This window comes from Hirundo rustica, chromosome 16 (assembly GCF_015227805.2).
Source record: "Hirundo rustica isolate bHirRus1 chromosome 16, bHirRus1.pri.v3, whole genome shotgun sequence".
Classification (NCBI taxonomy): domain Eukaryota; kingdom Metazoa; phylum Chordata; class Aves; order Passeriformes; family Hirundinidae; genus Hirundo; species Hirundo rustica.
The window spans coordinates 7,659,513-7,728,758 of record NC_053465.1 but is presented as its reverse complement, the minus strand read 5'-3'; the positions used below and the strand labels follow the sequence as shown (position 1 = coordinate 7,728,758).

Here is a 69,246-nt window from a genome sequence, read left to right as displayed (position 1 = left end):
TGGGCACAGGTAGGAGCGCACAGACTTTCTCTTGCTACTGTATTTCAGACTGCCACTGCACAGGGGCAAGGCCGCTCACATTTGAGCTGGGGGCCATCTCTGAGGACCAAGGACCCCAACCACCCCCAGCAGTGAGGTACAAGCACTCTGTGGGACTGTTCTGAGGTGCACAACACTCGGCAGCTCTAGCTGCACCCCAGGGCCATGAGAACCCTCCCCACTCCTGGCCACTACCAGGACTGTGTCCCCCATTGCAGCTGCCCCGTTCTGGCTCACAGACACCCGTGGGGATCCCCATGGCAGCCCTGGGGCTGGACTTACTCTGAAGGAGCCAGTCGATGAAGGTGCTTGGGAACGGGGAATTCTGCAAAGAACAAGGAGGCGCTAGAGCACGTGAACGCGGAGGGAGGGCAGCAGTTAGGGACATGGGATGGAAAACAGGATGGGACATGGCTCTACCTGCAGATCCAGCTCCACATAGTGCCCGGATGTCACTGGCAGTTTGGAGAGGGCAGAGTAGATTTTGCCCAGAAGCCCAAAGGAGATGACACCTGGGGAGAGGGAGAGGCCATCAGGGCTGGGCAGAGCTGCCTGTGGGTCACCGAGCCTGCTGGAGCCCTGTGCCCACTCAGAGCATCTGGCAGAGGCTGGCGGCTGGCATTTTCCTGCCCAAACACTCCTTTTTTTTCCTATAGATCTCAAACTACCTGGGGCTCAAAGGTTCTCCTTAAATCTGCTGCCCTGGAGCTCCCAGGTGCAGATCCCATTACAAGGGAAATGTTAGGAGTAAATGGGGAGGGACAGTTCTGCTTTCAGTGAAGCAGAAATTGTGTGTGAGGTTTGACACGAACAGAGGTGGGGAGGGAAAACCCTCTGGCTCTGTGGGGCTGCACCTGGCATAGCCAGCTCTTAGCAGCAGCTTGGGTCTAGCCCTGATTAGAAAAACACCCATAAGAAGAGCAGGACTGTGGTGTCTGGCAGTGGTGGTGAGCCAGGACTGGGCCCCCCAGAGCAGCTTTGCCAGCAGAGAAAAGCTGCTCCTGCTCCATGCAGGGACCCCTGCTTCCACAGCTCCAGCTCTCCTGAGGACACCTGCTGCCCGTGGAGGTGGCCAGACGTGCAAACCCTGAGTGTCATCCTAAAATTTAATATAGGAAAGCAAATTTAATGACTTACGGTTGAGGAATTGCAGATTAATGTTGATGATGCTGACCCAGGCGTTCACTAATGGGCAGAGCTGCAATGGCAACAAGTGGCACAGCCTCAGTGAGTGCAGCAGTGCACTCCCCAGCACCACAGGAGTTTACCAGATTTAAATCAGGATGGGACAAACATCCTGTTTTCATCCTAGTGCATAGTTCTTCCATGGAAAAAGAGCAATACAATTTGTCCAGCCTCCTTCTCAAAATGGCACAGATTCTACTGGACAAGGTAAAAGATCCTCTAAAAGGCCACTTTGCTCTAAACTGGGCTGTTGCTTCTGCTCAGCCCCACAGGGAGCAGCTGAGTATAAATTACCCTGTAACATCACACAATGAAACTGAATTTACTCCTAACAAATAAATTCTGCCTGTAAGGAAGATCATCAATTTTGTGTAACTCACCTGTGGGCTTGCAGGCATGTATCTGTGCATGCACAAATATTTATTGTGTATATATGTCTACATATATATAAAATACATATTGTCCCTGCCAAGGGCAGGGGGGTTGGACTAATTAACTTTTGAGGTCCTTTCCAATCCAAACTGTTCTGTGATTCTGTCTGTGTGTGTGTAAATCTACCAGGCAGTTCTGGCAGGAGCACTGACTGGAGCTGAAACGCAGCTTCACAGCAAAGAATATTCACACACTCACCAGCGCAGGGACAAAGGACTTAAGAGACTTGTTCAGCAAGCTGCTCACCAGATTGGTGAGGAGGCTGGGAAGGGAAAAGACAGACAAAAAATTAGCAGGGAAGTTGTCAAAACCTAGGACTTGACATCAAGAAAAAATTTAGCTCCTCTGCGCAGATCAAAACTGAGCTCCTCTGCAAAGGAGCCCCGTCCTCTTCTCTGATAAGAGATGCTGCAAGCCCAGAGCTCCCCCAGGCTTCGGCAGGAATTACAGGTGCTCAGAACTTTGTTATCTGAGCCCCAAAATCTGCTTGGTATGCTGTCAATCCGTGCCGGGGTTTGAGACCGAAGTTCTGCCCCACTGCCAACTTGCAGGAGCTGATCCCCACGCTCACCCCTTCCGCAGGCTGACGCTGAAGCCCCCAAGGAGGTTTTTGCAATCCTTAAGCACCAACTTGAGGTCACCAGGTGAGTCCTGGGTCAGGGCGATGTGTGACGTGATGTTTGCTTCTACTGAGGATCCACTCAGAAACTGAAAAATCCTGGAAAAAAGGAAGTGACGTGGAAGGTTACGGAGCAAGCCAAAGCAGCACAGGAGAGCGGTGCCTGTGGCGGAGCCCCGAGCACAGCCTCAGCTGGGGCAGTGCCTCAGTTTGGGGACTTCTCTCAGGCTCCTTGTCCTGTAGCAGATCGTGGACCCATAGGATTGTTCAGGTTGGAAAAGTCCCCTAAGATCAAGAAGTCCAATTATCAAGCCATCACTGCTGCCGTGTTCGCTAAGCCCTGCCCTGAGGAGCCATATCTGCGTGTTTTTGGAACATTTCCATGGACGGTGAGTGTCTGGGGGGAGGACAGCTGGAAATGGCTCCAGAGAGTGTCAGCAGCACAGCTTTCCTCAGCAGCCTCTTGCTCAGTATTTGGGGATGTTTGTCCAGCACTCAGGAGTGTCCCATCCTCCCCAGCACCCTCAGGTCCCCGTGGCCTCGCTCTCCAGCCTCACTCACCCCGGAAAGCGGAGCACCAGCTTCGAGTACAGGTTCAGCACAAGCTCAGACCCACGAAGGACCTTCCATGACACTCGGGCGTTCTCAAGGTTCAGCACCTTCAGCCTGAGGGTTGACACCAAGGCAAACCCACCTTGAGATGGCAAGATCAGCAGGAGAAATCCTACAGACCCATCTCTTCCTGCCCATAATTGACCTGTGGATATTCCCAGGTAAAAGTGAAGGTGGGGAAGGACCAATTCCTGCAAACAGCCAGTCTCAAAGCGTGGTCAGGTTTCTCAAGGCCATGTCCTCCTGAGCCTCAGCCATCTCCATAGGTGGAGATTCCCCCACCTCCTGTGTTGCCCGTGGCAGTGTCACACCACTCCCTCGGGTAAGACTTCTCCCATTTCTGGTTGGAATTTCCCCTGTGGCAGATTCTCATGTGAGCTGCGAGCCCAGGACTGGTGGTTTGTATGAGAGGGAGGGTGTGATCCCCTGGGCGTTGTGGGTGACCCTGCAGTGAGCCCCACCACGGGGCTTCTGACTCACCAGGCGTAGCGTGGCATCTTCTGGGAGGCTCCACCACCCAACAGCCCTCCTGCGCCCAGAAGTCCTCCTGCTCCACCCAGAAGACCATCGAGTCCAAGCAGACTTCCATTGCCTAGGAGACCTCCTTTTCCAAGCAGCCCTGTCTCTCCAAGAAGGCTGTTATTGCCCAAGAGGCCATTGCCGAGGAGACCATTGCTGAGGAGACCACTGCCAAGTCCTTCCCCACCAAGGAGATTACTGCCAAGTCCTTCCCCACCAAGGAGATTACTGCCAAGTCCTTCCCCACCAAGGAGATTACTGCCAAGTCCTTCCCCACCGAGGAGACTATTGCCAAGTCCTTCCCCGCCAAGGAGGCCTGTTCCAAGTCCTTCTCCACCAAGGATGCCTGTGCCAAGTCCTTCTCCAAGGATGCCTGTTCCAAGGCCTTTCCCACCAAGGATGCCTGTGCTGAGCAGCCTGTTGCTGCCAGGCTCTCCTCCTGCAACAGCCAGAACTTTGTTACTCTCCCGTCCTTCACCACCCAGAATCCCTCCTCTCCCAACCCCACCCTGTGCCAAGCTTCCTCACTGGGAGGCCTGTGCCAAGGACCCCAGCTCCACTGGGTTCATTTCCTGCACCAGGGGAGCCTCCACTTTCTGCTCCACTTGGACTTCCTCTGCCCAGGAGGCCAGTGCCAAGCAGCCCACCTTCACCAAGAGCACCTGTGCCAGGCAACCCACTTTTTCCACCAGTGAGACCCGTCCCAAGCAGGTCTGCACCAAGAGAGTCCCAGTTACTGACTGGACTTCCACTCTTGGGAGGATTTCATTGATAGCAAAGGTTGTTTTGGCTGTGTTAGGGTGCTCTGCTGGTGAGGTCTCACTAGAGCCCCTGAGAATCCTTGAACAAAGCTGGGTTCGCCATGGAGATGGACCGGCCAGGAGGCAGCTCCCTGATGAGCAGAGGGACATGCCATGAGCCCAGAATGGCACAGGACGGTGCCATTACTCTCTTGGAAACACAGAAAATATCTGAACTCACCACCACTGGGTTGTGCTGGGTTCAGCAGGTTGAGGAGTCCCTGGGAGTGGGGCAGGAGGCCCACAAGAAAGACGAGACACCAGAAGGGTGGCATGTCCTGACACAGCACCTGAGGAAAGACCCACATCATCCCAAGCACCAGTTTCACGTGGGTTTTGACAGCCTGGGCACTAGTCCAGCTCTCCATCCTTCATGTGCACTGCCCAGGGGCGGTGGGGAGATCCCTGCTGGACATACAGCCTCCAGACACCATGGCCCCCATCCCAGGAGGTCAGCCCAGACCTGCAGCCCCCTTTTCCCACTTCTGGTTATCAGGGAGCAGCTGAAGCCCAGTGCCACACTGCTCCAGAGCCATCGATGTCTCCATGCCTGACTGGGCTCTCTCTCTGCAGAACTGGGTACCTGACACTGCAGGGAAGTGAGAATGCCATTTTAAGAGAGGAAGAGGGATGGAGATGAGGTAGGAGGACCTTGTACTGAGAGAGACGGATGGTTTCCAAGCACTCTGAAATGGCCCTGAAAGAGGAACACTCAAAGGGGCACAGCCAAATAAAAAATGACGAGTGTCACAATCGTGTCCTTCTTCCCGCTGTGAAGAGCACCCTGTGTTATTAAAGCTCAAAGCACGGCCAGAATCAGACTCACTTTCCCGTGGGCAGGTTGTTTGTTTTTCTCATCTTGTTCCACTCAAGCTGTGAAAAGAGCCCGTTTTCCCTGCGTTTGATCTGCCCCCAGCCAAAAGAAAGTACTTTCAAGGACCTTCCCATCCTGCCCAAGTTGGGCTTCTCAGGGCGACAACGCAGGCGGGGGGTTTGTTTATGCATGGAAAGGTTTTTGCAAAGAGATGAGAAAATGGTCTGTCTGCAGCACTGCCAGGGGTCCCAGCTCTAGGAGCATTTTCCTGTCCTGGACAGACACCTCAGCTTGTCCCTTCTGAGAAAAACAATGTACAAGGTGCATATTGCAGAGGTTCAGCACTGAGAAATAACATTATTTAGGTCAGACCGAACAACTTCTTTATCTCTTCCAGATACTTTAAAAAAATGTCTCTATGACAGTTCTCGGCACAATTAAATTAGACTTTAATTCACTCGACTGTCTTTTACATTTTCCCTTTGATCAGCACGTAATGATGCACAGCTCCTGTAGCTGTGATTATTGAGCAGGGGAGAAGGAGAGAGGCTCGAGCAGCTTCTATTGAAAATCGTGTCAAATAAAATCAGTGGGATTTGTTGGAGGGGCTCTGAAAGACGTGTGCAGCATTGCAAAAGGGTACCAAAATGGATGTCAGGGCTCTTAGAAGAGCTCTTAGAGAGAATACGTGACCATGCAGGCCCCTATCTCTGCAGTTATTAACAATATCTACCAGGGTGCTGCTCCTCGGTCACACACATTTCAGTGAGCCGAGCATCTTGCACATGCAAAAGGCACGTCTGGCTTGGCAGATAAACACTTATTTTACACCAGCTCAAATGGGGTCCGGAGAGCTGAAAATTGCTCTGAATTCTGGTCACCAAGATCATGAAAAAACTCCCAGTCCTTTCTGCCAGCTTAGTCATTATCACAAACTTAACAACAACAGGAATAAACGTGGAATTTAACAAGCAAGAGCTCTGCTAGCTTTAAAAATTAATTTTCATAAATGATTAAATGCTGCTGCAGAAATCAAAGGAAAGCGTCATTAAAATTCCTGCTTTTCAAAGCTGAGTTACGCCGTGCTGTAGGTCGCCCTGATGGAGCCAGCACAGTGGCCACGGTCCCTCAGTGCCACTTACCTGGACCCTTTGATGTCGAGGTGGAGCTGCCCATGGTCACGGCTGCTGGCAGCTGCTTTTATATACCCGAGCTGCAGGAATGAGGAAAGCCAAGGAAAGGATGGAGCAGGAACAGTTCCCTTTTTCTGGCTGTGAAATATGACCCCTGCCCCAGCCTGACCCTGAACACCGCAGTAGCTGTGGCCAGCGGCATCCAGCAGCTCACCCCTCACCCTGGGTGTGGGGCCCACCACCAGCTCTGGGGAGTGTCCCAGGGTTGGTTCAGGACAGCTCTGCACCATCATATGGAGCAGAATGAGTCCAAGGACAGTGAGAGGTGAGCAATTACCTCCCAATGAGTTAATTACATATAGAAACCTCTCGAATTGCAAAGCAAATGAAAGAGAGTGTGGGTTTGTGGCGCACCGTCTGCTCCGAGAACACTGCCTGTGCCCCAGAGGCAAGCAGGAGCTGGCTGTGCATCCAAGAAAGATCTCCACAGTTTAAAGGAGGCTTGAGAGGCAACAGATGAAAGAAAACAGGGAAATAAATAGAGGGGAAAGGAAAGGGAACATCAAAGATGACAGAAAAATCTGATTCTGATGTTCCAGATGTGTTTCAGGGTGGATCTGGACTGGACCAGGGCAGGACAGTCTCGCAAGAATTGATGCTGCAGCTGTCCCAGCTATTCCCTCTCAACCCAGGAGCAACAGGTGGCTTTAGAGCCTTAAATTAGCAGAATTTTCATGTGGTTCATGCTGAGTTCCTGGGCTTCACTGGGTGATTTCCCCTCCATGCCCCTAAGTGCTCCCAGGACAAAGCCCCAGTAAAGCCCAGGGCAGGTGAGGGTGTGATGGGTGCTCACCACGAACAAGATACCCCACAGCTTTGGGCCCAGGCTGACAGGTTTGGGTCCGACACAGCATTTGCTGGCAGAGCTCTGCACCCCCTGAGCTGGGAGCGGACAAAGGGGACTGCAGCCCTCCCACCTGAGGTCTGTCCTGAGCCCAGGGATTTCAGCAGAGCTGGCCAACCCCACGGGCTGGAACACCTGCTGTGGCTACAGAGAGGGCTGGACTTTTTTGAACCTGAGCACAAGAATGCAAAGTACACCCACACCCTTCCGAGCACCCACAAAAGAGTCCAAAACACAATGTTCCATGGAAAACAACACGTGTCTCCTTCTGCTCAAGAGTGCAGGCAGGATTCACAGGGATAACACCAAGCTGCTGTGGTGCTGTGTTGGGCACGGAGGGGCACTCAGGGGGATCCTCGGGCTGGTGAAGTCGATTTGCAGCAGCCTGGGGAGGGGAACCCCCTCTGCCAGCACACCTGTGGGACACAAACCAGCCCAACACAGTGCCACAGGATGGGGGGCCACTGCTGAACTTCTCCCCGGGTCTCAGTCCCAAATTCCGTCCCCTCTGTGTGCAGCCCCTGTCTCCTCAAGGTGTTTGTGGTCAAACAAAGAGGTCAGGGCTGGGGTGGCTCCTCCCAGCCATGCCACGTTGGGTGCAGGTCCCATCTGGGGGGAAACTGCCCTGTGGTCAGGGGAAACTACGGAAGGAATTTCTGCATGGGTTGTTCCTTCATACATATGTTGTTCAGAAGGCAGAGGGACATCATCTGTGCAGCTCACCGTCACCTCTGCTGCAGCCCTGAGCTGGATCACACCTGTATTTTTCTTTAAGGTCACCACCAGTGCTTTGGGGAACTGCAATTTCCGTCAGCAATTCATGTGGCTCAGGGTATGCCTTGAGAAGCTGCCAACACCCAAAAATGCAGCAATTGCACAGTGCTGCTCTCCAGGGCAGGTCTGATCCTGAATTCCTGCAACCCAGCACAGCTGTATCTCAGCTGAAGGTGTTCATCAGGAGGCGCAGTGGGAGGAGCTGGTGTCATCTCTGGGTGGCAGGGGTGGCATGGGGGCCCATGGGGTTTGAGGACAGTCTCTGGCTTTCCCAGTGGATAGTCCATCAGGCCCCCAGCCACGTGCCCAGTGACAGTCTGGACTCACAGGGGAAGGAAACACAAGTCAAAATGTTTGCAATATTTGCCTTTACGGTCAGCTTCACGTTTCCTCGCTGTGAAATGGCTGCACGCACGGCCTCACCAAGTCAGGGCCCATGGCACTTCCTTCTCCAAAGGTTTGTGAAACCTAAACCCTGCTCTGCTCTCCCATGACAGAGGTGAGAGCAAGGCGTGAAGCCAGGACCTCTGCCAGCTTCCACAGTCCCCTGCCCAGCTGTACATGGCTGAAGGAGACTCATCCCAAGCCCTGTGCACAGATGGAAGGAGAAGATGCAGGACTCACATTCAAACCCACCTGGAGAACTGGCCAGTTACCCGGGGAAGGCTGGACATGGTGCACTGGATGCTGCCCAGCAAATCCAGGGGCACCAGTGCTGGGGGGAGAGGAAGGGAGTCAGCAATTCCTTGGCTGCTAATCCCCTTCCCCTACCTGAAATTCCTTTTCATCCAGAAGAGCCTGGCTTTCAAGTGAGCTCTGGGCAGGGAGCTGCTGGGGACCCCTGCTCCTGGCAGATCTGGGGCCAGGGTGGAGCAGAGGAGGGAAAGGTGTCCCAGCCCTCACTCAGCTGGAGTGGGTGACACAAGGCAGGACAAGGAGTGGGACCCACCCTGTGCTCACAGTTCAGGAGTCCCAGCTGGTCACTGATGAGTCCCAGGGCACTGCTGAGCCCTGGGCAGTTGGGGAAGGTCGCTGAGAACCCACATTCAGAGCCAGAGGGGGGCACACAGTCCTGCTTGGCTCTGCCAGGCATTCCCTGGGCATGGGAGCACTGGGCACCTGGAATGGTAGCTCTGGGTCTGGCCCTGGGCACCTTCCTCAGAGAAGTGGTGGGACCCAGGAGCCCATGGGGGATGACTGGAAAGACCCTGGGGCTTTCAGGAGGAGGAGAGATTCCATGAATCCATAGCACAGTCCAGGACATCATTAGAAACTCTCAGCATTTGGGCAGACCTCACATTGGGAAGGAAGGAGAAGCTTCTCCCAAGCTGATGGAGACATGGGATGCATCTCCCACTAATCCCAAGGTGGATGCAGCAGCCCTGGGACAGTGGCTCTGCTCCTGCTCCAGGCACCAGCGATGCCACAGGGAGCTGCACCACATCTTTTCAGTCTCATTGATCCTTCCCAGAATGTTTTATTTTCCCAACTTACCAGATTTGGAAGAAGTCTGTTCAGGACACTTGCCAATAAATTATCCACAATTGGGAGCAGGCTGTGGAAAAATAAAGGAGCACCATGAAAACAACCTGCTGCAAAGTAAATGCGTCTTGTTAAACAATTCCCTGTGAATAGTGTGGAGAACAGACCTCCCGGAGCAAGGCAATTGCAGCAGCAGAGTGAATCGTTTCTGCTTGGATTTTGCATGAGATAACTGTAATTTGCATCCCAAAATAGCCGACGGGAAATTTATTGCTGCCTTTTATCTGCTAGTGTATAGTCTCCTTAAATGAGCAGAGGAAATCTCAGGCTGAGTGGTTCCTACACTGTGTGCTCACGTCCCAGAAGACCCCCACGCCATTAAAATAACCCCTGAATGTGGCACATGGGACAGAACTGTGCCCGGAGATCTCCGGGACAGCACGTCCCTCACTGTGGCTGTGCGAGGGTGAGCCCCATGCCCTGTGACACGGCTGTCACCTGCAGGGACGGGGGAAGGAGGGTCTGACAGGGAAATGCCCTCTCACATCTGCAGGGCACGGGCTGGGGTTGGCAGAGCTTGATGGCGAGGTGGCTCATGCCAGCGGGGGAGGACAGATCTGTCACTCAGCCCCTCAGGAGCCTGGTTTTAACGCCGCCGAACAACCACAGCACCATCCCCAGCCCGACCCAGCTCCTGCCATGGAGGGCTCGCGTGTAGGGTTTGAGGTATGTTTCTGCCCACTCAGGGACGGCAGTTGTCGGAGGCTCCTTTTCAGGAGTTTAAATTCCCCAGCATTCAGGTGGTTTTAGAGTTCTGGTCCTCTGCAAAGCTCTGTGCCAAACGCAGGAAAAGACGGAGTCTTCAAGGTTACATGCTTCGTTTATTAGTTCTTATCTTACAATTTTCTCAGTGTCCAAAAGATGTTTGCCGCGGCTCGGACATCTGTTGACTCCTCCTGTCTCTGGGCTGTCCTTATCTTTTATAATAATTGCTACGTATTCTTTATTTACTATTTCTTACCAATGTCTATCACAATTACTAGAATGGTCATCTTTACTCTGACCCAATCCTCACTAACTACTTTGCGCCAACGTCACTGCAGAAATGGAGCGAGGGAACAAGAAGGAAGAAGAAGGAGACAACGCCCTAAATTCTCCATCTTGCCCCATTCACTTCAATGCCAAGAATCCCAAACCCACTGTTTTTTCACCCTGTGATATACTAAACTACTATTTTTCACACTCTTGTGGCCTGCAATGCTTCCTGCAGTGCAAGAAGCCTCTCCCATGGACTGAAATCCAATCCAGTGTCTCTCTGAGCCCTGGGCTCTGGGCTGGGGTCCCAGACCCCCATGCCCAGGTCCCTGACCCTCTAGGGCAACCAAAGGAATGCCCTGGACTCCAACAGAGGTAAGCAACCTCAACCTCCGGGTTGAGCGAGAGGGACCCTGCGAGTGACATCCTCAAACCCAGCTGGGCTCCACCGCCCGCACACAGCCAGACCAGAAATGGCGAAAGACACCGAATCCTCTCATTTATTTTCATGTTTAAGTTAATTTCCGGTTTCATCAGAGGCTGGGTGCTTTTGCCTTGTATTTTTTTCTCCTGCTTTTGCTGGGTTTCCCAGCGGAGCCAGCGCGCAGTTTGCGCATCCTCCACGGGCACCGCCGCCTCCTCCACCCGTCCCCGGCCGGCTCAGGAGCCTCTTGTGCCCTGGGAGAGGAATGATTTGTCTTTACAAACAAGCCCTGGCTCTGCTGGTAGATAAAACTAGCACTGAGAGATAAGAGAAACAATGGGAAGGATTCTACTGCTTGATGAATGGAAAAGAAGGTATTTGCCTTTCATCTTTCGATATCCGATTTCATTTACAAACAAACCGTAGGTTTGTTTGTAAATGAAGTCGGATATCGAAAGATGAAAGCAACAATGGGGAAAACCCATTAATCCCATAAGAATTAAAAATTAAGGGGGTTATACATTAAAAGGGGAATCTTAGTCTGTACCTCTCAAGTACCTCAGCCAATGGGGAAAGAGAGAGGGAAATGCAGCCGGGAAATTGGGACAAAAAGGAGGCTGCGACCTCTAAAAACCCGAGAGACCCCAGGGGAAATGCCCCATGGCCTCTCTCTTTATTCAAATAAAGTAAAAGGTCTCCTCTGTCTCCTTTTTGGACATAAACCTCTGGTGTTTGTGGATCAATTTTCCTAACGCCTGCAAACCTGCGGGACTTCCAGGCAGCCACCACATCCCGCACAGAGCTTTCGCCTTTCAAGAGCCTGGCCGGCTGAAATTCTAATTACATAACCAGAACTACTCCAGACTCAGTTTGGAGGGGGAGGTTTGCTCACAAGCATCCTGCTCTTCCCCTTCCATACGCAATTCCTCTCCCTTTCCTGGCTGATCGCAGGTGCTGGTGTGAGGGTGTCAATCCCAAAGGACCCCCATTGATTCCTGTCTTCCAGAGTGGCGCTGGTGACCCACCACCACTCAAAACTCCTTTATTTTACTCCTTTACAGCACAACCTGAGCCCACCTCACCCTGAGGTGAGTTGTGCAAATTAAGGCTGAAATTATATCAGTGGCTTTTTTTTATTAAAATGGCCCATTTTAACCTCGTAATGATAAAAATAGCCAGACCCTCAAAAGGATATCACTGCACAAAACCTCCTTAAAGTTCCATGTTAAACGAATGGATTTTCAGAAAAGGGTTTTCATTTTTTTCTGTAACAACCTTTTTTCTGATTTTTCAGACTGGTCACTAAATATAAACTAGAATTACTCACCCTCACTCCTGCTATTGTTGGATTTATTCCCATGTTTTTTCTTGGCTCATCAGAGCATATCATAATGTTTGGGGGTAAAACAGAGGCTCTGTCCCCACAAGCTCACAGTACCTTGTACCACTTTTGAACCTTTTTTTTCTTTACTTGACCTTATCCTGAATTTCAAGCCTAGCTTTGCTCAGCTCCTCCTAAGGTGAGATCTTATGCTGGGCTGTGGGCACCTCTGCTTTAACCCACGCAGCGGATCCTTCTGTAGCGACGGTGCTGCAGGAAAGTGGGAAGGTGCTTAAATTTTCACAGCTGATTGGTGGATTGAGGGTGCAAAGCGCCATTTGTGAGTTTCATCTATTCCACTATAAATAAGGACTTGTAAACCAGGGAAAAGCATTGAGCATCAGGTTACTGGACAGCACTGCTACCCAAGAGCCCAGGGCAGAAGGGAAGGAAATGGTGTCTGAGAGTCTGTGGCTGCAGCACGTGAGGCTGCACTGACCTGAAAGAGCCGTGCTGGGAAATCAGCTCCTTCCACAGAAATCCCTGCTGCACACAGCCTGCCACACTCCGGTTACCGTATCTGGAGGAATTTTTTAAGTTTCCAGCAAGTGCATGGGCAGGCTTTGGAATAGTGCCAGGAGATTTTTGTCTCCTTTAGTGCTCGAGGAACCTCGAGAAGTGGTTCCTGAGGCTTGTCCCGCATGTCCTGCAGCTGCCAGCTCCTTCCTGGCAGGCGGTGTTTCCTCCAAAAAACCCCTGTGCTGGGGCACCTCCACTGCCTCTCCCGGCCATAAGTGTGCTTTTGTTCCTGTGCCCTCAACACTTAATACCTTTGTGAGATCAAATGTGCTTTTTTTGACAGCCTGGTGTGTCTTACACAACAAAGGGGTAATACACACCTAAATAAATCTCTGTGGAGTGTGTGCTCACCTTATCTGTGCCTGGCTCTGGACAGAGCCTTGCACAACCAGCACCAGCAGGCTCCACGTGGGTCCTGCTGCCAGTGGGAGCTGCTCCAAAGGGCTCCAGAGGAGAGGGAGATGCCAGCAAGAGCTGTGCCAGCATCGGAAGCTCCCTTCTGCCCCACACCAGTCCGGCAGGCTGCAGCGGAGCACCCACGTGCACCCAACCCAGCGCCCCTCTGAGGGGCTGTTCCACACCTGGTGCCACAGGCTGAGCTCCAGAAATCCTCTCTTAAGGTACCAGTTTATCCTCTGAAGGCACAGCCTCCCCACCCCTCTGCGTGCACAGGGGCATGGAGCCAGAAACACACATAAATTAATACCCAGAGAGGAAAATACTGTGACAGCGAGAGATTTTATTGAAAGAGAAAATGCGAGAGCAACCTTTGTGCCTCAGAGCTCTGCTTCCTGGCTCTGGATGTTAAAAGTGGCCACAGGAACCCCCAAACATCCACCAGCTGAGCAGCATTCCCATCCTAATGCCAGCCAGAGCCTGCTGCCTCCTGCTCAGGCCACAGCACAGGGCAGCAGTGGAGAGAAAGGAAGAGGAGAGCGTGGAGCAGAGCAGGGTTTGCGGTGTGTGCGCTGCCTCAGAGAGGGAGCAGCATCGAGGCTCCTCCCCAGCAGGACCTTCCTAGAGCGGTCTGGCCAGAAAATTCGTCCACCTGGAAGAGGCAGAACAAAAACCACTCAGTTTTCTCATTCAGACTTTCACCAGCTTTTTTTCTGTACCCCAGGTGAGGTTTTCCTGTGGGTCCACACCCAGCAGAGGGAACCTGGGAGCAGCCCATGGGAAATGAGGTTGGCCGGGGTGGTGCGGGGCTGTGGGATCTGCGTGTCCCAGCCCTGGGTGGGCACATTCCCACTCCCCAGGACGCAGCACAGTGGGAAAACTCAATCCTTACATCAGTGATGTCGACTTCAGCGTTCCTGAGGTTGATGTTGAGGACGTTGGGCAGTGGGACTGACACACTGAAGGCATCTGCAAAAACAGGTGTAAGAATCTCATCACAGGGCTCACATCCAGAATGAAGGTAGCAAGGAGAGGGGGAGAGCCCCAAATCCAGCTGAATCTGAGATGAGAGGGGACCCTGACCCTCCATACCTTTAACAGAAGGTACATATACTGCTGTGAGGATCTCCTTGAGCCATTCTGTGAGCGAGGAGGCCTGCAGGGAAGAGAGCAATGGTTATTGGGCCATTATCAGGGTTATCAGTCGAGTTCTTCTCAGTTTGCTATGAAATACAAGAACTAGGAAGCTTCCCTCAGTGAGACACTCCCAGGACTGAGGGTGGATATGCTCTTTGGGTAATTTCTTTTTAATTATTCCTCCCCCATTCCCAGCCCCTCCACTGTGCTGCCAACAAGCGAGGAGAGCTACTCAAGTGTCACTGCTGTAGGGCAGAGGGCAATTGCCCTGGGCCAAGAGAAGCAGAAGGGTGAAAAACTGAAGAAGAATTAGCTTTTGGTTTTCCTTCTCTACACAGAGCCTCTGGCAATCACATCACTCACTGCAGCACCTCGATCCAGGGCATGCACTTACGGTGGGAGCATCAAGGCTCGGGGGGAAACGTGTCAGGTTGATGCTACAAAAGATAAAAACAAGGACGAGTTGGGGTGTGTTGGTGCAGCCTCCTCCAGGCCCTTTCTTGGTCTGGAAGCTTTCTCTCCCTCGTAAAGATGCAGGATTTTAAAATTAGAACAACTGTTTTACAACTCTCTCATCACATCAACCATTCGGCTGGTCTGAGGCTGGGGCTGGGAGGAGGCAGGAAGGCTCCAGCACCCTTGACATCTTTACCATGTCTGTGTCACTGTCCCCCACCAGCCCCGTTTGTCCCCAGGCAGAGCCCCCCCACCCGCAGAGCTGGGCTCTACCTGTCAAGAGCCAGGGAAGTTTGCAGTTTGCCATCAGAGACTGATGGGGTGATGCTCAGAACGACGTCCTGGAAATGGAACAATGAAAGAAATGAGGTTATTCCCCTGCACAGCTCCCAAGACTGAAAAGTGTATTTGTAAATTACCCGTTGTGAGAAAAAACACTTGTCTGTGCCGAGAAGCCACATTATTGTGACAGATGGCATCGTGTATCTCTCTCCCCAGGGTTCACCTTCCTGTCTTTATTTTGTGTTACTCCTGAAACATTTCACTTACGCTTTATGCTTGGTTATGAGCTTGTTTAAAGGGCTGGGCATCAACGTTTTGATGATGCAGTAAATACGAAAGTACAAATGCTGCAGGGCATTTGTAAGGTAGGGCAAGCCAAGGGGATGCCAGCAGTCATCCAGCCTCAGCCATCGCCCTGGGATCGCATCTCATCCCCTGGGAGCTCACTCACCACATCGAGGGAGAACAGGAGCCCCTGGGGGCTCTGCAGGGCAGAACTGATGAACTCGATGGTGGCTTTGAGGGTGACAGTGGCTCTTCCATCCCTCACGGTCACTACTGGCTCTTTGCTCACTCGGACACGCAGCTCCAGGGGCAGAGAGCCAGGGACGACCCGGGTGAGCTGCAGGGGCAGAGGAGGTCAGGGCAAGGGTGGGGTGGGTGATGGGGTTGGAATCAATGCACATGGAGAAGGTGACTGACCTGGGGGATGAACGGGAAAAGGGCAGACATGGTCAGCGAGCTGCCGCTCTGGGGAACCTGTGGGGACAGCACCGGTGACATCGCTGCCCAGGAGGGGCCGTGCAAAACCCGCTCTGGGCTCAGCTGGACCCCACAAACACAAGCAGGCAAAGGTGGGCACCCTTGGGTGACCCAAGAGCAAGCAGCACACTGACCTGGCCTTGCAGAGGGGATCTGCTACCCGTCAGGCTGGTGATGCTGAGGTTGAGGGCTCCCTGCCCCTGGACCTGCTCCAGCAGAGCGCTGAGGGTGTCCTGGGAGAGGCTGAGCCGTGGTGGGCGGCCGGTGGCCAGCTGCAGGCTGGCAGTGAGTGGCAGTCCCTGCGTGGGCATCACTGTGCCAGGCCTGGCATTTTCGGAGAGGAGCTACAGGGGACAGGGCAGGGAGGGCATTGGTGGATTGCAGTGGGCACCCTGCCTGCCTGTGGACCTCGTGGAGAGGCTCACACCAGGCTTGTCAACATTTAAACCGTGATGAGGCTGCTCCAGGCTGCTCTGGCACAGGCAAGGGCTGCATCTGCTGCACCCTCCCCACTGAAACACTGCCACATACCCTGATTGGAAAGACACACTGCTGATATTTTATGCATGATTCTGGTCCCTGTCAATTACCAAACTTTGACAAACCACTTATAAACAGAACATGGCTGTGAGCAGTGACTGCTGCTCCTTTATGAAATGGAACTTTTCTGATTAAAAACTATGAGACTGCTACAATTATGCTTAATTAAATAGTATCAAGCCACTCTTGCTCATGCCACCATGAAAGATTAACAGGCAAAAAATAGAGACCCATCAGTGGCAATAGCAGGGATGTGGCTGGAGCAGCCTGATCAGAACCCTCCTGTGAACACGTGCCTGAAGGCAGCTGAAATCTGAGTAGCCTTTGACATACAGCCACCATGTTCCAATGAACCCCCCAAAGTCAGAGGGTTTGGGGCCAGGGAACAGAGTGGCACTTACATTCAGATCCATCTGGATGGCATCACCACTGAGGATGGAGAAGGAGGGCAGGTCTCCCAGAGCCCCGAGAGGGAGCACCTCTGTGAACACAGGGAAGAAAGATCTTCAGCTGCAATGGCAGGAGATGCTCCCAAATCCCATGGTCCCAAGAGTTAGTGGAAGCAGCAGTAGCTCCTGCTCACAGCATTCCCGGCTAGAAAACAATATTTTGCAGCAAAAATGATGTTTCTAAGAGCAACCATTCCTGCAGTGGGTTTCTGCTGGAAGAGCTGGCTGCTGCTGCTGCTGCTGGGGCAGGAAAACTGAATGTCAGGTTTGAGGTGGGAGTTGTGGTTTTAGAAAATTCCTAAAATATGTGTATTTACCTAATGCAGAAAGCCAAGCAGTGCTGAGAGCAGGATGTCACAGGGAGGAAGGGAACAGGAGGTGTCAACACTTACGGTTCCTGGAGCCGAGCAGCGAGCTCAACACCTTGAGCCTGGCGTTGATGATGTTGCAGCCCTGGGGAAGCAGAGAAGAGTGGTGAGAGGGTCCTGGGACCCACTGCACCAGTGGGTGACATGGCACCAACACAGCCAGTGACAGTGGGCTCTGCTGGCTGCACATGTGGGCAGAGCTGCTGCAGGCAGTGCTGGGGGGGCACATCCCATCACACAGGGCTCAGCATCCCGTGGGTGAGCGGCCCCTCTGAGCCAGCGTGGGTCTCACCTGGGTTAGTGGCTGCTAAAGCAGCACCTGGCTCAGAAATCTGTTTGCCAGCAGGGCCTGGCACAGGTGATGGTGCTGGTGCCTTTCAGCAGGAGGACAGGCTGACCGCCCCGCTGAGCTCACAGCTGTGCAAATATCCACATCCATGGGGCAGCCTGGCCTTCTGCCTGCCCTGCCCGTGCTGCCTGCCCACCAGCGCTGTGCTGCTGGGTCGCATGAAGGTGGCTCTGCAGACTCACCAGATCCTGCAGGATACCTCTAAGGAGGCGTTTCAAAGGTTCATCCAGAACTGGCACTCTGGGTCTGGTAACAGGAAAATAGGAAATAGCAAGTGACAGAGATTACTGCTGGAAAGCAAAGAGGACTTCACACAAGAGAAACGTGAGGCCTCGCTTGCATTGTCCGTACTCAGTGCTGAGCTACTACCATTCCCAAGCCCTCTGAATCCTGCCCAGTGCTTGGCTCCCCACACCCAGAAATGTTTTTCTCTTAGCCCAAATTTTAGAAAAAGATTGACAGCTGGATCACCTTCGAGGCACCAGGCAGAAACCCACTGCCATCAATGACCAACAGCACAAAAGGCACGGGCTGGCCATGGGCCACCCGCTCACAGGGATGTTACCTCACTCCTGATTCATACCTCACGTCGATGTTAATGTCAACAGTCTTGCAGTTCAGAGCGTTCTGGTGAGCCGTCCACGTGTCCTGGAGCACCATGGTCGCATCTACCTCCACCTGCTCGCAGAGTGCCTGGCCCGGCACACTGCCCGGGGGAGGCACAGCAGGCAGCTCAGGACACTTGCTGACCATCTTCTTTCTGAAGAGATGGTGACCCCCTGTCCCAAGCCGTGCCCCTGATGGATGTGCCGTACCTGCTCTCTACCAGCAGCTGAGTGTTGAAGTCCACCTGGTGCCCAAAGCCCGGCAGGGAGCGCAGACTGATTTTGGGGAGGGTGTTGTTCACAATTCTCAGTCTGAATGGTTGCAACAAGGAAAACGCAATGAACAGCACATTTGCACAGCCCTGACCCCTCAGCCCCCAGCACTGCAGCTGTGCTCTTGGGGTCCCCTTCTCCCTGGGTCATCGGGGACCCCACCAGCCAGGAGCAGCTTGTGGCACATAAAAGGCACTCCAGGATGCCAGGCACAGGCAGGAACTGCCAGCAGATGAACCCCCATTTATGAACCCACGCCAGGAGGGGAGGGAGGGGGCCCCGTGTGTGCAGGCTCCAGAACAGGACCTCCTGTCCCCAGCGTGGCTCAGACACACCAGGCTGCTCAGGGACACCATCTCCCACTCTCACTCACCCAATGAGTTCTTCACCATTTCTACCGAGGAGGCTGCCAACGAGACCGTTTTTGCCAAGGAGACCGTTTTTGCCGATGAGAAGCTCAAGGATGGTGTCAAGGAGAGTATTAACAAGGCCGTCTTTGCCAAGGAGACCATCAATGACACCGCCTTTGCCAAGGACACCACCGAGGACACCGTCTTGGTCAAGGAGACCACCAAGGAGACCATCTCCACCAAGGAGACCTCCAACAGCACCATCTGGACCAAGGAGGCCACCAAGGAGACCATCTCCACCAAGGAGACCTCCAACAGCACCATCTGGACCAAGGAGGCCACCAAGGAGACCATCTCCACCAAGGAGACCATCTCCACCAAGGAGACCTCCAACAGCACCATCTGGACCAAGGAGGCCACCAAGGAGACCATCTCCACCAAGGAGACCTCCAACAGCACCATCTGGACCAAGGAGGCCACCAAGGAGACCTTCTCCACCAAGGAGACCACTAGCAACTCCATCTTTGCCAAGGAGACTGCCTACAGGACCATCTTTTCCAAGGAGATTGCCAACAGGACCGTTTTTGCCAAGGAGACCACCAATGGCTCCATTCTTGCCAAGGAGACCGCCGAGCAGATTGCCGCCAAGGAGACCACTTGGAGCTCTCTGAGGAACACCTTTGGCTGGTGAATCTCCAAAACCTGAAGAGCAGGATGAGAGGTCACTGTGAGCTATGTAGATTCAGCACACAAGGTGTGCCAGCCTGGCTCTTCCTTCCCTTCCCGTCCCTCTTCATACAAAAGAGGTGATGGCACCAGCCACTGTAAAGTATCTGAAGTGCAATTTCCAAAGTGCTTTATAAATGCAAATTACCAGCACTGCCACTACTGCTGGGCAGATCTGGACCAGCTTCTGATTTTCTGAGCATGGTCAAGAAACAAAAAGAGAAAAACTGGCCTCAAAAGAAGGATAAATCCTGTGTTTTACCTACACTTACTATTCCTATCTGCTCCGGCAGGCAAGAATGGGATTCCAAGTCCTTGTGAAGGCATCAGCAGGCTGTTGAGGAGGACAACAGTCCACAACAACGACATCTTCGGTCTTGATATCTGTGGAAAGTGTTTGCCATGAGTGCAGTGCTGGGAGAGTGAGCACCAGCCCACGGAAGGAGGAAAGAAAAGGGAGGGAGGGAGGAGAAAGGAGGGAAGAAGGAGAAAGAAGGAATGCCTGCCAGGGAAGAAAAAACTGGGGAGGAGGTTGCTGGCACGTCTCCTGCCTCCTCATCACACTGGTGATGATGGGCAGCAACCCTCCTGGTGGTGCCTTCCTGCAGGAGGAACCAGAATGTCAACACCAGTTACTCCAAAGACCGATGGCCAGAGCAGCCAAGGGTAAGGCGAAGGGTTGTTGGGATGTTCCTGCTGTGACCCCCCCCCAGCACTGGTGAGCAGTGGCACAACTGAGCTGTGTGACCTCGGACATATCCATTCTGGATGGAGATTTCTCCAAGAAACAAATCCTGCATGCCACAGAATGGGAGAACAAGGCATTTGTGACGACAAGATTGTCTCTAGAAGAAAAACAACAACATCTGCAGAGCACAAATGCACTGACATATCTAGCAAGGAGAGAACCTCCAGGGTGAGTGTCATGATTTCTTCACAAACATCAGATTCTGAGGCTTCCCTCTGCATGGAAACACCTGACAGTATTGTAAGAGAGAGAAAGCAAACTTTAACATTTCAGGGTCATTGAAATATTTCTGTGGGACCTACAACTTGAAGTAGCTTCTTTTTTCTTTTTTAAAGAACCAAAATGGACTTCATTGCTCCAAACCTATTTAAATGTAAATAACTCATCAAAAGGGGATCAAAACAAGTGTGAGAGGTCTAACTCACCTTAGCTAGAAATCTACGGCAGATAATCGAGTTATACCAAAGATAATTTAAGTGATAATTGTTTATGAAAACCCTGAAATACCCTTTCTTCTGCAAGGACTGCAAATCCAACGAGCAGGCACATCTCTTCTGGAGAAACTTGCACTGAAAGGCACCATTTATTTCTCAGAGCATAATTCAGGCAAGCAGCAAGCAAGAATAACAATTTTTGTTAAAAGGCCAACCAACACTCCCAAAGGAGCACTGAGGGTTTGCAGAGGCAGAAGCAAGGAGCACGCTTTTTGAGGAATAAGTTTGCTCTTACCTGACCAAGCTCTCTCTCCAGCCAATGTCGCTGTCTTCTGAAGATCACCGGGATCCGGGACCTTCATATATAGAGCTTCAGAGCAGGAAAATGGGAGGCGATGTCATTTGGGACATCCAAAATAATTGGTGGGGAGCAAAACAAACAAGGTCTTGTTTCTGGTGACTTCCACTGCAAATATTTCCTTGGAGATGTTAGGAGTTAGGTAAAGCATTGAGCAACGACCGGTAGGTGCAGACTCAGCCAGCTCCGGGTGCCTGGTTTGGTACATCACCCTTTCAGCCTGTCAAGATGCGGACGTGGCTGAGATGTCATGCCCTGATAAAATACCTTTCTTTCTTTTTTCTTTTTCTTCCTTAAATAAAATGGATGTTCTGGCTTTAAAAGTGTGTCAAAACACTGGCCACCCCTGACTGCTCAGACTTCTGCCGTTCTCAGGGCTGCAGTAAGCCCAAGCCCTTGTGTGGGGATGTGCCCACTTTATGATAAATGAAGGACCAGGCAGCACCTTGTCCAGTGTAAAGACAGACTGTGGAGATAGTAATAGAGCCAGGTATTCCCTGTCCAGGCCACCAGGACATGCCCAGCATTCCCATCCAGCTTCCTGATCAGATGTCACGGCCTAACAAGTACCCTGAGCTGGCAGACTCTTTGGAGAGAAACCACCTTAGTGGGAAATGCTGCCCTCATCTAACTGGCATGGAATTGCTTCCAAGTCCATCACCTCTGCTCAGAGTGCTCCATAAGGATGGAGGTGGGATGTGCTTTAGCCAGAGGACACTGTTGAGAGGCTGATGCCATTGGTCTGGAAGCTCCCAGGCCAGAGCTTGTTGGCTTGGGGTCTTTTTGGAGTTCTGGAAGGGATGACAGCTTCCTGTCATACCACCCCATGCAACAGATGTGCTGCAGCTGCCCGAGGTCTTCTGCCTCCTCCCTGCAGCCTTCTCCAGGCCCCTGCTCTGATTGCTGCCAGGAGACACAGAGACACTGCAGCAGATCTTTGGGGCAGGAAAAAGAAACTTTCCTCCATGTGCCCCAGACCAAACGTGGTCCCCGTGCATGGAGCACATGCCGACAAGCACAGCAAAAGCTGTCTGTGCTGACGGGAGAATGCACCAGCTGAGGGGACTGGGGTGAACTCTTCGCTCCCTGATGTCCTCATCGACAACAGGAGAGGATGGCAAGGGCTGCTCCCCAGCTCTGCTGAAAAATAATCCAGAAAAATTGCTTGCTCAGTGTTAATACTTTCTGTAAACTTGGAAATAAATGTTTCCAGCAGATTAGCCAGCTTTGGACACACATTATTTCCAGCTTTGAAAAAATACCTGAGTTAAAGGCCAAGGAAGGGGCGGCAAAGATGTCAAAGCACTGAAGGAGTTGTCACTCTCCCTGCAACCTGATCAGCCAGGACCTCTGGAGCACAAAGCCCGGCTGTCATGGTGAGATCATGACCTTTGATAAGATGGATGAGGGTGTTAACAAGATGGTATTAAGTTATCATCCATCCTGAATCGCTTCATACTCCGGGAGCCACTGTCCAAAACCTGAATGACCATGAAGACGGCCCCGATACTGGTCAGTGCACAGGGAAGGGGCAGGGTGGCAGCTCTGGGAATAGCTCCTGTGCAGTGACCTTTCAGGCATGACAGTAACTTGGCCTCTCCCAGCAGCTGCTGAATGCAGAGGTCTCCGACCATTGGGTATTTTGGAAAAACCAAAGCAGATTCCCATAAAGAGAATGACACGGGGATGTCCAGGTCTCGCTAAAGTGACTTTCAAAGCCCCAGAAACACAAAGCCAAACGGCTGAGTGAGGACAGAAACATGGAGTAAACCAGAACGGATTTGGTCAAAGGGAGAATAGGACTGGTGTGAACAGAAATGTTTGCCTCAGTTCTCTGTGCTTGGATCGCCTGAAATGAAGCTGTCAGGCAAACGGTGAGGGACACATGTTCCCAGGAAGAGTCTGAGACATTGACATTAGCAGGCTCCAGTCAGAGCAGGCTGGGGGAAGCATCCTAGCTATGGCTGGAAAATGAGGTGGATCTGCTCCACTCTCCCATTGATGGCATCAATCAGACGTGGCCTGTGTGCCTGAGGAAACCAAGGTTTGTCCTGCCTTCCCTCTGGGGCTGCTGAGAGACTGGTACATCCCTGCTGCTGAGGGATCAGGGCTTCTGGGTCCGGGTAGGGCTCCAGGGAACAGCGCTGGACAAGGCTCCACATCCACCCCAGCTCACCAGTACCAGTGATGTGCTAGGGTGGCTCAGCAGCAGAGCTGCTCCGTGAAAAATTAACCAGGTGCTCCCTGAGATTCCCACCCTTGAATTCTCTAGGAAAGCTGTGGACAGATATTTGGATTCATCTTTTTGCTCTGCTCAAAGGATTGAGACTCAAACCCTTTAATTTGTTTGTTAGCTAATGCAAGAACAATAAGGGAAATCTGAACCATGCTTGCAGTGACATGAAGAGGGACATCACAAACCCCAGTTTTCACGGTTTTACAGCTCCTTCCTCACTGTTGAGAACTCCCAAGGAGAACGATTCCTTACACATGATGCAGAACAAATCCTTGTGGAGAACAGACGGGGTTCTGGGAGCCTGCCTCCCCAGCAGGCTTTCCTGGAAGCAATTTCCTAAAAACACGACAGTCTTTCCAAAGATATCCTCGATTCAGCGCCAGCATCCTGTCACCAGGAAAAGATGTTCAAATCATGTCAGCTCGATGAAATCAGGATCAAAACTGTTTATTGACTTACTAATGACAAGAAATTATCCAGGAGTCAGTGAGTTACAGACTCAGAATCAATATCAGTGAAGCAGCTGAAAAATAACAACACCAGCCCAAACCTAACTCCTTCCTGGGCACACTCCCCACCCCTCACAGCATGTGCACTCTGGGAGCAGGGGGTCACTTTCTTGCACCCCTGTCTTGTGGGAGGTGTGGATGATGCATCCATAAATGTGATTTATTTAGGGATCAGCTCTTTCGGGACACACAGTGTCTGCCCAGCCACGCCCCGCTGGATCTGACAGTCTCACTATGGAGTCAGGAGGTCTTTTTGTTTCAGCATGTGGAGTCAAACTCTTGGAAAGCCAAAGAAAGGAAGAGACACCCCAGGAAGCCCAGCATCCTGCTGCTCCCTCCCCCATCCATTCCCACTGAGTCCTGGCCACAGAGTCCCCATCCCTCAGGGCCCAGCAACAGTCATGTCCAGCACCAGCACGTTCTGTGGATTTAACAGCAGAAAGCACCTGGGTGGGATTTAACAGCAGATTCTGTGTTTGTGTGAGATGGACTAATGGCACAAAGTCCAGGGGTGGCCCAGGGTACGGCAAAGCCACCGTGGCAACGTCCCTGCCTTGCTCCCAGTGATGTTGTAGGTGCTGCCCAGCAGGTCATACAGGATCCCTGCGAGCAGGAGACACAGTCAGAGACACCTCAGCCACGGTGGGCACTGCCAGCATCTCCAGCATTTCCCTGCCCACCAAAGGACTTTGGGAATGCTCGGAGAGAAAATCAGCAGGGTGGGGAATCTTGGGTGTGTGTATTTTAGTTTAGTCTCTGCTTTTCTCATACTTCCCACATGAGTTAAGCAGATAAATGGATGCTGCAAAGTGGGGAATCTTTTTGCCATTTCAGCTGAGTTTAGGCGTGGTTAAGGGAGATGTGTTGATTTTTGGAGATTTCAGAAAGGCAAAGAACTGTGACAGTTTGATTCTGAGGACAGGAACAATGTTCCAGGAGGCTTCAGAGGAGCTGTCTGCATCCTTTGCAGTGCTCTGTCCGTGCAGGCAGCTCCCTCCTGCCTCTGAAGGACTGGGCAGACAGAGCCCGGCTGGAGGCACTGCCCGACATTCCCCCCTCCATGTCCACTGCAAGGGAATGGCTGGCAAGTGACTGTCCCAGCAGAACCCCTGGCAGTCCTGGGGACAGGAGGAATGTGCCAGGTTCCCACCCCACATGTGCCACACCCGGGAGAGTTACTGGTGGCCAAAACACTCCCATGAATGCACATTGTACGCTGGGAGCAGGGATCACTTCTGGGTATTTGTGCCTGTGGAAAAACGGCGTAGGAGGCTGATTTATCATTTATTATTCATTGAAATATTATTCCTTGAAATAACATTCTCGTTTTCAGGATGCACTTCTGGTGGGAGCAGCGCTTTGAGGCTGCCAGACCAGTGCAGATCCCACCCACAAACATCAGGAGCCTCCACCGCTGGTCACACAAACCAGCCTCAGTTTTCTCTGTCCCTGGCTGAACTGGGTTATTCTGGATTAAACCTGTCTTAAACTGAGCAAAGAGCAGGGCCAGATCCCCACAGGTATCTGACTGAAATGGACTGACGTTACGAGGTGTTTGGGAGCTGCAGGTCCGCCCTTTGACAGCCTTTGGGAATCAGGGGCTCAACCCCAAGGGCAGCTCTGTCCGAGCATCACATCCCTACCTGCCAGGCTGGGACAAGGAGGGTTCCAGCAGCACCAGTGCATTTGCTGCACCAACCCAGGAATGGCTGGAAATGCTGCTTTTCACCAGACTGAAAGCTCCTTTGTGTGGCAAAACTGTGAAATCTGTTACAGTGCGCTGAGAAGAAGGAGGAGGCGGAGGAGGCGGAGGAGGAAAAGGAGGAGAGGGAGGAGATGATCGCAGGGAAACAAGGATGGGAGGAGGATGGGACTTACCAGAGCTGGCAGCACTTTCTGAAGGGTGCTCTGAAGGACCTTGCTCACACTGGGCAAGGAGAACGTGTCACCCTCAGAGCCCTCATGCACCCAGCAATAATTATTTATTGAAGATCAAAAGGTGGGAAAGTCACTCGCTAAAGAAATTGATCTGGTACGGATTAGGGCAAAATTTGCCTCGTGTCTAATAAAATGTGTTTTCTCTCTTTGCAAACCTTTTCTCAAGAATGCCATCTTCTGGTTTTAAATGAAGCTGAAGCTTTTCATCCCTAGAAGAAGCTCTGACAGTCTGGGAGTACAAAGCAGAAAAATATGCACATTTCATGGAATAGCACAACTAGACCTGGTCTGAATTTGTCCACAGAGCCTTTGTTTAGTGGGGAAAAACGAACTGCAAAAAGTATTTGTGTGCTGTAGAAATCCAAACCTGAAGACTGAAACATCTAACAGTGCTGTTACCTGCCCCTGAGGAATTGTCAGTCCTGGCAAAGCAGCGATGAGTCCTCTGGGATTTACCTGCTGGAGGATTGGTTCTGACACTGACACAGGTGATGTGGGAGTTCCTGGGGCTGAACCTCGGGGTGCCCATGGTGTTGTGCCCCAGCCCCCCTCAGACCATGAGGTTTGCAACCAGAGTGATTTCCATGTTTCCTTCTGCAAAGTTTGGTGAGCCCAGGATGAACCCCAGGGATGAGTGAGCACCCCAGGTCCCCCAGCCGTGCTCCCCGTGGGCACTGGCTCCCATTAACCTCTTCCCAGTGATTCCCATTTGGACTAAGCCATGAAGAGCCTGAGACAGGGGAGAACACCAGAAAGATCACCAGGGAGCAGAAACTTTTCACCTTCAGCCTGAAGGAAAGACAGAGGAAAAGAGCTGGGTAAAGGGGAACAGTCACAACCTGATGCCTGGGATTTGGTGCTTACAGCAAAGTCACCTTTTGCTGATATTCTCATTACTTTTTTCTTCCCCTTCATGTTCAAACTTTCCATTTAAATCTACTTTTAAATTTAGAAACACGTTTCTTCCCTGTGAAAAATCACATTGTCTAATTTTGGAAAAAATCAGGAAAAAATTGGTTTGGCATTCAAAACGTCTCCATGCCCCCATCCAGCATGGATCTGGGGGATGGAGGGCTGGCTCTGGTCCCCCAGAAATTCAGGGGTTCCACTGGGACATCGTGGACAAAAGCTGGGCAGCCCCTCACACTGCAGAGCTCCGACACCTGCCCCTGACGGTGCTGAGGCAGGAGCTGATGCGCTTTGTTGCCTTTAAGTTACAGTTTCTCCGTGTGTTTGTAGACACAACCATGCAGAAAATCACCGGCTTTAATATCCCACTTGTTAGCAGGGAGTGATTCGTGGCTGCCTCCGGGCTGACACTTCCCAACCTCCCACTTTTATTCGCTCGTCCCCGGTTCCGGGCTCTCAGCGCGAGGCTGCAGCTTATCACTCACCCCGAGACTTTTCACGGGCTTGGTGTTGGGCTTTTATTTCACAGCTTCCTCTGCCATTTTCTGCAGAACATCGCTCCCATTTGCAGCAGCTGAGACCGCTGGAGAATTTGCAGAAAACGAGGAGTTCAGCACAAAGCCCCCAGGGAGGAGCCTGTGCTGGAGGGCGAGGGGTTGCAGCCCTACCACTGCATCGTATCAAACATCTCCATTAATATATCCCATCCCAACACAGCCAGGACCCCTGCTGATCCTCTGCAGGGTCAGTCTATAAAACCTGACCGAGAAAGAGAACCGAAAGGATTAAAGGGCAGGGTGATACTGTTGTGTGAGCTGGTCGCTGAGCGTTTCCAACATCGTCAATACAAATAATTTCACCAATAAAGCTGAGAGTCTGGGTGAGCTCTCAGCCTCGGGTCCCAAATGAGAGCTCCCAGCCAAGAGAGACTTGTGCACCAAGCCTCAAAGAAAATTCTCATCTGCTTAATTACCTGGTAAAGACAGAAGTGGGAGCAAGAAGAAACCTAAGATGGGCAGTGGTAAATTCTGCTCTTGGAGACACACAGGTCTCAATAACGTTCTTACTGATTTCAGGCAGGGATAGAGTGAGGATGAGAAGAACCTGGGCTCCTCAGCCCAACCCTGTCCTAATCCCACCATTAGATCCACACATCCCACCAGACTGCAAACAGGCTGCACAGAACCCTCCTCCAGCCTGCTGCTGCCCCTTTGGCCGCCCCTTAGACTTGTGGCCACCGCTGTGTCCTTCCCCATGCCCTCCTGGGTGCCCCACCCAGCAGGACCCAGCTCTGGGAGCTCAGCCTGGTGAGGTAATGCAGCACAAAGTAATTTATTTCCTCTCTTCGTTTCTGTATAAAACTTGTCATGAGGTTTAATCCGTCATTACCTCCCTCCCAGAGCTGTGCTCGGTGGCCCGCTGCTAAGCCCAGACAAGGAGATTTACATCTTATCTAACAGGAGTGTAAGATTTATGGATAACTCCTGACAAGGAGCACATCATGCCAGAAAGACACTTTTGTGCCAGTAACTTGATCAGTCATTATGCTGTGAGTTGACATCTAATTAAGCCTCCACAGGCACCATCGGGTCCAGAACAGCTCTTCAGGAGGAGAAAATCCACCTCTAAGCACCGTGGTGGCAGCTTATCCCCAACCCTTGCACTGCTGGGAGAGATAATAACGCTCCCCAGAAAATCCCCAATCTCAGGGAGAGCTGGAGATACCGCCTGCGCTGGAAAAAGGAATCACAGGGGCAAATTCCCAACTGCTGCTCTAAAACACAGCAAAGACTCATTTCTCAGAGATTTCCTGGGCTGTGTCCATGTCCCCACCAAAGTCAGACCCCACAAAACACCTCCCATGGCCGCAGGGGACTCATCTGAGGGTTACAACCTTCTCGACGGATTTACTTTTCTGAACACATTTCTTGCCTCTCAATGGGCTGCCTGCCTCAGCGTGGAAGCATAAATCCTGCTCTCCCTTGGCAGGCTGCTCGATCTTCACGTTTTCTCTTGACACCGCGTCCAGGATGCCTTCGATGGAGATGCACAGCGTGGCTGGAATGCTGCTGTTCTTGGCATTCCCCTGTCGTGCTGAGCAGGAAGGTAACACAGTGCTGGGGAGAGCCAAAGGGCTCTGAACGTGTCAAGATGCACCTGGAACCAGCGGCCGGTGCCTCACGTCACCGATGCACAAAGGACAATGGCTGCTGCCCAGGCTGCAGGTGTTTCAACAAGCCCTCACCCCACTGCCAAGGCAGTCAGAGCAAAATGGGCAACTCAACCCTCTCTGGGAGACCTGCTGAGGTCACGGGACTGGGGAGGGATGGGGGGAGTCAGAACACGAAGGGGAACTGGAAAGGCCATGCAGGGTGTGTGTGCGTGTGTGTGGTGTCTTCAGGTGGTCCATGCTCTGTCCTCCAGGCCAAAAGGAAGCCAGAAGAACATGATGGACATCAAGCACAGGAAGGAGAGGAACTCCTATTCTCTCCCAAGAAGGGTTTCACTGTTTGTAGAGATATTATCCAAGAAAGTGGGTGACACTGACTGTATTTTCAGCCAATTGCAATAAATATTGCCAGTGGCTTTTGATAGGGCTTAAGAGAGGAAGGGATTATTGCACACGGGCCATTTCAGATCTTCTGTCTGGCCTAAAACTCACTGAACCCAATAGAAACACTTCTGTTACCTTCAAAAGACTTACCCAGCCCTAATGGAAGCAGAGAATGTCCTTAATAAATTGCCAGGATCTCCCTCAGGTCATGTCCTTCTCCTCCCTTCTGGTCTGTTCTGAGCTGTTAGCTGGGAGAGTGACACAAACCCCAGCAGCCTCTTATAGAATCCTGGAATAGTCTGGGCTGGAAGGGACCTTAAAGTTCATGCCATTCCAAACCCCTGCCATGGGCAGGGACACTTTCCCCCAGACTTTTCCAAGTCCCATCCAGCCTGACCATGAACACTTCCAGAGATGGGGCAGCCACAGCTTCTCTGGGCAGCCTGTACCACAGCCTCACCACCCGAACAGGGAAGAATTTCCTCCTAACCTCTGCCATAACCCTGCACTCTTCCAGTGTAAACCCATTGCCGCTGGTCCTGTCATTCCATGACCTCATCACAAGTCCCTCTGCAGCTCACTTGGAGTCCCTTTAGGCACTGGAAGGGGCTCAGAGGTTTCCCTGCAGCCTTCTCTTCCCCAGGCTGAGCAACCCGAGCTCTCTCAGTGTGTCCACAGCAGAGGTGGGCACAGAGGCGCTGCCCCTGTGGTGTTCAGAAGAAAGGGTGGCTGCAGAGCAAAAAATCCACATTTGCTTTCTAACAGTGTTTGATTTCTTGGCACCCTCCACCCAGAGGCCTTTCTTTGTGCTCCTCAGGAACACCACAGTGGAGACAAGCTGCCCCGGCACCTGCTGTTCAATCCTTCACCCCGCCAGGTCAACGGCCAAAGTAATCAATTCCACGGGGAAACAATAAAAATGGTACAGAAAACAAAGTGTCCCCCCAGTGTCCTGGTTCCCAGCCCTCTTTGCCAATTCCTGCCCCCTCAGCTTTGGTTGGGAGGATATATAAAACCAGCAGAATTCCTCAGTGTGGCCACAGCAAGACACAGACTGAGTCAGAAGAATGGGAAGACCGGCCAGGAGAGGTAAAGATGCTTTTGCAAACTGAATACCTTAATACAGGCGTTGCTCCTGCTTTTGTGTGTCTCCATCAGGGTCAGCACTCACCAGAAGGGATGTTTTCTGCAAAGACTGAGATAAATATGTATGTTTTCTGCAGGTTAAACTTTCTGAATTACTTGTTTTGGTAACATTATAAGAGCATTACAGACATTATAAATGATTCCCATATGTTTTTCAGAGACAGATAACACTTTCACCTTTTCATTTGACTTTATAACTCCTCCATAACTCCCATTCCTCCCTCTATTAATTTTAGCTCCTGTTTATTTGCGGTTTTAATGCCAGTTGTGGCCATTCTGTGCTCCTCAGTAAGTGAGACATGGCTGCAGGCACTCTTCTAGCTCGCAAGATTGCAGAGGCTCTTCAAGGCTGAGCCTTCTGTCAGTGCTTTTAAGACGCCACACGAGAGCTGTGGGTTGTTACTGACCAAAGCTGACAAGCTCCACACTGCAGCCCCAGTCAAGGAGCAGACCTGTGGCTCCGTGCCTCAGTGGCCAGGCAAGGGCCACGTTGTTCTGACCAGGCTGCTGTGGGTGCCTTCTTCCTCCCCCTCCTCTCCTTCTTCTCCTTCCTCGTCCTCCCCCTCCAGGTGCCGGCACGGCGATGCTCCGCACCCTGAGCCTCCTCCTGGTCCTCCTGCTCCCAGCTCACAGCACCAGGTCACCCGACTGCGGCGGCATCCTCACCCCCTCTGGGCTGAGATACCGTAAGTGCAGACCCACGCTGCCATGCCAGCAGCAGGGAGAGGAGCAGTGACATCTCCACTCTGGTGGCACCAGAATCTCGTGCCACTGCTCAGCTTACCTGCCTCACCCCCGCCCATTGCTAGCAGCAGGGGGCTAGGAGGGGGTGGAAATGGGTTTCAGTCTGTCCATCAGGACACAAGCTCCAGAGGCTCTCGTAAAACATCTGCCATTTCACAGTTGCTGAAGTTTCAAAGCCACACGCAGAGTCAGTCCTCAGGAAAGACCTCATGGCCCCGCCAGCCCCGGACCCATCTCCCACCTCCCCAAGCAGGTGAGTTGTCCTCTCTTGCCCAGGCTTTGCTGCCATACCCCTGGTTCACACTGGTGTTTGAATATTGTCTCAAAGGCACTTTGCCAGCGAGAACAAAAATCCTCCTGGCAGACCAGGAGGTTTAGAGTGAGGTCCTGGCTCCTTTCTCGGTGTCCAGCCTTAGCAGAGCCCATGCTCTTCTCAGGGTGTGGGTTTATCCGTGCAGATCTCGTGAACTTTTGGGGTTTCTCAGGGTCAATGCTGGTCTCCCAACACCTTCCTTTCTGCTCTAGCAGGAGCCGAATTATCTCCGTCAAAGTTGACAAGTTTTCCCTGAGCCTGATCCCTGACACCGGGATGCGGCTGAGCATCGAGGTGGATCTTGGCATCGCATCTGCCCCGTGAGTGCCGGCGCTGCCGGGCTGGAACCAGCCCAAGCTCCTGGCTGAAGTGACAAGGCACCTGCAGGAGCAAGGCTGGCCTGGGGGGAGTGTGGCCAGGAGCACCCCCCAGCTCCAACCTCCTCCTCTCCTCCCCGGCACAGCTCAGCCACCAAGGAGATGAGGCTGTCCATCCTGGCTGACCTCCACGTGGAGATGAACCCCGAAGGGAACCTGGAGCTGGTGACCTCTGACTGCAAACCCACCCTGGAGGAGGTGCAGAGCACCGAGGAGATGGACAGGTCAGCCCCACAGCTTTCCTCCTTGTGGTATTTGGGTAATGGGTGAAGGAGGAAACTGAGGCACAGGTGTTTCTAGGCAGGAAGGCGATTGGGTTGAGGTTTTCTCACAGCCCTCAAAGCTAACAAAGGTCAACACTGAAACTTCATCTTCATGTGAGGAATTTTGCACTACTTTTAGAGTGGTTTCCCCATCTTGAGGGAGTTTCAGTCTGCCACAAGGGAGTGGTACTTTTAGAGTTGTGCAGCTCGAATGCTTTCAATGCAAGTCCAGTGGCAATTCTCCAGTGGTTTGGGATTCTGAATCGTAATCATACATTAACAGATGATAGAAAGCAATGGTAGTTCTGTCTTGGTGCTTTTTGGGTCAGATAAGACACTCACCCACCTTTGGCTGACCTGGTTTTCTCCTGACTTCTGTTCTGTGGTTTTTACTCAGCAAGTCCTCAGGATCGGACGTGGACAAGCAGATCAACGTTGAAAAAGTAAGATGAAGTTTATAAAAGCATAAGACTGTAAGAATTCGAGCACTTTATGCCTGCCTGGTGCTTTTCCAGATTTCCCTGACAGCTCTGTGCTCACTGGACACTGCCATCATCCCCTGGCTCCTTCTACCAGCCAATGGCACCAGTCACCTCAGAGGCTTTCCAGGGACACCCAGTGCCAACAGACCCTCATGTTCATCTGGCACCTCTCTTTTTGTTCTTCACCCCGTAGATTTGCCTGGAAGTCTCCAAACTGCTGCTTTTCCCAAATGAACGGCTGATGTCTCTGGCAGGTGGGCAGCTGGCTTTCAGTCCCATTATGGACTGAGGGTTTCAAGGAGCATTTTGGAGCAGATTTTGAGGTGGGACAAATTCCTACCCTGCAGCAGCAGAGGCTCTGCTGCCATCATCTCCCTGGGGACCTGCTCTCTCTTCCCAGCCCTTCCCTTGTCTTTTGTATTCTGGAAACCCAGACACTTCCCAGAGCCTGTCACTCCTTCCCTCCTCTTCCTGAGCATCCCTCTACTCCATTTGCAGCTCCATTCCCCATCACACCAAACTGCCAAGTCCAGTACCTGCCCCTGGCTGCCCCCATGTACTCTGAACAGGGAATCATCATCTCTTTGCAAGTAAGTCCTCAATTTCCAGCTCTTACAGCCCCGCTGCAGTCCTTGGAAGAGCTGCTTCCCCCGAGTGCTACAGCCCTGAGACACTTGAAATTCATTTTCTCTTTGCCTGTGTCCCTGCAGACAACTTTCCAAGTGTCAGGGACAGTGATCCCCCTGCCAGTCAGCCCTGTGCCTTTCAGCATGCCTGGGCCAGCGAGCTCCAGCCCTTCCCACCTCATCCTGGCCTTCTCCGAGCACTTCTACACCAGCTTATTCTCTGCCTTGGAAGAGTCTGGAGCCCTCAACGTGAGTCTCCTGGTGAGTGGAGCAAGGGAGAAAGGAAGGAGTGGGAGATGCACACTTGGAGGGACGGTCGTGCCCTGGGAATGTCTTGGAGGAGCCACAAGCCCTACACAGAAATGAGAATGTGTCCAAGCACCTGCAGGAGTCACAGCTCCTCACCCCCAAGCTCCTAAAAATATTCCTGATCTAATGGAGCATGGAGAGTTTGCCATGAGGAGTAACCTGCACACTGCTCCTGGCATGGGCTGGTGTGAGGAGGTCTCCTGCTCGTCCCCAGAGGTGGAATGGTGCTCATCAGAGGGGCTGCGTGGCCACACAGGACATGAGCCCTGGAGCAGCAGCCCCGGGCAACCATGGGTCTGATCACGAGCTGTGCTTTGTGTTTCAGAGCTCGCTGACCACTGCCACCTTGGCTGAGAGGATCACTCAGGTGTGTTGCTGTCACTGTAAGCCCAAGAGGCACAACCCCAACTGGGGCAGGGCTCCCCAGCCCTGGGCTGCCCTGCCCAGAAACAACCCCGCTCCCCGGGCAGATGGGCTCCCTCTTCCAAGAGGACCTACCAGTGGTGCTTCAAGCCGTGACCCGGAGCTCTCCTCACGTGGTGCTGGAGGAAGACAAAGCAATCGTGGAGCTTTTCCTCACTGCCCAGATCGGAACAGGATCGCCCCTCTTCCAGAGCTTCCTGAGCGTGAACGTGGTGAGTGTGGAAGTGTGCCCAGCTTGGGAGGCCTGTGCTGCCCACGGGCTCTGCCCTTCCCTCGGAGCCCTGGCCCCACTGCAGCCGCTGCAGGGACCCATTCGGCCTTTTCCATCACGCTGCTCCCGGGCTCCGGCAGCGATTGCCCGTGTGGCACCGTGGAGGACGCGGGCAGCGCATTGCAGGAGGCAGCACATCGTGGGTTTGTCACAGCCCACGAAGCCAAAGTGGGGCTGTTTCCTCACCGCCCTCTGTTCCCCTCGCAGGATGTGACTGCCAGGCTCCACCTCAGCGTTGCCGACACGAGGATGATCATCTCCGTGGCAGCCATAGAGTAATGACCCCGTCTGCAGGAGGGGTGGAGGGGACACGTCCCAGGCACAGCGGGGAGAGGAGAGGCAAAGAGATCTGGGGAGGGCTTTAGATTTTAGTTTGGGCGTTGCAGACGTAGCTTCCACCCCAGGGAGACAGTGATATTCCAGAAATGTGGCTAGGGAGAAAACTGGGAACTGCAGCTTCCACATTCCCCCAAGGGCCCCGAGCCCAGACAGGGAACTTGGGGGAACGGGGAAATGCTTAGTGCAGCTCAGCACCAGCAGCTCCTCTGCTGCTCTTTGCTTTCCAGGGATATCGAGCTCAGCCTGGCCACCTCTGATGTGGGTCCTATACTGGTAGGTACCTCCAGCTGGGGCCACTCCTGGTTCCATCCTCTCACAGCCTGCTCCCCCTCGGCCATCCTGGGCAGTCGGTGAAATATGGAAATGCTGACTTTGGGTGCCTGCTGCACCTGGTGGGAGGGAGAGTCCTCGTGGGATGGGAAGAGGTGCAATGAGCATCAGGGCCCTCTCACAGGTCTCTGCCCCTCTCCTCCTGCTTTAGCCCCACACCATGAGCTGACCCTGACTTCCCCCACAGGCTGCCTTGCTGGAGGAGCTGTTCCTGCCCACAATCCGTGAGGAGGTGCCAGCCCAGATAAACGGTGAGGACACGGGAGCTCTGTGGGTGCTGCCACGTGGGATGCTCCACATGGACCCACCTGGCAACTTTCCCTCTTTCTCTTTCTCAGCGGTCCTGAGGCAAGGTGTTTTCCTGCCCCACATTGCCAGTTTCACTTACAGGGATGTCAACGTCACAATCCACAAGGTAAGAAATAAGACATTTAAATTGCTCCCTGCTGTGCTTGGTTTAAAGGAAGCCTGGGAGCAATGCTAACCTCGAAGCTCCAGAATAAATCAGAGCCTGATCCTCCAGCCCTGGTAACTTGCAGGACCAAGTTCCACTGCCTTAAATGGGCCGAGCCCCTCTTTATCCCCACGGACACAGGCAGTGGTTTGAGCCGTGGGTGGTGGTGGTGAAGCCCTGTGGGGGCTGATGGAGCCCCACAGGCACCGTGCTCAGTCCTCCTTCCTTCCTTCCTTCCCTGCTCAGGATTATGTCTTGATCCCCTGCAACCTCCAGCTGGAGGCAAGGACTGGAGAGAAAAGCACCTGGGAGTGAAGTATGGAGTAAAACAGTGGCTGAGTCGTTCAGTTGACTCTCACATCACACTCCGTGGTTTGCCGCTGCTTGAAATGTTGAAAATCTTCTTTCTTGACTCACTAAAACATCCTGGTTTTATATTCTGGATGATAATGGTGTTGCACTAGCACCTTTCTCTTCCAGCCCTGCTCCTGGTAGTTGTGGGTTTTTTTGGTTTTGTTTTGTTTTGTTTTGTTTTGTTTTTTGCACAGAGAATGTACTGTAATGACGTTCTGTGCTTTAATTAAATATTTCTCTTTAATTCTGCATTTGCTGGTGTGGCTATTGACATTTTTCCCCCCTCAACAATTTGTACCTATAAACAGATGAATTTTGCCCATCATGTCCAGACCCTACATTTAATTAATCCCCCTCATTTACAAGGATGCAAAACAGACTCGTGCCTCTCAGCTGCAGAACAACATAACCCCTACAACGAGAGATCTTTCATCTGCTTTTCCTCCATGTCTCGTGTTACTATGGGAACATTACATCTGGTGAGTTTCCTGGGTCAGAAAGAAGAGGAGGGGGAGGAAATCAGTCTGCAGAATGGTTTCTAATTTTAGACCTGAAGGTAGTTATATTTTCAACACTTTGCTTCTGAGAAAGCTCATCACAGAGAAAATGCTGAATGAGAGCTGACTGCAGGCATCAGACTTGGGATGCTCTTTCCTACTGACCAAACACATCCCCCGTTTGTTCAGGAACATAAAAGGGAAAAAACACCCACAGCAGACACAGGCATCCAAAAAGGGGAGGGTGGGTGGTAAGAGAGCTTCAAAAGCTGCCCCAAGTCACTCAATCACTGGGTGCTGTTGGCAAGGTGAACATGTGCTGATGCCCAGGAGGAGAATCCTCATCCCTGATCATGCAGCTCCCACCTCAGCTCTCCCATGGTGATGCTTCACCTAACACCCCAGCCATGAAACCTTATTAATTACATCTACATCTGCTTTCAGTTGCTACAGCTATGCCCATCATTTCTAGCCTTCGAGGCTGCTGAAAAACACTTCAAAACCTTGTATTTCAAAGGCTCAGAAATAGGAAGGCAAACAAAACAAGCCAGGTTGATTTACTGTGAGGAGTAAAGAACCTTGAAGGTTTATATGCCCAGAGTAGGGACCTGACTAATGACGTTAATGCCTAAGGTTGGCCATAGCAGAAACCGCTCCTAATAAAAGTTTCCTGGTAGAGCTGTAACCATTATTCTTTGACTAATATATGTTAAACCACTTTCCCAAAAGGAATAAGCTACTGTAGTAGCTTAGAAAATATTTCCTGCCAAAGAAAAGATGCATTTCTTTGGCAGGAAATATCCTGGCTCCAAGTTTCACTGCATGACTCTGCCTCTCCAGCACAGGGCTGGAGTCTCAGGAGCTGCACCTGGGAATAGCCACAGGCTTAGAGTGGAGCTGGCTCAAATGAGGGTCTTCTGCTTCTCCCTCCAGTCACCCCATTTACTGAGATCCCCAGCACAGCCAGGGAAAAGGAATGCTGAAAAAATTGTTTGTATTAGTCCCCTTGACGAACACAAAATCCATCACTTTCCTGGGCAGTCATGCAGGCAGAGCTCCCTGGTGACCCCCAGCTTCCCTCACTGCTGGCATATGGAGCAGCAGGCACCAGCCAGATGGTTCAAACCCTGGAGCGGGGGGACCAAGCCCCTTCTCCAGCCCCCACAAAACAGCAGAGGGATGAAGCTTTTGCCAGGGGCATTGCTGGAGCAAGAGCCAGAGAGCTCCAAGAAACGCACAAAGCACCGGCTGCACAGTCAGCCCCTGGCAAACCCTCCTGCTGCTCACCCAGCAAAAGATTTCCCAGACTGCCAAGGTTCCAGTGTTAAGAAAACTTTCCTGAACAGGATTATCGCAGCTCTTAAGCATTCTGGGTTACAGTTTCCTGCTCTGGGCATACTCTGAACCCATTAGGAATTTAGAGCATTAGATATACGAGTTGCAGAAGTGACAAGTAACACTGAGAAGATGCTGCCCTTTCCTTTGGAAAAGGCTCCTCTGCCGCTTGCCCCTCAGTCCCATGTGATGAGCAGCATGATGGAGGCCAGGGCCCAGGAGGAAAGATGACTTTTCCACTCCTCTGTGACCCTGGGCTTGCTCCATGCAGCAGCGAGCTCTCATCACGTGCTCTCACCACGCCGTTTTCCTTCTCAAGACAAGCAGAGGCCTGGGACAGTGCCAGATCACAGAGCCCTCTATAACGTGCCAGAGAAATGAAAGCCTCCCAGCAGAGCAGAATACACACAGAAGTGATGGCCAAACGGGAATGAAAAGAGGACCTGAACTTTACTTTAAACACCGGAAGGTGTTTGCTCAGGAGCCAGAACAAAGCCTTGTATCAACACAGCCTGTTGTGCCAGCCTGTGAGCAAAAAGGGTGGATGGAGACACCAAGCCCCAGCAGTGCAGGAGCCCTGAAGTGGCACAAAAAGCAGATGGCAGCACGGCTTGCTGGGGAGTTGTCACTCATCCCATCCTCCAGGTAACAGGGTCACACAGACCCCAAACCCTGCTCTGCCAGCTCTGAGGGAGTGCTGGTGTCAGAGAGCAGGAGAAACGGGATCTGAGCTCCCTGCTCCTGGCTCCTGAGCAGGTTCCAAAGCTCCACAGCGTTCACTCTTGGTGGCACCTCACTCCACGGGCTGGCCATGGAGCTGAACCCAGGGACAGGACAGGGCTTGTGTCACCAGGAGCTGAACAGTCTCTGAACAGCCCCATCAGCCTGCACCACGCTGGGAGACAAAGGAGCTGTTCATACTCACCAGGACACCCATCTCCAGTGTTACCATGGGCTTCAACCCACCCAAAGCCTTTCTGCTGGACACAGGGCAGGCAGCCCGCGTGGTGACAGTGTGTGACACCAGATCTGTGTTTAGCACAGCTCAGGAGAGCTCTGGCTAGTTCACACAAAGTGGGACCCCCAACGGGTCCGGCACCTTCTCTGCCGTGTTCAGCGATTGCTCTGCATCACCCCCCAGCAATGCTGGCAGCTCATGCAGCAGCCACAGGTCTGAGCCCCACAGATATGAACCATTCCTACCTTCAGGCAGAAATGCAGAGAGGAGAAATGCCCCAACCCTCACCTGGTCAGTGCCAGACTGCCACAGCCTCTGGGGACACAAGGAGTAAGCAACACACTTGTAATAACATCCAGTGCTGGGAAAAACTGGTGTTGGAGAGGCCATTTAAAACCTGAGATTTGTAATTTTTTTTAAGCCCAGGATAATTTGGGCTTTTTAAAATCCAAAATGCTGGGATTCTTATCACTGTGACATGCAGTGACCAACAGGCTGTGACATCAGCCTAAGCAGACGTGCCTCCGGTGCGCACACAGAGTTCTTCTCCAGGGCTACCAGACGTCTCAGTCCTCTGCTAAGGAAGTTTCCCCTCCAGATTCTATTAGGAAATGCTTCATGACCTTTGGAAATTCGATTTAATTTTGATTTCTGCTTGCGGATTAGCATTTGGTCAGCAGGTTATCAGCCCGGGAGGAGCCACTGAAAGTTCAATTTTTTTTCTCAGGAAGTTCAAGGTAGAAGAGTTTTCAAACCCAGACTCTAAATGTCATTTGTCACAAAGGAACAAGGTCCCAGAATGGAGGCAGGACAGAAGCTCACCCCAAGAAGCATCAGAAACCAGGACTTCATTCCAAGCACTAAAAAAGTAGGAACATTTATTAAAAGAGTTACATGACAAATGTATTCTGAGCTCCCACTCAGCACTTCATACCCTTCTGGACAGGGATGGGGATATTCATTTCAGAAACCACATGTAGCAAATTCACTTTTTTCATTCTACCAGGAAAGGTTTTACCTCAGAAAAAATATCCCAATTCCACTGCAGCACATGCAACTGCTGTGACTGTGACCCCAAAATCACACCAACTTCTCTAAATAAATATTTGTACACAGAGCTGCCAGTCAGGTTTGGCTTGTGCAAGTGTCAAACTGTACTCACACAAGCCAATTCACTTCAAAGTGTCTTAAATATTATCAAGAATCTTGAATCAAGTTTAGTAAAGAAAAGCAGATAATGCTGGTCCTGGCATTCCATCCTCGCTGCTCTCTTCCTCTCTCTGCCCCCACAGCCCTCTCCATGCCTCAGGCTCCACAGCTCACACCAGGAACACAATCAGGCCCTGAAGGAGAGCAGGGAGAAGCACAAACACATCATCTCCCGTCAAGGGATGCTGGTTCACAGCACACAGCAAAGACAGAACCCTCCTGCAAAAGTCCTCATGTCCAGTTTGTGATAAGGAGGGCACAGAACTCTTTGGGAGAGGTTGGGGAATATCCCAGCTCCTCCAGGAGTGAACTTGGGGCAGTTCAAGACTCTTTGGTGCCACTGGAGGGGACTTCACAGCCTGAATGCTTGCATTCGCATCAGAGCTGCTCCCAGTGATTTCTCCAGAAAGAAAAGAGGGCCTGGACAGGGAACTGGGACCTGTCCCAGTGCCTGAGCACTGCTCCTGATGCAGCTGGGTCCACACCATGTGTGGGTATCACATCCCCAGGTAGCAATCCCCGACCTGAGGGATGTCAGAGAGAGCAGCCCTCTCAGTCTTTCAGGGATTGAAATCTGCAGCTCTGGCACACACTGGCAGGGTCCTGTGAACAGCCCTGGTGCCTCCCAGAAGGCAAGAGCCCATCTGAGCACTCACCGCCTTTATCTGAAAATCCACATTCACTAAGGGAATGCGCAGCACCTTTGGCAGCGGGATCCCGATGCTCAGGGCACCTGCAGGGGACAGACAGGTCCTCACATGCTGAGCCAGCTCACACCCAGCAACAGAGCTGCTCCAGGGAGGGCACGGGGAGCAGAGATCCTCAGGGCCATCACCATGTGCTTGGCTTTGCTTGGGTTCTCCATCACTGGCTGTTGCCAGAACAGATGCTGGGGCGGGATGGTGCAAACGTAACTTTTAACTTTAAACTACATCCTCAGAACGGGGACTTCAGGGTTTTAGTGGCTCAAGCCCTTCTAGTACATCTTCCAAAAACACACACACACAAAAATGAAACCAACCCTCTTCCCTCCTTGCCCAGAACTCAGAGTGCTCCCAACATTACAGCCATCCAGGCCACCTTACCATTGATCAGAGGCAGGAATGTTTCCACAAGCAAACTGCTGCAGTGGGGCTTCAGGGTGGAGATCTGAATCGGAGAAAGAACAACCATGTGAGCAGCACTGCCTGGCCCATGCCAGCAGCAAGCAGGGTCCTTGGGACTGCAAACCACTGCCCACTGACACAGCAAAAGAACAGCCCCTCTTCTCTTTCAAGGGAATCTACTTTTCTTCTTCAATTTGTATTCAGTCCTTCCTTTAGAAAAACTTCTGCCTCGTGACGCTTCTGCTGCAGCTCGATGTGAGTTCCCCCAAGCAGAGGTGAATAAACAAACAGATTTTGGCTTTACATTTTCTTTATTAGAAAAGGCAGAAGGGAAAAAGAAACCCCAGCGACAGAGGAATTGCTACAACCTACATCAGAGAGCAGCTAACAGCTCTGACCATCAGCAGGGGTAATCCATCACAGCATCCCACAGGCACTGCCTGCCCCCCTCCCTCCCCAGGAGCCATGGGGCATCACGCTCGGCTGCTCCCCCTGCCCAGCAAAGCCCAGACTATGTCAGAGACTTACATTACTGATGCCAACATCAGAAGATTCCAAGGAGAGGGAAGTGCTGCAGGGAAAGGAAAGCAAACATCAGGTCAGACACAAGGCACTGGCCAGAGCTCGCAGCCAGACCTCAGCCCCTCCAAGCACACTCCATGGGCAGAGACCCACAAAGGGACACCTGCATTGTACCACAAAAACCAGGGACTGGCACAGTTACTAGAACATAGGAAAAGAAAAGCTTAATCTAATTTTAGTTTGCTTGTCAATGATGCAGCACTGCAGCGGGGCACACACAGCTCCTGGCTGCACCTTCCCTCTCCCAGCCCAGATTATTCACTTTGAGGAAGGAGGCAGCTCCTGGCCAGCTGAGAGCAGAGCTCCTGGAACCCCGTGGCAGAGGGGCTGGAACTGGGTTATCCTGAAGATTCCTTCCAACCCAAAGCGTTCTGTGACTCCATGTAAAAGCGCACAGTCTGGATTTAAGGACCTGGTGAATTTGCTACAGCTCCTCATCTATCACTGCAATCACACGACTATCCATACCTAAAATGGATGCTTTATTTCCACTTTCAATTTCTCTTTTCTACTTCTATTGAATCTTGTCTATTGAATTAAAAGCCTTTTGATGCATTTCTATTCCCTATATCGCTGCATACAAGCTATGCCAATTTTGCTTCTAAATCCAGCTCTTTGACAAGCTAAATGGCCCCAAATCCTCAAACCTCCTGCTATAAGGAATGCTCTCCAATCTTTAATCATACCTTGACTGGCATTAATGACAGCACTTTCCTTTACTGCTTTATCATTCATGTCCAATATCAGGCATTTCGAACCACTGCCCAGGATCAAAGTCAAGCTGACAGTCTTACAATTATTCAGGTTACCTCATTCCTCCTTGTTATAAAACTGACACACTTTTCCTCCAGCCTCTTAAAACTTTCCAACTGCTGCAATCCTTCCTGAACTACCCCATCCACCTTATGCCATCAGTCAGCAATGAAATTCTCCCATTCAGGAGATGAAATGTCTGGTTTACAGACACGGGAAACATTTCAAGTCAGGAGCCCCAGAGCCGACATTGCGGCACAGAGGACGTCCCCACCTGGATGAGGGGACAGCTCACCTGCCCAAGGCCAGCTGCAGCACCAGCCTGCCCCCAACAATCGACACACGGACGTTTAGAGCAAGGTCCTGCAAGCAGAGAGGGAGAGGATCAGCACACAGAACCATCCCCATGCCAGCCACCCCTCACCCAGCTGGCTGCACGCTGCAGCCCTCAAAGGCAACTCCATCCACACTTACGGCCTTCAGCAGCAGGAAGTTGAGGATGGATCCATCTAAGCGGCTACTGAACAGCTGGATCAGGACTGAGAGCTTGACGCTGGCTTTGTTTTCTTCCAAGAGGATGAGCGGGTTCCCTCTCAACACCAGTTTGATGCTCAGAGGACTGGTCCCACTGCAGGCGGAGCACTGTGGGGATTGGGGGCGCATGGAGGTGGCTGCTGGCACCATGGACACCAGCCAGGCAGGGGACTGGCCGTCTCAGGCAGACTCTCACAGCCCCATAGCCCAGCCCCACAGGGCCTCCCCAGGGTCACACACACCCTGGACAAGCCAAATTCACAGAGCAAATGGGTCCAGCAGCATGGATCAACTCTCCATGCTGAGGGCACAAGGGGCTGAGGAAGGAAGGGTGGACACATAAGGGGCTGTGGGTGTCAGAGGGGGCCCAAAAATGGGATACACCAGACAAGGCAACAGGAGATATTTATCAGCTTTCTACATCAATGGCTACAAGCTGAGAGAAGGCTTTCCCCTGTTCAGGGAGCAGGAGAAGGCTGGAGCAGGCACTGGCACACAGGAGAGCAGGTACTGGGCAGGGGCTGTGCAAAGCCCGAATCTCCTCTCCCACTCCCATCAGCTGGTTGGGCACCAGGACAGGCTCAGGCCATGCTGGTGCAAGAGCAGGGGAGCAGAAGACTGGGGACCTTTGGCACATCCAGGTGTGTCCTGGAGAGGTTTACACAAACCCTTGTGGCAGAACAAGTTCCTCACCCCAGCAGGAGCGATGGTCCACACGGCCTCGCGCAGGCGGCTGGCGCCGGAGAACTGCGGGAACAGAAGCAGCAGCAGCCCCCATGAGCCCCCCGGCTGATTCCAACAACACCCATCCCGCCAGGGACACCCCACTGCACAGCAACCCGAGCCTCCCACTCTCTCCATTGTTCCCCAGCTGTCTGGGTGGCTCCTGGTAGTTGTTAGGGTGACAGCACCCAGCCGTGGAAGGTGATGTCCCCCAGGGGCTTTCAACACCTGCCAGTGTGCGGACCCCTAAAATTTCCCATTGGAAGCAGAGATGAGAGGCACGGGAAACGCAAACACCCAGGGGACGGCACTGCAGCGTGCAATGTCCTTTCTCGGCGGCACTTTGCAGACCCCTTGAAACGGATCAGAGCCTGCAGGGGCCGGCGGCTCAACCAGCGCACAGCTGGTCTCAGCTGGTGTCCCCAGGGCTGTCCTCACGGACAAGAGCGCGGCCGGGCACTGCAGGTGCTGCTCCAGCTTCCTGAGAAGGGCAGCAGGGAGGCAGTGCCGGGGTGGAGCCCGTGCCAGCGGGCACGCAGCGTGCACACACCCCGGGACAGGCACGAACAGCCCTCCCTGAGCACACCGGAGACCTGGTGCCTGTCCCTCGTTCACTCCAGCGTGAAGTGCAGGCCCTGCTGTACTCACAACATCTGGCGTGCAGGGGAAGGTCTGTGGTGGCAGCTGGAGCAGGAGGGACAGGACAGCGTTGAGGAAGCTCTGGCGCATCACCAAGAGCAGGAGCCTGTCCATCAGAGGAGGCAAAGCAGAGGGGGATGAGTCGTGCGGGATGGTGCTGCCTCCCACCTGCTTCACCACACCCTGCAAAGAGAGGAGATACGGACATCAGCGCTCAAAGCCCCGAGGCGCGTTCAGATCCTGGCAGGAACATCCCCCACTCCTCGGGGCTTCGGGAAAGCACCGGACCCGGAGCAGTTCGCTGTTTCACAGATGACAGCAGGTGATAAAGCTGAGCCCGGGTAACTGAGGTGCTAGTAGCTAATAACACACTTTGTCCAAATCTCAAATCACAGCTTCGCTTCGCCCTTGAGGTCTCACACTGAGAGACCCACATTGAACCAGCTGCTCCCTAAGGAATTGATTCCGACCATCCGGGGAGCTTGGGGGCAAAGGCTCCTCCCGGTGAAGTCACTGCACCAGAGCCGGTGCAGCAGCAGGGGTTTCACAGGCTGCAGTGTTTGCTATCAGCCCCTGCTCCTCTTCAGTGCTCATGCCCCACTTGCTTGATATTTTTTAAGCTCCCCTCTCTGCCAGTAGTTTTCTTTTTGCTGGTTTTCCCCCCCACAGTGAGACAGAAGTAAAAATTACATCGGTTAGCCTGTTTTAGCATTCACCCATCACAGAGACTGAACAGCAAAGGCAAAAAGCACCAACAAACACCAGGTCTGCAGGGCAGGAGAGACGAGGAAAAATTCTCATCCCACGAGAGGAGAGCTGCTCATCCCAGCGGCCACATCCAACAGACACAGCCTCGGGCAGCCTCAGGGTGAGGTGGCATACAGAGCAGCAGAGGAAAACCGCACACAGTCGCTTACTGGTGATTTGGATAAAGATCTCAGCACTTGGGAGCTGCATTTCCAGGACAAGGCAATATTATCCCAGCTGCCCGTGGGATTCCACAGCCCCCACGGGATGAGGTGAGCACACTGAAAGGACGGGCACAGCCACGCTCCCAGGGTCCTGCTGCCCTGCATTCACTTACGTCTAAATCCAGCCCAAGGAACTTGCCAGAGGTGTAGGGGATGCTGGCCAGCTGGTAGTGGATTGTCCCTGCTGTGCCGACCGGGATCACCGCTACACAGGAGAAGGATCGTTACAGCACCAGGAAATCAGCAGCAACACAACCTCCCCTGACCCCCCCCACACACAAACACCGCTACTCCGAAAGGCCAGAACATCCCCAAATTCAGCTTGGTGGGAGCTGCCTTTAGGATATAGCACAAAAAGAGCATCAAAGACAGTAAGAAAAACCCAAAGGTGATGCATAAAAGTAGAATAAGGAGGGTCAAGGTGGGAGCAGTTCATTGGAAAGCTGGGGGGTGAATCTCAGGCTCAACAGCCCTGCAGAAGTTCTGGACTTCTGTTGATGCCCTGAGGGACCTGACGTGGGAAATGGGTCTTGTTCCCACTGTGGGAAACCCAGGGAAGCTGCGTCTCACCCTCCACAGGCAACGCACCATTGAGAGTGCTCAGGAGATGGATGTTCACAAGGTTCATCACGATGTCGACCACGGGACAGAGCTGCAGCACAAAGCAGAGGCGGCACCACTCAACCTCCCTCACCAGCACCACCCGCAGCCTGCCCAGACCCCCTCCTCTCCCCTCCAGGGAGAAATTTGCATGGCAATAGACACAGCTGGGGTGCTGTGAAAGATTTGGGGCAGTGGAGCATCCCTCGAGCTGTGGGACCACACTGAAGGGGAATGTTTTGATCTGGGGAACATCTGAGGCACCGCCCCACAGGCAGCAGCCCTGTGGGCACCTCAGCCCCATGGCCCTTGCCAGTGATGTGGGAGAGCAGCACAGAGAGACAGTGGATCTTGCTGTGGCCTGGTAACCAGTTTTCCCCAATATTTCTGTGCTTCAGCTGTGAAGGGAGGACAATCCTCAGCCGTACCAAAGCGGGCAGAGTCGCTGTCAGCTGGCGAAGCACCAGCTCATTCACTGACAGGGTGAGTAAGCTGGAAAAGAAAGAAAAAAAAACAACCCTCCAAATCAGCACTAACAAAGCTCCAGGACTGGAGACAAAAAGATCTCCAGCTTTCATTTTACATTCTCCTGCACCCTCAGTCATCCCTCCAGGGCCAGTGCTGCGGCTGATGCTTGCCAGAGCAAAGGCTGGAGATACAACAGAGCCACTTACCCCGCTGAGGGGAGAATTTGACTCATCGCTGAGAATCACAGACTCATTAAGGTTGGAAAAGACATCTAAAATTACCAAGTCCAACCATCAGCTCGGCACCACCCCACTAAACCACATCCTCAAGTGCCACAGCCACATGTTTTTAGCCCTTCCAGGGCTGGTGTTTCTACCGCTTCCCCGGGCAGCTTGTTACAATACTTGACAGCCCTTGCTGTGAAGAAATTTTTCCTTCAGCTCCCAGGGAGCTTTCACTGCATGAAAGGAGTGAGCCTCTCACAGTCTAACCTTGTGTTTGGTATCTCTCCCTGGTATTTAAATCAGTGCTGTAGTTAAGGGAAGAGGGAGCTGTTAGGAAATATCTTCATGTTAGTTACTGGGAGCAAACAATTTGCATCTGGAATAACAAGAGGAGAAATCTGCTGTGTGACATTTCCACGCTGCTGCTGAACAACTCGCTCAGGACGTGAGGTGCCTGCAGCAGCACAGAGGCAGTTTTGTCTAATAATCAATATATTTCTGGACTGTTGAGTTGGCAAGACGCAGACAGCAGGAATTCATAGAGCACCTGTTATTTATGCCCAAATTCTGCCTACAAATGCATCTGAGGAGCTGCCATGAAGTCATTTGTGTGTATCTACACTCCCCTTGCCTCCCCAGGAGTTCACTTCCTGCAAACCATCACTTTAATCTTGCTAAAAATTAAAACATGACCCCCAGAGCAGGTGAGTTGTGATGCTCTGTTCACTCACACAGCATTTTTCAAAGCAGCTGCTGCACTGATTGAAATATAATGCATAATGCAAAAATTAATTAGGAGGATTTCGATGAACCTGAAAAGTGAGTAATTCAAAAGCAATAGAAGAAAATATTTCCCATTATCAATTTGCTGCTGCGTTCATCAATACATGAAGTCAGCAAATCCTTGCTGTCAAGAATTTAATGAGACTGAGCAAGAGATGGGACACTGGCATGGAATTACACACAACCACAGCAATCAGAGGGAAACTCCACATGCCCGGCATTCTCCTGGGACAGCAGCCAAAGGCAGAGTACAAAACCAGGGAAAGTAATGGTCCTGTTTTCCTGGAATTCTCCCAGCCCTATTACTCCTACCCTTTGGATATCAATTCCCTAGCTAAATCTAGAGAAAGTGTGTTGGGAAAGGTACCAAACTTCTCGCTTCAGATTTTAAAATTTCCACAGGCAAACAGGGCAAATTAACCCTCATTCCACTGAAGCAACTGGCATTGGCAATAGGAGAGAAATGCCATCCCCGAGGCCTGGCTCTGTATCAGCTGAGCACCGTCTGTGTCCTGGCACACTGTCCATATTGTTGGATAAAGAGGAGAGGACTGCACATAACAGGAACATAAATCCACAGGCACTTACCCAGAAAGGACCTTGATCTTTATGGCCCCAAGAATGCAGAGGCAGTCTTCAGTGACAACCTGGAACGTGCCAGATTCAAAATTTGTGCATTTGATGTTTGCAGTAATGTTCACCTCCACTAAGATATCAATGAGTTCTGAGAGCAGGCCAACCAAGCTGCAAAAATAGCAAATGGGATTATTCCATCTCTCAGCCTCTACCCAGAGAAACTCACCAAAGCCAGGAGAAGCAGACTTCTCCATCTCTTGCAACCATTACCAATGCCACAGGTCATCTTTTGGTGCCTGGGTTACTCTGTGACTTTATTATAGGTGAGAAACACCCCAAAACCCTTAAGAGATGCAAAATACGTCAGGGTAGGGGTTTCTCTCAACGTCCACCCTGATTCCCCCACTCACCAGTTGCCTCTGAGCTGCAGCTTTGCCCCGATGGTCAGCTGGACCCCGATCCCTGGCAGCAGCACCACCGACAGCCTGGGCACCCGGACCTTGATGAGGTGCAGGCTGTGAACAACAGCAGCAGTTAAAAACCTTCCAGCAGCTGACAGCTGCACCCAGGGAGGAGCCCAGGGCACCCACAGCACCCCAGACACCTCCAGCTGGAGGCACAAGGATAAAAGACAGCTGACTAAAAGAAGGCAGCCTAGAACTAGACTGGGGAAGCCGACTTTGGAGTGCCATCTGCTCTTTTTCCCTCTGTGGTCCCTTTTCCCTCTCTCAGTGCAGTCAGGCACTGACAGCACCACCAGAGCTGTCATCCTGCACCTGCACCCATAACCTGCAGTGTCCCTTGCCAACCCACACAGACAACACGACGGGGTCAGAATTTCAGTACCACGATGAAACAAGGATAACAGCCCAGGCCAGCCGTGCCAGGGGCAGCTCAGCTCGCCTTGCTCAGACCTGATGCTCAGGGTGCACTCACAGCCAAGCACTTACTCCGTGATGCTGGTGGGAGAGTTCAGCTGACTCCCTTCCCCCATGATGTTGGGAACCACGAGACCCTGCAGGTGCTGGTGGATGAGCCCATTATGAATTATGGCATCTGAGAGAACTGGAAAACATCTGTGCGTGAGGACCAGCACGGGCAGCAGTGACCTCTCCCCACTCAGGCAGATCCATCCTGGCACAGCAAAGCCCCTCCACTCCCCAACACTCCTCATGGAGACATCAGCTGTCTCCGTGCAGTCAGATAACACAGAGATGGTATTTTACAGCTTTGGTGCAATAAACCAAAGCTGCCCTTGGTGACGTAAAAAGGAGAGGCAGCGGTGGGAAGCACCCCAGACTCCCATTCAAACGTCACAGTTTGGCTGTGCACTGCCAGGAGCACCAGTGACCCTACTCAGGAGCTGGGCTTCCACTCACAACTCATTTCTTTTTTGTCAAGGGGTTTTCATTTGTTGATTTTTGCCTGTTTATTTTTGGAGTTTTTTAGTAGAAGCAACTTGAAACAAGCCTGAACACTGCAAACATCATTATGTCTGCTACTTCACAGCAGCTGCTTGTCAAATATCAGCTGCTCCAATATGGAAATGAGAAACTGAGACAGAAAAAGAAAGTAACCCAGATCTAGCCCTGAAATTTTGTGTGGCTGCTCAGAGCTGAAACACGCCCCAGTTCTGGAGCAGAGATTTCCCGGACCCATGAATCTGGTGAGAGCTCTCAGGGGCTCTGAGCGGAGCCTGCAGCCCTGAGAAATTACGAAATAAAGATGAAGACACTCAGGAAGTTCTAGTCCCCATCACAGCCCCGCAGAGCTTTCAAAGCAAGCACAGCCTGTGCCTTTTGGTAGTTACCGTTCTGCATCGCCCGCGGGCTGACGGCACACGACAGCCCGGACAAGACTTCCTGCGAGGGCGACAGGAGGCCACAGAAAAAGAGGATTCCAAAGAGCTTCAAAACCATCGTCTCCAGAAGGTTCCCCGGCTGGCAAGGGAGATATCAGAGGGGACAGTGAGGGAAAAGACTCTCAGAAGTGACCCCAGTGTGTTTATGAGGAAAGAAGTCAAGAAAGGAATCCCTTCTTTACTCTTTATCTGGATCAAAGGAGACTGCTCAAGCCCAGAGCAACAGAACCTTCTTCATGGCCACACACATGGGCAGGCTCCATGTGTGGGTCAATGAAAGCCCTTTCTTCATCCCTTGTGATTGGCCCAAAATGTTCACACAAAAGAAGCCAAACTTGATGTTTAAGTTATTTCTGTATCCCTGCGACGCGCAGTTACAGGAGTTTTGGTGAGGGACTTTGCCAAGGGAAGCATCTGAGGATTGTCTGTGTTCCTCCTACCTTTCAAAAGCAATAAACTAAAGCACAAGTGATAAAAATAAGCTAGCTAGAAGTTGTAACTTAATAATTACTAACATAAATTTAATCATGACACGGCAGACATAGGGAGGCGATGACGAGCTTGGTGCCCAGCCCAACCTCCAACCAAAGCAGTCAAGCACTTCCAGAGTGAGGACCCTGCCACCACATCTGTCACCCTGCCACCACACTAGCAGCGCACCGAGGACGTTACCTGACTCAGCTGCAGCCAGCTGGGATGGGCTCTGGGCTCCACTCAGGCTCCTCCGGACTCCTCGAGACTCTGCGATGCCCCTTTTTTCCCCCCGCAGCTGAAAGAAGCGGCCCTTTTATAAAAGCTGCAGCCAAGCAGACACACCTTTTCCACTCAGCCTCCCTGGCCCACCAGCAGCCATCCCTTTGCTCCTGCTCCTTGCAAGCAACACCCAGCTGCCACCTCCCTTGATTTATACGAGCCAATGTCACCGCCGACTTGAGCGGCTGCCATTCCCCTCTGTGGCCTGGATCACTCAGATGCTGCTCTTCTCCCCACGCCCAATCGGTCTTAAAAAAGATGCCCTGCAATGGTGCATCCAGCGGGTTCCCTAAGCTTTGAGGAAAACAGCGTTTTGGGGAATGGTGAGAGTCGCTGAAGCGTCTGAACCTGGCAGGAGGCTGATGGGGCTGTGCAGGGAGGCAGCACACAGAGCACAGGAACGTGGGTTCAAGGAGACTTAGAGCAGGGAACTACTTTTGCCAGTCCCTGAGGAGGTGTGAGACTTAAAAGACTCATTCCTGTTTCGAGTGGAGTCCTGGGAAAAGATTTCCTTGACAAAAAGCTATGTGGAGAGTTGCTGAGATCTGATAAAGGTTGGCATTTGGCTTGATTTCAGATGGATCTGTAAGGTGTCACGAATCCACTGTAAAAAATGAAGTTGTATCGAAATGCACAAAGCCAACAATAAACATAGTTTTGAATAAGCAACACTTTCGGTAGCTGAATACTGGTAGCAGCAACATGGATTTCAAAGGAAAGTCTCATCCTGCAGGAATGAGACTCTCACCCCTCAGCAGATGCCTTGGCTGGGCTTAGCAGAAGTTTCCATTGTGCAGGGCCCCAGGCAGATCTTATCTGGGCACTTTGTTTGGGTCTGGTCACCCGTGTTCCGCTGGGATGGACGTGGGGGAAAACTGGGCAGCAAAGGGCTGAGAGAGCTGGGGAGCCGGAGAGGGGCTGTGTGCTCAGCCTCGTGGAACATGGAGCAGCAGAGATACAATCATTCTCCACAAACATGGGAGAGGAGCAGGAGAGGAGACAGGGAGGAGAGCTGCCTGGGCTCAGGGACAAGGCTGGCACAGGAACAAACACAAGCTGACATACTCAAGTTGAGAAAGCTGCAACCACCACAGTGAGTTTAGGGCTAGTTGTCCCCTGGGAATACAGAAGGCAGAAGAAGGTACTCAGAATGCTCTTCAATACTGCACAAGGTGTGTTCTTGCAGCAGCAGCAAAGCGCTTGCACCGAGTCCCCAGCATGTGCTGCCCTGGGCTCAGGCTCGATGGAGCAGACAGAGCTTGTCACAGAAACTTGTTTTATTTGACCCTCAACCAGGACTGCATTTGATGTGCTGGTGACAGTCTAGTCCCAAAACCAGGGGTTGAGCTCGATGATCTTAAGGGGCAGCCTATCCATGCTGCTCCTTTTTTGTCCCCTTTCAAAGATCCAAACGCAGCAGGCTGAGCCCTCACCATGGACACACCAGCAGCAAAGTGCTCATGAGACTGCTCCAGCCGTGTACGGGCTGCAGGAATACCATTGCTGGAAAAGCCAGCAGCTGAGCACGGACACGTGTGGATTTCCAGCTGGTTTCAGAGTGCCCCAGTGTGCGCAACAAGCACGCGAGCCGCCGTGTACGTGCGCACGCACAGCACAGCCACGCGCTGCCATCGGATCCTCTCGCTGTTCCACGGCAAGAGGCAGAGATCCGTGTCCATGCACGCACGTCCTGAGCCCCACCTGAGCCACGGCACTGGCAGCAGCTGTGAGGAACGCGGCCCGTTTCACACACCCTGTCCATATTTCTTCTTGCTCTGCGACTTTTTCCTCCTCAGTCACATCCCTTGTCTCCCCTCTCATGCGCCCATATTTCATCCCCTCCTTGCAGCAGTGATTTAGATATCACTTACCAGGAGGCTGGATTCAGTCCTGCGGTGACAAGGGAAGATATATTAAAATAAAGCATTGCAAGATATTGTAGAAGGGATTGTCTCAACACATCTGCTGGAAAGCAGAAGGGCTGGAGGAAAGACCAACACCCATGGAGAAGAAATGCTCCAGAGCAGCCTCTGGCACCCTGCACCGCCCCAGGCTTGGGGTTCTGCAAGAAGGCAGGTTAAACAACAATGGGGTCTTTAGAAGAGTAATATTAAAGTAATTAAATGTAATAATTTAATTTTTATTAAATTTTATTAAATTAATTATTTTATTTTATTTTATTTTATTAAATTTTATTAAATTAATTTAATAATTTATTAAATATGATTACATTAACTGATTTTTTTTCTCTAATATCTAGGACTCTGGAAGCCTAGGGAAAACTTAGGAGAATTGCACCATGCAGGTCACATTAAAATGCTAAGCAATGCTGAAGATGAAATAAAATCAGAATTCTTGCGCTACATTTTAATGACAGGTGGTGGTTTTGAGACATTCCTGGGGTTTGCAGGCTACAGGAACACAACTTTTCTTCACTGTTACGTGACAAGTAAAAAAAAATAAAAATTAAAACTAAAAGGAGCAGCCTCAGAGTGTTAAAATTCTTTAATGGGCAAATAGGGCAAATACTCCTTATTAAGAGTATACATAAACTGGATCCTCTCTCTTGAGGTGAAAAGACTAAATCTGGTGGCAGGGCTTGCAGCCCATGATGGAGCTGCTCTGTACAGATGTTCAGCCTTTTCCCTCTCAGGGACACCTCCTAGGAGCCCGTGACTGCTTCCAAGCCGAGAACATTAATGAACTGCTCAGCCCAGATGTCAACGCAAGTAACTCCCTGATGCCAACAAGAAGGCAGCAGCTCAAGGGGAAGGAGAAAGCTCTTGGGGAAGAAAACGACAGAGGAAACTGCTGCACTGGAGCAGAAACTGGGAAAGGGTGGGAGGAAAAAAATAAGATTTAAGTGCTGACAGCAGCTGGGCTGTGAACTCCCAGCCTGGTCTCTGAAATGCTGAAGTTCAGGTAAAGAACTGTTTTCCCCAGCCAGCATTTTACTGGGGAGTATGGCAACACACCAGATCTGCCCTGGGAGGGGATCAGGCACCTCGGCCAGGGGCAGCTCAGCCCAGAGCCTGGAAAACAGGCAGAGAGAAAAGTGTCACTCACTGTTCTGTTTCCTCTGCCTCACTGCGAGCTGGCTTGCTCAGGGGAGATTCTTCCCCCCTCCTGTTAATGAAATTGCTCAGGGAAGTGGAAGGAAGGAGCTGTCTCTGAGCTCCCCAAAGCAGTGTAACACGCTGAATTCAGCACCAGAAACATGGCATTAGTGCAGCACTGCCTCTGTAGACTCACCTGTGTTCTGGTTGGTTTGGGATGGATTAATCCTCCCAGAGCCAGGCTCCAAAACTAATTTCTAGCAACAGGATTTGCCAAAACATAGAGTCTCCTAGAAAGGACCTGGAATGTTTTAGTAAGAGCTGAAGGACCCAAACCCTCCTCGAGTTTTGGGACTCAGCTTGAGCCCAGGACTGACAGGAACCCACAATCCCCAGATTTGCAGCTGGTTTAGCAGCTCCCATTGTCAGCAGCCCAGGAGGACAGAGCAGCTTAATTAATACCCATCACTCCTGTAGCAGAGCCAGCCTCGCCAAGCTCACGCTGACCCAGGGCCACTGCATCGCGCACAAAGCCCGGAGCCGTGGCAGGGTGTGCGTGGGCAGACGTCAGAGCCCTTCTTTCCACCTGTACCCGTGTCTGATCACTCAGCCGTGCACTTTCCTACACGGGGCACTTGAGAAGCAGGAACGTAATCTCAGGGAAGGGCCACACAGAGAGCCCGGGCAGGGAAAACAGGGAGAAGGAGACAGAGGGACTGGCAGCAGCTCCCAGGAGCTGCCTGTCAGGAGGAGGGAGAGCAGCAGCATTGATTTCTGGAAGCATCCGCAGTGCTGAGAATAAACAGCAAAGCCGAGTAAAATCACTGCCATGAAATAAGCACAAATCGATGTCTCCGGGAATTTTATAGACAGGAAATGTTCTTCTTCTGAGACAGGAACAGAAGCAAGGGGAGCATAATGTTAGCAGCCCCCCAAAAAGGGACGAACTTCATTAGTCAGATGCAGCACGGTGAGAGGCAAAAGAAATGCACTAAAAGTGTCACTCGCTGGACACTCTGCAGAGCAAGAACAGAGGCACTTCTGCAGACGTGTGTTCAGACCTTGCCCAGAGCTCCCCAACATAGCACTGATAGCAGCACGGGCTGGAGAGCTCACAGGGACACCCAGGGAGGCCTGGGCAGCCTTGCAAATCCCTTCCCGGCTGCTTTGGGTGGGCACCGGCTTCACCAAGTTTTGCAATATTTTATCAGTGTCTGTGACTGCACAGAAGGACGTGCAGCCGAAGTGCTGCCCTGAGCACCTTTCTGGGTGGGTATTTCACATCTGGACTTTCCAGGTTTCCCTGGGGCGTCCTTTCTCACCTGGCGCCACACAAGGCACACTTGGTGAGCAGAAGAGGTTATGACCTTCCTGAAGGACTGCCAGGAGCCTGCAGTGATGGACCGCGGGGCACACAGCTGTCTGCCCCGTGTTTGGGGTGCATGGCCAGAGCCGTCCCTGGTTTCTGCAGTAGCTGACCCACACCAGCATCTCTCCACCCTTCCTCCATCCCTGCCTTCCTGCTGCTGCACAGCACACCCCCAAGCAGAGCCACGATAGCCTGGGTTCCTCAGTGATGCAACGTGCACCTCAAAGTCAATTCCAGTTCTATGTTTTAAGCAAATGAATCCCTCTCCTGATTTCTTCCCATCACTTCCAATCACTCGCACCGCGAGTGCTGTGAACGCCTCAATTCCTCCTCACTCTTCATTCTTCCAATTTATTTTTTCCCTTCCTCTCAGGCTGGAAAATGGATTTCTGTCCATTTTGTTGTCTCGGAAAGTGTTGGCACTGTGGTGCCAGGAAAGACTTTTTAAATAAAGTCAGCTAATTCTATTTGACTGAAGGATAGCGACACAGACTCAAAGTCATGTTTCTGCCTTGCCTGAGGTTTGGGGAAGCTTTACTTTACAAAAAGAAAAGCAGAATTGAGTGAAATTGTCCTTGATAGTCTCCATTAATCCCTGGGAAGAATTAGCAGCAGCTTTATATTACGTTCATACATCTTCTAGAAGTAAAGATTTCAGGCTTTCTGTCTTATTCACAGCTTTTAATAGAGACTTGACGTGGTCTCTTCGGACACATCATCAGCACAGGTGGCAGAATTAGTGCCCTGCTTTGTCCGGATGCTCCTCAGGGGATAAATTACAGCCCTGCAGGCAGGCAGGGTTCGGAGTCAGCGTTATGGAAATAAATGCTTATATCCAGGAAGACACCGACTGCTCTGAAGAAATTGCAGCTGAAACCGGAGAGTGAGTTCATGTTAAACAAACCTTGCTGATGAGTTAATTAGCCTGACGAGCATGGATGAGGTCTAACTCACCCAGGAGCCATTTCCCTTCCATCAGTTTGGTGATGGTGTGTCGATCCTGTTTTGGGCAGAAGCATCAAAACAACAGATGTGGTTCTGAAAGGAGGAGACAAAAACGCATTAAGGGACAAAGAGGCATCAAAATCCCGAGCAGGCTGGAGGGCAAAGAACAGGGTCACACCCAACAGGTAGGTGGCTGCCCTGCCCCTGACCCCGCGGGGCTCAGCATCCCAGTTCACCCCTGCAACTGGTGCTGGTATTTCTGGGCACCCATCGCGTGCCCTATGCACCGAGGAGATGCCACACGTCTCACACATCCTCCCTGGATCCCCATGCTTCCACACCGAAGAGCCATTCCACTGCAGGACACGGGAAACACCTCGGCTCTCGGAGAGGGAAAGCGGGGACGGGAGCGAGGAGCAGCCGCGCAGGGCAGCGGGTGCACGGGCCCGGAGCTAACCCGGGGACGGGCCCGGAGGGTTCTGCGCACGGGCTGCTGAAATACACCCACATAGCTCAGAGGAGCACCGGGGAGAGGCCGCGGAGCACACTCCGGGAACAGGGACAGCGACAGGGACACCCCGCGCGGGGCTGGAACCCGCGGGACTCGAACCCGCGGTCCCCGGAGCTCAGGGCGGCTCCCTTGGGCTGTACCGCCCCCTGCTGGCGGCCAGCGGCCGGCGGGGCAGGGACCGGCGGGGACACGGAGCCCGCCCCGGGCAGGGACCCCCGACAGCCCCGGGCTGGGACCCCCGACAGCCCCGGGAAGGGACCCCCGACAGCCCCGGGCTGGGAACCCCGACAGCCCCGGGCTGGGAATCCCGATCGCCCCGGGAAGGGACCCCCGACCGCCCCGGGCTGGGAACCCCGATCGCCCCGGGCAGGGACCCCCGACAGCCCCGGGAAGGGACCCCCGACCGCCCCGGGCTGGGAACCCCGACAGCCCCGGGCTGGGACCCCCGACAGCCCCGGGAAGGGACCCCCGACCGCCCTGGGCAGAGACCCCCGACCGCCCTGGGCAGAGACCCCCGACCGCCCCGGGCAGAGACCCCCGACAGCCCCGGGCAGGGAGCCCCGACAGCCCCGGGCAGAGAACCCCGATGGCTCTGGGCAGAGACCCCCGACCGCCCCGGGCAGAGACCCCCGATCGCCCCGGTGACCGGGGAACGGGGCACGGAGGGCGTTGGAGGAACGCTGGGGCTTTGGAGCGGGAACGGGAAACGCGCTGGTTGGGAAGGTTCCACAGGAAAAGGTTCATGATGGGGGTAAAGCTCCGTAAAGCGACTCCCGGTGCGGGCAGATCGATTCCTGTGCACCAAACACAATAAAGACAAAATAAAGAGACACGATTAAATTTCCCTTTGACTAAGAAGAGCTATTTGACACCGAGCTGACACATGGCAAGGAGTGCAATGCCAGCCCTCAGCACAGGCACAGCCCAGGGGCATGGGGCACACTGCAGATAACTCACACTACAGCTTCACAGATACACAGAGTGATGGGAACAGGCATTTTAGCAGGGCCTGTTCCCTAAAAGAGCGAAGAGTTAGACTAAAGGATGAAGATTTTTATGGTGGGGTTGGTAAGACACTGGCACAGTTTGGCCAGAGAAGCTGTGGCTGCCCCATCTCTGGAAGTGCTCAAAGTTAGGTTGGAGCAACCTGTTCTAGTGGAAGATGTCCCTGTCCATGGCAGGGGGTTGGACTAGATCACTTTGGAAGGCGCCCTTCAACCCAAACCGTTCTATGGCTCTAAGTTACAAAAACAATGTGGCTCAAGGATGATTTAACTCACACAGTAAAAGCAAAACTTTGATAGCACAGATTGATCTGTTAACGAGATCTCTTTAGAAGCTCCACAGCAGAGCTCCTCACATACACAGAGGGACACACTCCTTGGCACAGCCATGCCAAAGGTCCCAGCCACCCCACATTCTCTGGGAAAGAACCATGAGCCCCTCGCCTGTACAGCAGCAAGGAAGGCGTCATGGTTCAAAACTCACTGCAATACTAATTAAAACCTAAATCAGCTTCCACAATTGCTTTTAGCATCCCATCGCTGGGCAGAAATACCCTTTGTAAACATTTGGGGGCACAGGCGCTTACAGCTGGAATCTGTGTGTGAAATCACCGCGTGCTCCACCGAGGTGTTTCAGCTGGATCACCCTGACACCCAGAACCACAGCGTGCGGCCCTCCAAACCTTGTCTTCAAAAATGAAGAACAGGATTTTTTCAAGGCCTCACCAGGACCTGGTAATTTCTCACAGCCTTTCCTGCTCGCAGATGCTCAGACCATAAATAATCACTACAGTGATGCTTTCTGGCCCGAGGCAGCCGCTCGGCTGTCCTGCCTCCGAGATAAGGCTGGGGAGCTTCACAGGGCTTGGGCGCTTTGAGTGGGATCTTCTCAACATCAAAGTCCCAGCAGGGTTTTTAGTGAAGCTTTAGAACCAAGTTAAGGATTTTTTATGTGCCATACAGCACCCAGCATCAAAGGGACAGCGTCTGCAGGGGCCTGCTGTTAACAAAGTCACCGATAGCACCGAAATACAGCTGAACTAAACAGCTCCATCACCACTATTCTGAGCAACTTTTATGTACAGGAGATGAGCACTCCGGAGGTTTACTCGAAGCGGAGAGTCTGAATACAAAAACCTGACTCCCCTATATGCCTTGGGGAATTAGTCAGATGGAAATGAGGAGCTGGGGATCTTTGAGCTTGTGCCGTGCAGCTCAGTATAAATATTCTCATTGAATTATGACCCTTTGCAGGCCTCACGCACAGAATCAAGGTCACTGGCAGCAGTTGGCAGGAGAGCTCTGCTCCTCCAGCTTTGCTATTTCAGGATGCAATTGTTTTTTCTCTTCCAGCAGCAGTTATTGTAAGCAGGGGCTAGCTGGGCTGTCAGAGGAGGGGTGTGCTCAGCACGGCCACGGGCAGCAGGAGTGTTGCTGCACCAGAAATACGCTGCATGTGAAACTCTGGTGACACCAGCACCCTGCAAATCCTTCCCTCCTGCTGTCCATTTCTTCCCAGGAACCACGAGCATCCTGTCACTCACACTGGATTCCCCACGTGCCTCTGACACAGGGGAGGAGGCTCATGAGGAAAGCCCAGGATTGAGGGGTGAGGATTGAGGGTGCTGCCTTCACCAAACGTCAGCAACAGCGAGGGCAGCGCTGCACCTCCAGCTCAGTGAAGGGCACGGGCTTGGCAGCCAAACACAGCTCACACACAGGAATCCAGCCCTGCTCCTGCACTGTGAGCTGCAGCACTCTCAGAAACACAAGCTGTTTTTCTGGGAGCTGGAGCAAATACACGTTTTCCACCAGTTGCCTCTATTTTTTTAGAGAATAAGTAAGACAAGCAAGGGCAAAAAGCAACACCCTGTGGCAGAACAGGATCCAAGGCTCCCCTCTGCAGCATTCCACACCAAACAAAGGTGAAACACCTGTTCCCTCACCCAGGTGAGTGGGCATTAAGGACATAACACAGCCAAGACCATGGCAGCGGCCCTTTGTCCCGCTGCAATACAGTGGCAATTTCAGAGCCACGAGATTCTCACTTGTTTTTGCCAAGCCCTGATGCAAGGAGGAGATAAGACATCCTGAGGCTGATTTTCTATTATTTTTGAAGTAAGAGTCTCCAGCATCTTTTCAGACCAGCAGGAGCCATCCCTACAGATGTCATGGCCCCATTACCGAGCGTGACGCTGATTGCCTCTGTGCAAAGCAGCAGCTCTGATTTCAGAGGCTTTTGGACAGCCTCTCCCCAGCCCTCCTGCCTGGCCAGCAGCACATATCTGCTGTGCACCACGGCTGGGCGGTTGCAGGGCTCCCAGCTGCCACACAGCTGAGAAAATCAAACTAATATTATTAAGTTAACGCCAGCCCTGGGTGCCTCCACCAGCGATCAAAGCCACCTTCGGCTTCACCGACGCGCAGTGACTTGTAAAAGGCAGAGCTGAAACAGTATTTCACGGCTTGAATTGCTTCAAATCCCCCAGGAACAAGTGTCAGGGCTTTCAATAGCTATAGTGCTAATAATAAAACAAGGACCTCTCCCAGTATCACAGCACCAACAGTAGTTATTTCTCTCTCAAAGCTTTGATTCCTAAAACCTTTCTTACATTCAGCTTGACATCAAAACACCCATCTCATTCACTCGGGCTGTCACAGGAGAGTTGTGTGCTGCTATTAGAAATAGCCCTGAGGTGAATTAAGAACAGTCTGTAATGATGTTCCACTACAGCAACTTTATTTCTACCAAACCAAATAAATGAGCAATATTTTATCTGATGTGCCTTGGCTCAGCAGAGAACGGCAGCTGCTCCCCTTATGATTTATTGAATGGATGTTTTCTAAATAGCCAAAGCCGGTCTCTGAAGCCCGCCACGAAATCTCCCATTCCTAACAGCCCAGCAGAGACAGGAGAGGGACGTACAAGTTCTGGATGGTGGCAAGTTTGGGCAAGAACTACCTTATTTGCGATTTTCCACCTATAAACAAAATGCACAAACTAGAAATTGTATTAAAAAAAACAAACCCAAACTATAAATATTGGTGCTCACCAGCTGGCAGCAGATACAGGGCACAGACAAAGCTCTCCCTGGTACAGCTGCAGAAGCAACAGAGTCCAGCAGAGTCAGGGGAGCTTTGGGTGTTCTGGGTGCTGCCAGGAGACTGGGATGGGGGAAAGGAAAGGGTGGAGGGGTCATGGGAAGGTGGAACTTGGAATGTCTTTGGGGGTGGTCCAGGCAGCACTGCAGACACCCCAGGGCACGGTGGGTCCCTGCACCCATCATCCCAGAACCACGGTGAGGCGAGCAGGGAAAGGAAAAAAACAAAACAAAACAATCGCAGAGGCAGCAGCCCTCCAGCACACAGCTGAAGTGGGATTTGGGGCTCCTGGAAAACTGGCAGGAGGAAATGGATGTTCACATCGGTGAGTAAAATGTGGGATATTCTGCCAGAGGACATCTCCTAAGCCAAGAAGCCGATGAGATGCAAAACAGGTCTGGACATTCACACGGACACTAAGGACACAGGGAAGCATTGCAGGAGGAGCAGCACATTTCATGGGTATCACACTTCAGTGGGCTCTGGGTCCCAGAGACCCTGACACCAGAACAGTGAGGGGAGGCAGGCTGGTGCTGCGGAGTGCTGGTGCCTCTGAAGGGGCTGACAGCAGGAGTTGCCAGCGAGGAGTGACACTCCCGAGGGACAGAGATGATCCATTCAGTGTGTTTGAATTCTTTTAATGCCAGAGCAAAGGGAAGGCTGATGAAGGCAGAGCAAAATCCCGAACAGGCAGCAAGTGCCCAGTGTGGGCACCACTGGGATTTCTGCCCTGAGAGAGGAAAGATGTCCCAGTATTTATAGCTTGAGGAATGCCAAGCACTTCATTCCACACACTGGCTGAACGTTTGCTCCAGACACAGCCAGGAGCAGGACTCTCCAGGGATAAGGAAGTGAAGGGCCTCCAGACCGTACTGGGAAGACACCAGTCCCAGGAGTTCCCATCTGTGGAATTGCTGATTAAACACACCCAGGCCGGGGGAAAGCTCCAGAGCGCTGCTTTGTTGGTGTTAGTCAGCACATCAGTGCTGTCTGGTGAAACGGGGAAGCCTTAAGGGAAAACAGCTTAAAACTTTCACAAAAAGCTCACAAAGGCTTGTGCTGATGCCAGTTCAAGTCCCTGTCAGCAGATTCCCAAACCAAAGCTGCCTTTGATGCCAGCTGGGGGCACATTCCCCGCAATATTTCACTCAAAGGCTATAAAAACAACAACAAAAAAATTTCTCTGATACTTTGCCCTTGACTAATGTGCACTTACTGAAATAAATAACCACCTGGTCTTGCCATTGAAGAGCAGCACAAACATTGCCACAAGCAGATTATTGACCAGAAATACAGAAGCCAAGTTATAAACAGGTTCGTAATTCAATGAACAGAGCTGTAAAGCGTTTCCAAACAGACCATACAAACCTCACTCTACCTGCCTCCAACAAAGGAAGTCAAATATCTATTTATGAGATTCTAACTCCCTATTTTCTATGCCATTCAGCACAAAGAAGAAAAAAAGAATCAAGATAAAGAGAGGGCATATTTTAGCCCTACAGGATTTATTCATTCAATTTACATTTGAATCAATTATCCAGGCAAAGCTCGAACGCTGCCAACGTGATTCAGGTGGCTGAACACACATCATAAATAGCGCAGCATTCAAGTCATATAATCCGTGCCTGCCGTTCCTGGATCGCTCCATAAGCAGGAAGAATATCCCGACTCACGGCGTGCCATTATTTCCAAGTAGGAACGTGCTTGGCTACAGCTTGGAACAGACCCTCTGAAACCTCCCAGACAAAGCTCTGGCTAACATCCAGCCCAGTGGATTAGGGATAAACCCCTGGAAGGCTGGGCCAAGCCCCCAGCTCGGGCAGGGCAGGGACCCAGCTGGCCAGGCTGGACATTTGTCACTCAAGGAGCGCTGAGGTCACCGATGGCTCCTGGGGAGGGAGAGCCCCTGGGTCCTGCTGTGCCCCCGCAGCAAATGGCACAGAGCTGCCTCTTGTAGGTTGTGGCAACTCACTGCACCTCAGGATTCCTTTTTTTTTTTCTGGCTGTAGTTATGGCACACAATGCATCTCTCTGAAAAAAAAAACAGAAGAGAGAACTCAACTCGTTTCACAACCAAAGAGCAGAGCCTCTGCTCAGCTTTTCTCCAGCAGAACATTTCTGCCCTGCAATAGAGTTTAGCTTTGCACAAACGCAAGAAGGGAGACAAAGAATTATGAAGCCTTGTATCCCATTAGCATCCAAATGCAGCTGTGGAGGCAAGGGGGTTTTTCTGGAGATAAGGTGTTTTTGAAACAGTACTAGGAGGAGGAAAAATTTCTTTTATGAAACACATTTTTCACAGACCTGAAATCCACAGCGCATTATAAAACTGAATTTGTTGCTGTTGTTTTTATTTTACAGCATTAATCACTGAAGGCTTGCTTAGGTGGGCAGGAAAAATCCATTTCCCATTGTTTTAACTTCACACAATTTAAGAAGCCTTTCAAGGCCCACGTAAGTGCAAGTAAACACTCCCAGCCTGGCTGGTCCTGCACTGGCTGGGCACACAGAGGCTGGAAGCACATCAACTGGACTTGCCAGGCGCTCCAGAGGTGGAGAGCACCTCATTCCTGGAGTTCCATCACCCATCTCATGATTTACAGCCTGCAGGAAATGAGCTTTCCTAGAATACCATTTCCTCTGGGACAGAGAATGAGAGGAGATTCACCCTCCATCCCAGAGGATTACCTGTGCCAGGGAGGCAGGAAATACCCTGAGATCCTGAGTGCTGGGATCTTTCCACCTTTGAGGTTCTGTGAATTAACACAAAGACTTCACCCATTTGGCCTCCCCCAGTCTCACATTAAGATTTCATGAGAACAAGTGCACAGGGTGAAGGGAAGAGCGGCAAAGGTTCACTGAAGATGTTGAACAAAATTCTTTTGTATTTGCTAAAGCAGATGTGCAGTTACAACGCAGAGCGGTTACCCCCGTGACAACAGACTGCCTTCAGTCAATTCTTAGTAAAATTATCTTATTTCAGTGTGGAGAAACAGATGGATTTGGTGCATCATCTGGAGATAAACAGACCCGGGTCAGGTGTAGGCAGAAACACACATCAGGGCTTTGGAATTTTACTGCTCACAGCCCCAGACAACTACATTTTCATACAATATACATAAACACTGTTTTGGCACACGAACAGCACAGCCAAAGAGCCAAACTGATGGTTGTGTGTATGCAAGGTTCCTAATGCCCAGCTTGACTTAGGCTTATATAATTTCAATTTTGTATAAGGAGCAATCAGGAAAGAAAACATCCCTGTGGCCTTGCAATTGATTGGCAGAACAAAAGCTCCCAAGGGATTTTGAAGGAGATTCATCTGAAAAACAAAAGATGACCTTCCAGACCAGTCACGAGAACACATCACCGCAATCCTCCCCCTCCGTCATCCAGCAGGAAGGAGAGTTGTGCGAGCAAGGCTTTGCACATCATTGCCACGTTAGCAGGAGCTGGTGTGAAAGCGGTTCTGGCATTGTCACGGCTCTGTCCCCCTCCTGCCCCGGCCTCTGCCAGCGGCTCTCACACAGCTGCTCGCAGAAAAGGTCAGGAAACTCTTGTGAAACTTCAGCCTCACGACAGACACTGAGAGCTCGCACTTACCTCCCCAGGCATTTCAGAGCAGTAATTATGGGCGGCTTGGGCACACACACGTGCTTTCCCCTTTCTGAAACGCAACTACAGCTGCAGAGAAACAGGAGATTTATGGAGGGAACACCAGAAGAATCAATATATCAGCCCAGGTGGAAGACCATGATTTTGAGCTGCTGCTGAACTACACTAAACCACCTAAATTAACTTAATTAGGTGTCAAAACAACTTTACTTGATATATATAAGAGATATTTGTTTAAAAAACCTCTCAGTCCAGTTTGAAAAAGTAGACTTGGCTCTCGATCAACACAGCTCCCCCAATCAGCTTTTAAAGACTGCCAGTACCATGAGACACAGACATTTTATAGCTCATCTCAGAGTTACATTTAGCTAACAGGGATTCAGCCACTTACAGACAAAATCAAATCAGAAATATCAGCCAACTGATTCAAGAGAAAATCAGGAGGCGGTCTAGGATGAACGCTAACCTTTACATGCCTGAGCTCCAGAACCGCCAGAATTAGCTGCTCACGTGTCCGGGGGTGACAGCCAGTGGCAGTTTGGAAGATACTTTATGGATATATGTGTGTGTATACACACACACACGCACATATATATATATATATATATATATATATATATGTATGTATATAAGAGAACTTCCTCCTTTTCCAGAAGCTTTTCAATTTAGGGCAGCATTTCAAAACCCAGTAACTCGTCTAAACAATCAGTGACCACTCCACCGCGGTATGATCTGTCCTGCAGCTGGAATGGGCACATTGCAAATGGGGTGCCCACAGCATTGCAGCCCATAACAAACACCCTAGACCAGGAAAGCACCAGGGGCACGTCCCCACCAGCATCACCAGGGACACAGGGACACCTGAAAAGAAGCATCATTTACAATTTCCATGGTACAGCAGCTCCCATGTCCAATGGGAGAAGCAGCTGGAAACATGAGAATGTTATTGAATTTCAGGCTCGGAGATTTAAGCCTAAGCCAGGGAGAAACCCAGGCCTAATTGTTCCCCTTTTAAAGGTGGCAGGGTGTCACCTGTGCTGTCACACGTGGTTTCAGAGAGGCTGTCACTCATTAGCAGTGCAGGCAGGGTGGGGATCTCCTGCTGCAGGGCTGGGACACGCTGCTCGAGCACAGGCTGCTCAGGAGGGCTCAGGGATGTAGGACACACCTACAGCTCCCACAGGGACCCTCCTGATGCAGCCCCGGGCAGGGGACATTCTCACAGCCAGGGACACTAACCAGGGTCCTGCCCTCCTTCCGCGGAGCCTTTGTAAAGGTGTCTCAGGAGCACGCGCTCCACGGCTGCATCAGCAGCTGAGGAGAAAAAATCCCTCTTCTCCTCCTCATGGGGTCCGGGGAATGTCATCAGAAACGAGCTGTGCCTTGGTTTGTCACTTAAACGGGATGGTGATGCTGCCACACTTGCATCCACACTGCTGCCTGCAGGCAAAACGAAACTTCTGTGGGACAAGACAAACCATCAGCAGAAATCTTCAGGAGACCATCGGAACCCAGTTCCGTGTTTTTAAGTGCTGCCTAGGAGAGGGCAGCCTCAGCAAGCAGATGGACCCTGCCCCTCTCCCCCGAGCTGGGGGCACACACAGCGCACCAGGCTGTGCTCCCTAAGGTCCTGGGAGGGCTGGATCCCAGCTTTCCTCTGGGATAACCCACCCAACGTCTGCGAGTTCAGGGACTGAAATAGTTTACAAGGCCACTCTGAGCTGCTATTTGAAGGACAGGTTTAAATAACACCAGTCTCTGTTCTTACTTCCCACACTCCAGTCTGTACAGGGAGCACTCCCTTATGGAGGGAGAAAGCCAAAGGTCCTTCCCTGAGACACCTCCTCCCAAATCCAGCTCTGGCAGGAACAGCCACCCAAGCGACACCCCGGGTGTGCCCTGTAAAACCCAACCCACCACGCTCCTCTGTGCAGGTGGTACCTCATGTGCTGTTACGATTCTCAGCTCCCCAGATCACGAGGGAAAGATCATTGTGTACAAAACATTCATAATAATATAGTTACCTGAAAATATACTTCCCTCTAGCCACCCCCCGGCTCTCGCTAGCTCAGTTATTCAGGGGTTTTAGGGAAATATATTTCAGAGAGACAGAATAGAGATTTCAAAAGAGTGGCTCTCACCCCCAGCTTCCGTCCAAGCTTTATTCTCGGTGTGATGTTCCAGGAGGCCGAGGAGAGAGAGAGAGAACCAGGAAGAAACAGGGGTATATCTAGTTTTTGGCCAAGGAAAGATATTGGCCCTGAGCCAATAGGGTCAGGAGTAGGTATGATAGGGAAAAAGGGTTGAACTACATAGCACAGGTTTCAGGGGGACTCTGAGGGGAAAAACCATTCCTCAGAGGAACACAACAGTTACCATTATAGGATATTGCAGACCTCACCCTGTCGCTTTTATTCTTACCTCCAAGGATGAAGAAAAAATGTGTTTAGTGCTGGGAGGATGAGTGATAAGATCTGGATACAAACAGCTCCACAGTGCAAAAGCTGAGGAACATAAGAAGATCAGAAAAAAAAATGCTCCAAAAATGTTAGGGAAAGTAGAATGCAAGGCCCATGAGCTGATGCACCTTCCCAGAGGCACCTCTGGGGCCCCTCTTCCTCCAGGCTGAGGCCAAGGTCACCTGCAGACCACCCCAGCTGCACCACCAAGCCAAAGTCCTGCCCTCTCCCACTGGAATGAGCCAATAAACACAAATTAATACAAAACCAAGGCGCAGCACACAGCATTGTTCCACCACCGGTGTTCGCCTTTGTGTTCAACACAAGTAAAGCTCAGTAAAGCTCAGGCTTAGATTAGGAAAAGCAGCGTGTATTTTTTGTTAAAAGCATTTACAAGGCATCCCTTTATTTCCTCACAACCCTACAGCTGACTCGGGCTCCCAGGGTGACCACTTGCCCCAGAAGCTGCCCCTCTGTGCCTTGCTGAGGGGGCTGCTCCCCCTTCCCCTGCACTGCCCCGGTCCAAGCCTTGCTGGTGCTCACAGAAATGATGAAGTGGAAGCTGACGCACGTTGAAGCTTTCCTAACTGTCCCCTATGGTCTCCTAAGTGTAAACACCAAATAACGCCTGGGAACGCGGCTGCATCCTTGGCAATTATGGTGATGGCACAGAAGGGCCACCAGCCCTCCCAGCATCTCCTGCTGCAGGTCCCTGGGCAGCCACCTCATCCCAAAGCCTCAGCATCCCACAGGCACCGGCAGAGCAGCACCCAGCATCCCACCTCCCTCCAACCAGAGCAGCCGCTCGGGATTTTAGGCCACAAAGATAACAAACTGTCGGCATTCCAAGGATCAGGGGCTCAGAGGAAGGATGATGAGCCTGTACAAATGGTTTATTTGCACTTCACGCCAGCTGCTCCCCTGTACAAATGGGTCTGGCCAGGTCTGTTCCCCACTGCCCTCGGTTTCACCTGTGGGTCTCATCCCTCAGATCCTGTGCCCCCATCCTGCTCCAGAGCCAGTGCCATGAGATGGAGCTGTGGCAGACAGCCACCCTCAACACCCACAGTGCCACAGAACCAAAATGAAGAAGGGCACGAAGCCAGAGAGGACTGCAGAGTTGTTTTAGCCACTGATAAAAATAACAAAGCTCATGTACCCTTTTCTTACTCCCAGACCCCTGCTCTTTCCAGCAACCCTGTGCCTGCCCTCAACAGAATTCCTCCTCAGACAAGAGGCAGTGTCATGTCTGCAGTTTGTCAGCCCTGAGCAGCCTGCTCAGCCAGTTCTCAGTGAGTTTTGTTTTTAAATCATCTATTTTGGGGAAAGCCTCTCCTTTCACTGGGAGGATGGAACACCCAGTGCAGGCACCCGAACACCGTGCCAGGAGTGGGTAAGGCTGCAGTGGCTGCTGCCCAGTGGTGCAGTCTGGGAATGGTGATGAGGGCTCCAGAAACCTGCCCCACCTGCACCCTGGGCTCAGCAGCCAGGTCAGGGCACGTTCACCGACAGCTGCAATCATTGTAAACACGAAAATTGGCTGTAAGCATTCCTGGTCAAAAATGATAGTGTGAGCTGATGAGAATAGCAGCGTTTTCACACTGAATTTAATTGTATTTTGGCCAGCCTGAAGTCCATTTTTATTTGCTATAACTCCAAATTGAGGCTGAATCCAGATTTGTTTGCTCATGAGCACAGATCCTGCAATATCTTAGGAGATCGAAAGCTAGAGGCCAAAATAACTAATTCTTTGGGGACAAAGCAATTAAAACTAAGCAGAGATAGATATTTATGTATTTTCTTTTTTTAAAACCTACTGTAAGGTCTGTCAGGGACCCTTAAGGGCCATGAGCTGCTCTGCCTCACTTCAGCTCTTTCAGTGTCTGCACAAGCCCTGGACCTGCTGGCACCTCAGCTGGGCTCCAGTCCTGCTCCTGAATTCCCACAGCAGACCCAAGACCACCAGTTGGTAGGAGCCAGGAATCCCCCTACACTTTCAAATCAGAATACACAGAGTGCAAACAAATCACAAGTTAATTATAAACCTGGCCATAGCAGCAAAGAAAACACCGGAAGGTAAATACCTGCTCAGGTGAGATAATCCTGCCACACAACCAATGTCCTGCTCCACAAAAGACCAGCTCCCATTAACAGGTGAGTATTCCACGGGGTTGGACCTGCCTCTCTTCCCAGGAGCTTCCACCCCCCGACATCACAGCTGCTGCTGAAGTAATGATAAGCCTGAGACTTTTTATATACAAAATGTGAGATATGCTCTTCAAGTGACCCTCCAGGACCTCAGGAGCTCTGAAGGGATGAAATCCAACCACTGGCAATCTGCTGAACAGATAAAATAAAATTAATTCTTTAAGATTTTTGCAAAGGACAAGCTCAACCGTTTATGGGGATTCTTGACAGTTCACCCTTGGCAACTTTAAGAAACAGCAAGAAAGTGATCTCTGGGGAGAAAAAAAAAATTAAAAAAAAAGAAAAAAGAGAACTTTGATCACTTCAGCAATGGACAGCAATATCAAGTGATTGTAGTTTACAGCAAATATTAGACCAAAAATACCAGATGTCCTCCTTCCTCCTCCACTGCTGGAGCAGGACCACAGCCTTCCTCAGTGCTGACGATGAGGATGGTCACGGCAGGATTTTGCTCACATGTCTTTTGTGAAATCACCTGGAAGGGAGGACGCAGTGCTTCATGCATTGTCTGCTCTCCTTCCTCTGTGTCCAGCAGGTGGGCTGAAGCACAGAACCAACACTTCCCACCTTTTGTTACGGCTGCTACTTCACTCCTCAGACTTTTCTGCCAGTTTTGCTCATTTTGGTTTTGTTACAACTTAAAATTTTAGCAGGAGCTCTCTGGGTCTTGAGAGAATCAGCTCTTATCTTGACATTTTCACCTTCTGCTGGTGGGGTTGTCTGCAAATGTTGGAAGCACCATCATATTCCTAAATTCCTACACTTCAAATCACACCCCATGGACCATCGCAGTCCTGCTTTTATCTGAAGTACATTCAAAATGTTTGAAGTCTGACAGCACTTGTGATGGGGCATTACTTCTTTTCAAGATTAATCATAAGAGAATGTCACGCAAAGACAGATTCTGCAGCAACTTTCCTGGG

The 69,246-nt window shown here is 51.8% G+C and overlaps 3 protein-coding genes across 3 annotated transcripts; 1 reads left to right on the top strand and 2 right to left on the bottom strand.

Moving 5' to 3' along the window:
• Positions 1–13,607: 13,607 nt before the first annotated feature.
• LOC120760271 (BPI fold-containing family B member 4-like) lies at positions 13,608–18,439 on the bottom strand. The gene is made up of 14 exons (XM_040080310.1): positions 18,384–18,439; positions 18,227–18,328; positions 17,995–18,117; positions 17,594–17,657; positions 17,087–17,147; positions 16,647–16,726; positions 15,840–16,049; positions 15,646–15,702; positions 15,395–15,565; positions 14,935–15,002; positions 14,600–14,642; positions 14,161–14,224; positions 13,961–14,037; positions 13,608–13,720 (listed from the first exon to the last, which is right to left on the bottom strand). The coding sequence occupies exons 1-14, from the start codon at positions 18,437–18,439 to the stop codon at positions 13,646–13,648; spliced, it is 1,251 nt and encodes a 416-aa protein (XP_039936244.1). The 3' UTR covers positions 13,608–13,645.
• Positions 18,440–30,099: 11,660 nt separating this feature from the next.
• On the top strand, positions 30,100–35,443 carry BPIFB2 (BPI fold containing family B member 2). The gene is made up of 16 exons (XM_040080309.1): positions 30,100–30,140; positions 30,767–30,883; positions 31,101–31,194; positions 31,470–31,574; positions 31,718–31,855; positions 32,292–32,337; positions 32,570–32,630; positions 32,875–32,966; positions 33,087–33,263; positions 33,637–33,678; positions 33,782–33,946; positions 34,213–34,280; positions 34,572–34,617; positions 34,862–34,925; positions 35,013–35,089; positions 35,375–35,443. The coding sequence occupies exons 1-16, from the start codon at positions 30,119–30,121 to the stop codon at positions 35,441–35,443; spliced, it is 1,383 nt and encodes a 460-aa protein (XP_039936243.1). The 5' UTR covers positions 30,100–30,118.
• Positions 35,444–39,234: 3,791 nt separating this feature from the next.
• On the bottom strand, positions 39,235–68,224 carry LOC120760032 (BPI fold-containing family B member 4-like). The gene is made up of 16 exons (XM_040079924.1): positions 68,200–68,224; positions 49,251–49,380; positions 48,391–48,505; positions 47,851–47,955; positions 47,453–47,608; positions 45,818–45,881; positions 45,378–45,441; positions 44,903–44,994; positions 43,828–44,001; positions 43,150–43,203; positions 42,397–42,564; positions 42,218–42,285; positions 41,116–41,158; positions 40,567–40,630; positions 40,138–40,214; positions 39,235–39,615 (listed from the first exon to the last, which is right to left on the bottom strand). Exons 2-16 carry the CDS (start codon positions 49,357–49,359, stop codon positions 39,592–39,594), a joined length of 1,377 nt encoding a protein of 458 aa, XP_039935858.1. The 5' UTR covers positions 49,360–49,380; positions 68,200–68,224; the 3' UTR covers positions 39,235–39,591.
• Between the last annotated feature and the right edge of the window lie 1,022 nt (positions 68,225–69,246).

What these genes read in the sequence shown, in the direction of transcription:
- LOC120760032 (XM_040079924.1), bottom strand. Translation starts at nt 49,359, where the DNA reads ATGGTTTTGAAGCTCTTTGGAATCCTCTTTTTCTGTGGCCTCCTGTCG. An exon ending in ACTTCCTGCTGCTGAAGGCC is followed by an intron (nt 42,286 to 42,396) that starts GTAAGTGTGGAT and finishes CTCTGCTTGCAG; the next exon opens with GACCTTGCTCTAAACGTCCG. An exon ending in CTGATGTTGGCATCAGTAAT is followed by an intron (nt 40,631 to 41,115) that starts GTAAGTCTCTGA and finishes TCTCCGATTCAG; the next exon opens with ATCTCCACCCTGAAGCCCCA.
- BPIFB2 (XM_040080309.1), top strand. Translation starts at nt 30,119, where the DNA reads ATGGGAAGACCGGCCAGGAGAG. An exon ending in TCTCCCACCTCCCCAAGCAG is followed by an intron (nt 31,195 to 31,469) that starts GTGAGTTGTCCT and finishes CTGCTCTAGCAG; the next exon opens with GAGCCGAATTATCTCCGTCA. An exon ending in ATCTCCGTGGCAGCCATAGA is followed by an intron (nt 34,281 to 34,571) that starts GTAATGACCCCG and finishes TTTGCTTTCCAG; the next exon opens with GGATATCGAGCTCAGCCTGG.
- LOC120760271 (XM_040080310.1), bottom strand. Translation starts at nt 18,439, where the DNA reads ATGACCCAGGGAGAAGGGGACCCCAAGAGCACAGCTGCAGTGCTGGGG. An exon ending in TTTTCCCGTTCATCCCCCAG is followed by an intron (nt 15,566 to 15,645) that starts GTCAGTCACCTT and finishes CTGCCCCTGCAG; the next exon opens with CTCACCCGGGTCGTCCCTGG. An exon ending in CTGAAGTCGACATCACTGAT is followed by an intron (nt 13,721 to 13,960) that starts GTAAGGATTGAG and finishes TGCCTCTTCCAG; the next exon opens with GTGGACGAATTTTCTGGCCA.